Raw genomic sequence first — 72,089 nt, 5'->3', positions numbered from 1 at the left:
GACCAAATTTTGATATAGAGCACATTTTGACATGTAGAAACCCAATATTCGTTCTTTTCGGACTGTTTCTTAACCACATGTGTTAAAGTTCGTCCACAAAGGTACAAAAATCCTCTCCAAGGTTCATAAGTATTTTTTGAATCAAACTTCTTCCACAATTTGGACTTGGTGTACATTTTGACAAGTAAAAACCCAAAGTTCGTCTTTTTCAGACTCTTTCTTGAGATTTTGTGCCAAGGTTCATTCATACAAGTACAAAACTCCTTTCAAGGGTTCCTAAGTACCTTTTGAACCAAAGTTCATTCAAATATGGAAATATAGCAGACTTCGACATGTAGAAACCCAAAGTTCGTCCCTTTCGAACTCTTTCTTAACCTTTTCATCCAAAGTTCATCCATACAGGTACAAAACTCCTATAGAGGGTTCAAAAGTAACTTTTTAACAAAAATTTGACCAAATTCGGACTGAGATCACAATTCGACACGTAGGAACCCAAAGTTCGTCCTTTTCAGACTTTTTCTTGACCTTTTGTGTCAAAGTTTGTCCACATAGGTACAAAGTTCCTTTTTAGGGTTCATAAGTATGTTTTAAACCAAACTTCGTCCAAATTTGGATATAGAGCACATTTTAACACATAGAAACCCAATATTTGTTGTTTTCAGATTGTTTCTTGACCACATGTGTCAAAGTCTGTCCACAAAGGTACAAAATTCCTCTCCAAGGTTCATAAGTATCTTTTGAACCAAACTTCGTCCAAATGTGGACTTGGTGCACATTTCGACAAGTAGAAACCTAAAGTTCATCCTTTTTGGATTCTTGATTGACATTTTGTGCCAAGGTTCATCCACACAAGTACAAAACTCCTTTCTCGAGTTCATAAGTACCTTTTGAACCAAAGTTCATCCAAATTTGGAGTTATAGAAGACTTCGACATGTAGAAACCCAAAGTTCGTCCCTTTCGGACTTTTTCATGACCTTTTGTATCTTCGTTCGTCCCCATTGGTACAAAACTCCTCTCCAGGGTTCATAAGTATCTTTTGAACCAAACTTCTTCCAAAGTTGGAGTTGGAGTACATTTCGACAAGTAGAAACCTGAAGTTCGTCCTTTTTAGTCTCTTTCTTTACCTTTTAGGCCAAAGTTCGTCCACATAGGTATGAAATTCTTTTCTAGGGTTCATAAGTACATTTTGAACCAAACTTCATCTAGATTTTGACTTAGAGCACATTTCGACAACTATAAACCCAAAGTTCGCCAGTTTTTTACTCTTTCTTGACCTTTTGGTCCAAAGTTTATTCATACAGGTACAAAACTCCTGTCTAGGGTTCAAAAGTAACTTTTAAACCAAACTGAGATCAAATTTGGACTAAGAGCACATTTCAACACGTATAAACACAAAGTTCGTCCTTTTTGGACTGTTTCTTGACCTTTTGTGTCAAAATTCGTCCATATAGGTACAAAATTCCTTTCTAGCGTTCATAAATACCTTTTGAACCAAATTTCATTCAGATTTTGGTTTGAAGCAAATTTCGACAAGTAGAAATCCAAAGTTCATCATTTTTAGACTCTTGACCTTTTGCTCCAAAGTCCATACAGGTACAAAACTCCTGTCCAAGGTTCATAAGTAACTTTTAAACCAAACTTCGACCAAATTTGGATATAGAGCACATTTTGACACTTAGAAACCCAACATTCGTCCTTTTCGGATGGTTTCTTGACCTTTTGTGTCAAAATTCGTCCACAAAGGCACAAAATTCCTTTCTAGGGTTCATAAGTACATTTTGAACCAAACTTCGTCTAGATTTTGACTTAGAGCACATTTCGACAAGTAAAAACTCAAAGTTCGTCAGTTTTGGACTCTTTCTTGACCTTTTGGTTCAAAGCTTATCCATACAGGTACAAAACTCTTGTCCAGGGTTCATAAGTAACTTTTAAACCAAACTTCAATCAAATTTGGACTGAGAGCACATTTCTGCCTCCCCACGAACATTGGAAGAACACTCCCCCCCCCCCCCCAGATGCTCCATCCCACCCCTCAACCAATCCTGAATACCCAACCTATCCCTCATAGTTAACCAGACACAAAAGGAGTGATGCTTCATACCACTCCAGACCACAACAAACAAGCCCATGTGATAAGGAGCTGACCAACCGAGAAGCTCAACAAGATCAAACCAACTCAAATGGAGGAAAATGAAGCTCACTAAGCTCAAACTAGCTCAATTGGATCTCAAGCTAAAAATCCATGGGAGAACTTTTCAAGTCAATCCAATCATGAGGCAATCATTATGCTCAAGGAAAAATGACAAGAGCTAGAGTTAAAAGACTTGAAGAGGGATTAAATGCTTGCTTCCAAGCTAAATTTCCAGCCCATTATGAAAAGTTGCAACCCTTCAAGCTTTAAGAGTCACTTGGGCACCCAAGAGTCACTTGGGCGCCCAAAAGTCCTAATGAATCTAGAAATTCAGATTCATCCCCATGTTTAATGCTTGATGTATTAATTTATTTCAATGTATTTACATTTATTAAGGTTCATGTATGTAATTGAAGAGTTTTTGTTGAACCTAGTCAATTAGTTGAAAAGTTGTATCCCTTCAAGTTGTTTTTTCAATTAGTATAAATACCTATGTAGTTTGGTCATTGGAACACACTTTGAATTTGAATGAAATTTCATTAGAGTTTATTCTCTCAAGCTTTATGTTTTTTCTTTGTATTCTTGTATTTAGAATACATGTATTTGAACTTTCAATCTAGTTTGATCAATTAGATTGTGGAGAGTTCGAAATCTTGAAGTTAGAAACAAATTCTCCATTCTTCTTGATCATCGATCAATCTTCCAAGCCAAATCTGTTTAGCTTTCTTGGGGTTGCTTACTAAATAGTTAATTGGGGTTATTCTTATTATTGTTGTGGGGGTTCACCTTATTTAGGGGGAGTTCTCAAATTTGATTGAGGTAGTTCCCTTTATCACCATGACACCCTAGGATGACGAAGACGCAAACTCTCCCTCGCACTAGCAACTGAAAACCAACCACTAGCACTCGGGACCCATAACCAACTATCCTCCCCACTCATCCTAGGTTCTGAATGTATTAAACTCCAAATCTCAAGCAACTTCCACGACACTGAAGGTCACCTCCAACCTCCCTCACCATCCATAAACTCTGATAATCGTGCGTCCAGCCTACTCGCAGCATCATAAACCACCATAGACCCATACGCCTCCAAAATCGCACCTCCCGACAACCAAGGATCCCACCATACAAACAAAAGATCTCATCACCCACAATCAAACAAACCAGATGCTTGAACCTATCTCTACACTGCAAAATAGCCCTTAAGCACCAAGACCTTCCAACCTCACACCGAACCACCCATAACGACTACCCATGCATAACATACGCCTCCATCCAAGCCTCGCATAAAGACTTGGAACACATTTCGACAAGTAGAAACCCAAAGTTTGTCCTTTTTAGTCTCTTTCCTTACCCTTTGTGCCAAAGTTCGTGCATACAGGTAGAAATTCCTTTCTAGGATTCATAAGTACCTTTTGAACCAAACTTCATCCAAATTTTGACTTGAAGAACATTTTGACAAGTAGAAACCCAAAGTTCGTCATCTTTGGACTCTTTCTTGACCTTTTGGTCCAAAGCTCATCCATACAGGTACAAAACTCCTATCCAGGGTTCATATGTAACTTTTAAATCAAACATCAACCAAATTGGAACTGAGAGCACATTTCGACACATAGAAACCCAAAGTTCGTCCTTTTTGGACTCTTTCTTGACCTTTTGTGTCAAAGTTCGTCCACACAGGTACAAAAGTCCTCTCCAAGGTTTATAAGTATCTTTTAAACCAAACTTCGTCTAAATTGGGACCTGGAGCACATTACGACAAGTAGAAACCAAAAGTTCGTCCCCTTCAGACTCTTTCTTAACATTTTGTGCCAAGGTTCATCAATACACGTACAAAACTCCTTTCCAGGGTTCATGTACATTTTGAACAAAAGTTCGCCCAAACTTGGAATTATAGCAGACTTTAACCTGTAGAAACCCAAAGTTTGTTCTTTTTAGACTCTTTCCTGACCTTTTATGTCTAAGTTTGTTTACTGGTACAAAACTCCTTTCCAGGATTCATCAGTATCTTTTGAACCAAACTTCTTCCAAATTTGGACTTGGAGCACATTTCGACAAGTTGAAACCCAAAATTCGTCCTTTTTAGTCTCTTTCTTTACCCTTTGTGCCTAAATTCGACCACATAGGTACGAAATTTCTTTCTAGGGTTCATAAGTACCTTTTGATCCAAACTTCATCCAAATATTGACTTGGAGCATATTTCGATAAGTAGAAACCCAAAGTTCGTCATTTTTGGACTCTTTCTTGATCTTTTGATCCAAAGTTCATCCATAAAGGTACAAAACTCCTTACTAGGGTTCATAAGTAACTTTTAGATCAAACTTCGACCAAATTTGGACTGCGAGCACATTTCGACACGTAGAAACCCAAAGTTCTTCCTTTTCAGACTCTTTCTTGACCTTTTGAATCAAAGTTCGTCCACACAAGTACAAACTTCTATAATGAACCAAACTGGGTCAAAAGAAACCCAAAGTTCGTCCTTTTCGGACTCTTTCTTGACATTTTGTGCTTAGTTCATCCACACAAATATAAAACTTCTTTCCAAGGTTCATAAGCACCCTTTGAACCAAAGTTCATCCAATTTTGGAATTATAGCAGATTTTGGCATGTAGAAAGCCAACGTTCGTCCTTTTCTGACTCTTTAAACCTTTTGTGTCTAAGTTCGTCCACACTAGTACACAATTCCTCTCCAGGGTTCATAAGTATCTTTTTCTTTTTATTTTTTTTTTTGAAGAATATTCATAAGTAACTTTTAAACCAAACTTCGACCAAGTTGGGACTGAAATCATATTTCGACACGTAGAAACCCAAAGTTCAACCTTTTCGGACTCTTTCTTGACATTTTGTGCTTAGTTCATCCACACAAGTATAAAACTTCTTTCCAAGGTTCATAAGCACTCTTTGAACCAAGGTTCATCCAAATTTGGAATTATAACAGATTTCGGCATGTAGAAAGCCAACGTTCGTCCTTTTCTGACTCTTTAAACCTTTTGTGTCTAAGTTCGTCCACACTAGTACATAATTCCTTTCCAGGGTTCATAAGTATCTTTTTCTTTTTATTTTTTTTTGAAGAATATTCATAAGTAACTCTTAAACCAAACTTCGACCAAGTTCGGACTGAAATCATATTTCGACACGTAGAAACTCAAAGTTCATCCTTTTCGGACTCTTTCTTGACCTTTTATGTCTATGTTCGTCCATACTAGTATAAAACTTCTCTCCAGGGTTCATAGGTATCTTTTGAACCAAATTTTTCCAAATTTGGACTTGAAGCACATTTCGACAAGTAGAAACCCAAAGTTCGTCCTTTTTGTGTCAAAGTTTGTCTACACAGATACAAAACTCCTCTCCATGGTTGATAAGTATCTTTTGAACAGAAATTTTGGAGCACATTTCGACAAGTTTCCCAAAGTTCGTTATTTTTGGACTCTTTCTTGAACTTTTGGTCCAAAGTTCATCCATACAGGTACAAAACTCCAGTCTAGGGTTCATAAATAACTTTTAAACCAAACCAAACTTCGACCAAATTCGAACTTAGATCACATTTGGACATGTAGAAACCCAAAGTTCGTCTGTTTCGGACTCTTTCTTGACCTTTTGTGCATGTTCATCCATACTGGTACAAAACTCCTCTCTAGGGTTCATAATTATCTTTTGAACCAAACTTCTTCCAAATTTGGACTTAAGCACATTTCGAAAAGTAGAAACCCAAAGTTCGTCCTTTTTGTGTGAAAGTTTGTCCATAAAGTTACAAAAAACTCCAGGGTCGATAAGTATCTTTGAACAGAACTTCTTCTAAATTTTGACTTGGAGCACATTTTGACAAGTTTCACAAAGTTCGTCATTTTTGGATTCTTTCTTGAACTTTTGGTCCAAAGCTCATCCATACAGGTACAAAACTCCTGTCTAGGGTTCATAAGTAACTTTTAAACCAAACTTCGACCGAATTCGGACTTAGATCACATTGAACACATAGAAACCCAAAGTTCGTCTGTTTCGGACTCTTTCTTGACCTTTTGTGTCAATGTTCGTCCACACTGGTATAGAACTTCTCTCCAGGGTTCATAGGTATCTTTTGAACCAAACTTCTTCAAAATTTGGACTTGGAGCATATTTTGACAAGTAGAAACCCAAAGTTCGTCCTTTTTGTGCCAAAGTTAGTCCACACAGGTACAAAACTCCTCTCCAGTGTTGATAAGTATCTTTTGAACATAACTTCTTCTAAATTTGGACTCGGACACATGTCGAATGTATAAACTTGTTCATTCTTTTTGTGTCAAAGTTAGTCCACACAAGTACAAAACTCTTTTCCAGGATTGATATGTATCTTTTTAACCAAACCTCATCCAAATTTGGACTTGGAGCACATCTCGACAAGTAGAAACCCAAAGTTCATAATTTTTGGGTTCTTTCTTGAACTTTTGATCCAAAGTTCATCCATACAGGTACAAAACTCCTATCTAGGGTTCATAATTAAATTTTAAAAAAACTTCAACCAAATTTGGACTAAGACCACATTTCGACACGTAGAAACCCAAATTTTTGTGTCAAAGTTCATCCACACAGGTCCAAAAATCCTCTCAAGGGTTCATAAGTATCTTTTGAACCAAACTTTGTTTAAATTTGGACTTGGAGAACATTTCGACAAGTAGAAACTCAAAGTTCTTCCTTTTTGAACTCTTTCTTGAAATTTTGTGCCAAGGTTCATTCATACAGGAAGAAAACTCCTTTTAGTTCATAAGTACCTTTGGAACCAAAGTTCATCCAAATTTAAAATTATAGCAGACTTCGACATGTAGAAACCCAAAGTTCATCCTTTTCAAACTTTTTCTTGACCTTTTGTTTCTATGTTCGTCCAAACTGGTACAAAACTCCTCTCCAAGGTTCATAAGTATCTTTTGAACCAATCTTTTCCAAATGTGGACTTGGAGTACATTTTGACAAGTAGAAACCCAAAGACCCTTTGTGCCAAAGTTCGTCCATATAGGTACAAAATTCCTTTCTAGGTTCATAAGTACCTTTTGAACCAAACTTCGTCTAAGTTTTGACTCAGAGCACATTTCGACAAGTAGAAATCCAAAGTTCATCATTTTTGGACTCTTTCTTGATCATTTGGTCCAAAGTTCATCCATATAGTAAATAACACCTGTCCAGTGCTCATAAGTATGTTTTAAATCAAACTTCGACCAAATTTGGACTAAGAGCACATTTTGACACGTAGGAACCCAAAGTTTGTATTTTTTCGACTCTTTCTTGACCTTTTGTGTCAAAGTTCGTCCACACAAGTACAAAACTCCTCTCCAGGGTCCATAAGTATCTTTTGAACCAAATTTTGTCCAAATTTGGACTTGGAGCACATTTCAACAAGTTGAAACCTAGAGTTCGTCCTTTTCGAACTCTTTCTTGACGTTTTGTGTCAAGGTTCATCCACACAGGTATAAAACTTCTTTCCAAGGTTCATAAGTATCTTTTGAACCAAAATTCGTCCAAAATTTTCAGTAATAGCTGACTTCAACATGTAAAAACCCAGAGCTTGTCCTTTTCGGACTCTTTCTTGACCTTTTGTGTCTATTTTTGTCCACACAGGAACAAAACTCCTGTCCATGTTTCATATGTAACTTTTGAAGCAAATTGCTTCTCAATTTGCACGTGGAGCACATTTCGACAAGTAGAAACCAAAGTTCGTCCTTTTTAGTCTCGTTCTTTGCCCTTTGTGCTAAAGTTTGTCGAAATAGGTATAAAATTCCTTTCTAGTTCATAAGTACCTTTTGAACCAAACTTCATCCAAACTTTGACTTGGAGCACATTTCGACAAGTAAAAACCCAAATTTCGTCATTTTTGGACTCTTTATTGAACTTTTGGTCCAAAGTTCATCCAAACAGGTACAATACTCCTGTCCAAGGCTCATGAGTAAATTTTAAACCAAACTTTGGCCAAATTTCGACTGAGAGCACATTTCGACATGTAGAAACCCAAAGTTCGTCCTTTTTCGACTCTTTCTTGACCTTTTGTATCAAAGTTCGTCTAGTGTACAAAAGTCCTCTCCAAGGTTCATAAGTATCTTTTGAACCAAACCTCGTCCAAATTTGGACTTGGAGCCATTTCAACAAGTAAAAATCCAAAGTTCGTCCGTTTTGGACTCTTTGTTGACATTTTGTGTCAAGGTTCATCCACATGGTACAAAACTCCTTTCAGGGTTCATAAGTACCTTTTGAACCATAGTTCATCCAAATTTGGAATTATGGTAGACTTCGACATGTAGAAACCAAAGTTCGTCCTTTTCCGACTCTTCCTTGACCTTTTCTGTCAAAGTTCGTCCACACAAGTACAAAACAACTCTTTAGGATTCATAAGTATCTTTTGAACCAAACTTCTTCCAAAGTTGGACTTGGTACAAAACCCAAAGTTCATCATCTTTGGACTCTTTCTTGAACTTTTGGTCAAAGTTCATCCATACAAGTACAAACTCTTGTCCAGGGTTCACCAATAACTTTTTAACGAAACTTCGACCAAATTTGGACTGAGATCACATTTCGACATGTAGAAACCCAAAGTTCGTCCTTTTCGGACTTTTTCTTGACCTTTTGTGTCAAAGTTCGTCCACACAGGTACAAAACTCCTCTCCAGGGTTTATAAGTATCATTTGAACCAAAGCTCACCCAAATTTGGAATTATAGCAGACTTCGACATGTAGAAACCCACAATTCGTCCTTTTCGGACTCTTTCTTGACCTTTTATGTCTATGTTCATCCATATTGGTACAAAACTCCTCTCCAGGGTTCATAAGTATCTTTCAAACCAAACTTCATTGGACTTGGAGCACATTTCAACAGGTAGAAACACAAAGTTCATCCTTTTTGTGTCAAAGTTAGTCCACACAGGTACAAAATTCCTCTCTAGGGTTGATAAGTATCTTTTGAACAGAACTTCTTCTAAATTTGGACTCGGACACATTTCGACATGTAGAAACCTAAAGTTTATCCATTTTGTGTCAAAGTTAGTCCACACAGGTACGAAAGTCCTTTCTGGTTTGATATGTATCTTTTTAACTAAACTTCTTCCAAGTTTGACTTGGAGTATATTTTTACAAGTAGAAACCCAAAGTTCGTAATTTTTGGACTCTTTCTTGAACTTTTGGTCCAAAGTTCATCCATACAGGTACAAAACTCCTATCTAGGGTTCATAAATAACTTTGAAACCAAACTTCGACCAAATTCAAACTAAGATCTCATTTCGACACGTAGAAACCAAAGTTCATCCTTTTCGGACTATTTCTTGACCTTTTGTGTCAAAGTTCATCCACACAGGTACAAAACTCCTCTCCGGGATTCATAAGTACCCTTTGAACCAAAGTTCGCCCAAATTTGGAATTATAGCAACTTCGACATGTAAAAACCCAAAGTTCGCCCTTTCCGAACTTTTTCTTCACCTTTTGCGTCTATGTTCGTCCCTACTAGTACAAAACTCTTCTCCAGTCTTGATAAGTAGAAAGCCAAAGTTCGCCGTTTTTTGCTTCTTTATTCTTTGTGCCAAAGTTCGTCGACATAAGTACAAAATTCCTTTCTAAGGTTCCTAAGTACCTTTTTTACCAAACTTTGTACAAAATTTTATTTGTGGCACATTTCAACAAGTAGAAACCCAAAGTTCGTTCTTTTCGGACTCTTTCTTGAACTTTTGTGTCAAAGTTTGTCAAAACAGGAACAAAACTCCTCTCCAGGGATCCTAAGTATCTTTTGAACCAAACTTCGACCAAATTTGGACTTGGAGCACATTTTGACAAGTAGAAACCCAAAGTTCATCCCTTTCGAACTCTTTCTTAACATTCTGTGCCAAGGGTCATCCACACTAGTACAAAACTCCTTTCCAGGGTTCATAAGTACCCTTTGAATTAAAGTTCATCCACATTTGGAAATATAGCACACTTCGACATGGAGAAACCCAAAATTCATCCTTTTCGGACTCTTTCTTGACCTTTTGTGTAAAAGTTTGTCCACACAAGTACAAAACTCCTTTTCAGGGTTCATAAGTAATTGAACCAAACTTTGTCCAAATTTGAACTTTGAGTACATTGGACAAGTAGAAACCTAAAGTTTGTCGTTTTCGGACTCTTTCTTGACATTGTGTGCCAAGCTTCATCCACAGTGGTACAAAACTCCTTTCCAAGGTTGATAAGTAACCATTGAACCAAAGTTCGTCCAAATTTGGAATTATAGCAGACAAACATGTAGAAACCCAAATTTTATCCTTTTTGGACTATTTCTTGATCTTTTGTGTCTATGTTCGTCCATATTGATACAAAACTCCTCTCCAGGGTTCATAAGTATCTTTTGAACCAAACTTCTTCCAAATTTGAACTGTATTTAGACAAATGGAAATCCAAATTTCGTCCTTTTTACAATCTTTCTCTACTTTTTGTGCCAAAGTTCGTCCACATAGGTACAAAATTCCTTTCTAGCGTTCATAAGTAACTTATGAACCAAACTTCATCCAAATTTTGACTTGGAGCACATTTCGACAAGTAGAAATCCAAAGTTCGTTATTTTTGGACACTTTCGTGAACTTTTGGTCCAAAGTTCAACCATACAAGTACAAAAGTCCTGTCCTAGATAAATAATGTTTAAACCAATCTTTGACCAAATTCGTACTGAGATCACATTTCGACATGTAGAAACCCAAAGTTCATCCTTTTCAGACTATTTCTTGACCTTTTATGTCAAAGTTCGTCTACTACAAAAGTCCTCTCCAAGGTTCATAAGTATCTTTTGAATCAAACCCAAAGTTCATCCAAATTTGGACTTGGAGCACATTTCGAAAAGTAGAAACTCAAATTTCATCCTTTTCGGACTCTTTCTTGACATTTTGTGCCAAGGTTCCACACAAGTACAAAACTCCTTTCTAGGGTTCATAAGTACCTTTTGAACCAAAGTTCATCCAAATTTGGAATTTTAGCGGACTTCGACATGTAGAAACCAAAAGTTCATCCTTTTCGGACTCTTTCTTGACCTTTTGTGTCTATGTTCGTCCACACCAGTGCAAAACTACCCTCCAGGGTTCATAAGTATCTTTTGAACCAAACTTCTTCCAAATTTGGACTTGGAGCACATTTCGACACCCAAAGTTCGTCCTTTTTAATCCCTTTCTTTACCCTTTGTGCCAAAGTTCATCCAAATAGGTGCAAAATTCCTTTCTAGGGTTCATAAGTACCTTTTGAACCAAACTTGGTCCAAATTTTTAGTTGAAACACATTTCGGCAAGTAGAAGCCTATAGTTCATCATTTTTGGAATCTTTCTTGACCTTTTGATCCAAATTTCATCAATAAAAGTATAAAACTCCTTTTTAGGGTTCATAAGTATCTTTCAAACCAAACATCGCCCAAATTTGGACTGAGAGAAAATTTTGACATGTAGAAACCCAAAGTTCATCCTTTTCAAACTCTTTCTTGACCTTTTGTGTTCAAAGTTCATCCACACAGGTACAAAACTTCTCTCCAGGGTCATAAGTATGTTTTCAACAAAACTTCTTTCAAATTTGGACTTTGAACACATTTCGACAAGTAGAAACCCAAAGTTTTCCTTTTTAGTCTCGTTCTTTACCCTTAGTGCCAAAGTTCGACCACATAGGTACAAAATTCCTTTCTAGGGTTCATAATTTTGACGAACCCTAGAAAGGAATTTTGTACCTATGTGGATGAACTTTGAAACAGTCCGAAAATGACGAACTTTGGATTTTTACGTGTCGAAATGTGATCTCAGTCAAATTTGGTCAAAGGTTGGTTTAAAAGTTACTTTTGAACCCTTGATAGGAGTTTTGTACCTGTATGGATGAACTTTAGACCAAAAGGTCAAGAAAGAGTCTGAAAGGGACAAACTATGGGTTTCTACATGTCAAAGTCTACTATATTTCCAATTTGATTCAAAAGCTACTTAGGAACCCTGGAAAGGAGTTTTATACTTGTGTAGATAAACCTTGTCACTAAATGAAAGAGTCCGAAAAGGATGAATTTTGGATCTCTACTTGTCGAAATGTGCTCCAAGTTAAAATTTGGAAGGAGTTTGATTCAAAAGATACTTATGAGGCTTGGAGAGGTGTTTTGTACCTGTGTGGACGAACTTTGACACAAAAGGTCAATAAAGAGTACAAAAAGGACAAACTTTGGGTTTCTACGTCTCGAAATATTCTCTATATCCAAATTTAATCGATGTTTGGTTTAAAAGTTACTTATGACCCTAGACATGAGTTTGTATCTATGTGGATGAACTTTGGATCAAAAGGTCAAGAAAGAGCCAAAAATGATGAACTTTAGGTTTCTACTTGTCAAAATGTGTTCCAAGTCAAAATTTGGATGAAGTTTGTTCACAAGGTACTTATGAACCCTAGAAAGGAATTTTGTACCTATGTGGACGAACTTTGGCCCAAAGGGTAAAGAAAGAAAAGGATGAAATTCGGGTTTCTACTTGTCGAAATATGCTCCAAATCCAAGTTTGGTAGAAGTTTGGTTCTAAAGATACTTATGAACCCTGGAGAGGAGTTTTGTACCAATATGGACGAACTTAGACATAGAAGGTCAAGAAAGAGTCCGAAAGGGACAAACTTTGGGTTTCTACATGTCGAAGTTCGCTATAATTCCAAATTTGGACGAGATTTTGTTTAAAAGGTAGTTATGAACCCTGGAAAGGAGTTTTGTACACTTGTGGATGAACCTTGGCACCAAATGTCAAGAAAGAGTCTGAAAAGGACGAACTGTCGGTTTCTACTTGTCGAAATGTGCTCCAAGTCCAAATTTCGACAAAGTTTTGTTCAAAACATACTTACAAACGCTGGATACGTGTTTTATACCTATATGGATGATCTTGTTGAGCTTCTCGGTTGGTCAGCTCCTTATCATTTAGGTTTCTACTTGCCGAAATGTGCACCAAGTCAAAATCTAGATAAAGTTTGGTTCAAAAGGTGCTTATGAACCCTAGAAAGAATTTTGTACCTGTATGGATGAAATTTGGCACAAAGGGTGAACTTTGGGTTTCTACTTGTCGAAATGTGCTCCAAGTCCAAATTTAGATAAGTTGGGTTCAAAAGATACTTATGAACCCTTGAGAGGAGTTTTGTACCAGTGTAGACGAACTTAGACACAAAAGGTCAAGAAAAAGTCCGAAAAGAACGAACTTTGGGTTTCTACATGTCTAAGTCTTCTATAATTCCAAATTTGGACGAACTTTGGTTCAAATGGTACTTATGAACCCTGGAAAGGAGTTTTGTACCTGTATCGATGAACCTTGGCATAAAATGTTAAGAAAGAGTCTGAAAGGGACGAATTTATGCTTTCTACTTGTCGAAATGTGTTCCAATTCCAAATTTAGATGAAGTTTGGTTCAAAGATATTTTTGAACCTTGGAGAGGAGTTTTTTACCTGGTTGGACGAACTTTGACACAAAAGGTCAAGAGAGAGTCCGAAAAGGACAAACTTTGGGTTTCTATGTGTTGAAATGTGCTCTCAGTCCAAATTGGGTCGAAGTTTGGGTTAAAAGTTAATTATGAACCCTGGACAAGAGTTTTGAACCTATGTGGATGAACCTTGGCACAAATGTCAAGAAAGAGTTTGAAAAGGACAAACTTTGGGTTTCTACTTGTCGAAATGTGCTCCAAGTCCAATTTTGGACGAAGTTTAGTTCAAAAGATGATTATGAATCCTGGCGAGGTCCTGGGCCTTGTTAGGAAGACTTGCATGATTACCACATAACACACATCATCACAAACTCACACCATAACACATCATAATTTCACGCATCAGCAGCTGTCGGTCTTTAATGGAGCGCCCAACAATTTCTGTTCGAGGTTATTTTGAAGAAGGTCTTCAAAAGGTTCATGACTATTCAAGGGATTCATGAAAAAAAGGTTTTTCAAAGGTAATATTTCTTGAACTCTTTTCTTGTAAAAGTATGATATAGTTTATTTTAAATGTATATCTATTGTATGTTTACTATAAACCTAGTATTCGATAATTAATAGAATTTGGACGAACCGTTTTTCTGTATTTGTTCTCATTTTCTATTCATCCATTGTGTTCATCTCTAATCTTTCATTCATTATCTGTAACAAACGCTTATCTTTAGATTTAAATATCATTATCATATTCATCGTCATCTCTCTCCAGCTTTCTCGCTGGTCTCACTTTCTCCCATTTTCTATCCAATCTCTCTCTCCCATTTCCTCTCCAATCTCACTGGTCTTAATCTCAATGATCTCGCTCTCCCCATCTTTCTCTCCTGTTTGGATGAACTTTGACACAAAAGGTCAAGAAAGAGTCCAAAAAGGACGAACTTTGGGTTTCTACATGTCGAAATGTGCTCTCAATCCAAATTTTGTCGAAGTTTGGTTTAAAAAATACTTATAAACCCTGGAAAGGAATTTTATACTTGTATGGATGAACTTTGGACCAAAAGGTCAAGAAAGAGTCCAAAAGTGACGAACTTTAGGTTTCTACTTGTCAAAATGGGCTCCAAGTCAAAATTTGGACGAAGTTTGGTTCAAAAGGTACTTATGAACCCTAGAAAGAATTTTGGACCTATGTGGACGAACTTTGGTTCAAAGAGTAAAGAAATAAACAAAAAAGGATGAACTTTTGGTTTCTACTTGTCGAAATGTGCTCCAAGTCCAAATTTGGAAGAAGTTTTTTTCAAAAGATACTTATGAACCTTGGAGAGGAGTTTTGCACCAGTGTGGACGAACTTAGACACAAAAGGCCAAGAAAAAGTTCGAAAAGGTCGAATTTTGGATTTCTACATATCGAAGTCCGCCATAATTCCAAATTTGGATGAACTTTGGTTCAAATGGTACTTATGAACCCTCGAAAGGAATTTTGTACCTGTGTGGATGAACCTTGGCACAAAATGTCAAGAAAAAGTCCGAAAAGGACAAAACTTTAGTTTCTACTTGTCGAAATGTGCTCCAAGTCCAAATTTGGACGATGTTTGGTTCAAAAAATACTTATCAATTGATGTGAATTCAACCATTGAATCATTGCATGTACCTAAAGGACCAATTACAAGAAGCAAGGCAAAGAAGATTCAAGAGGCATTCACACTACATCTTCAAAAACTAGCAAATTTAAAAGAATCGACAAATAATTTTGAGACCAAAGTTTTAAATAATGTTAGTTCAGTGAGTCAAGAAGAGAATTGCATGAAGATGGTACCGGAAAAGTCTTATAGTTTGAAGATGATACAGTGGTAAGAAAAAGTGTGCAGATTTTGTGAAGAAAATGCTGTCAAGTATGCACTGCATGGGGAAATGTGATGTCAAACCTTGTCAAACGTACACATCTACTTTGCCGCCTTCTAAAGGAGATATTTAAGGCAATTTGAAGACTTTTTACATTCCTTGTTTTGCATTTTGACTTATAATTTGGTATGCAATTAAGTTTCAAGTTTCTAGGAGTTATTTTCTACAATTTGCAAATTAATTGTATTTAAATGACTTTTGAGTTTCTTAGTCTATCCACGACCATTTGACCTATAAAATGGCTTGTAATGTTCTTCAGAACTCAGATTATCTATAGTAAAAAGCTTGTGCTTATTCAACACTTTGGTGTTGTCTTTTTCTTTCAAATCTTGCTTTCAATTTGATATTGAAATCAATTCATTGGATTAGTCTTGATCAAGCTAATTCTAGAGTGAGTTGTCTAGGATCTAAGAGTGACCATCATAGATTTTGACTTGGAGAACATTTTGACAAGTACCTTTTGAACCAAACTTCGTCCAGATTTTGACTTGGAGAACATTTCGACAAGTAAAAACCCAAAGTTAGTCATTTTTGGACTCTTACCTTTTGATCAAAAGTTGATCCATGAAGGTACTAAACTCCTGTCCAGGGTTCATAAGTAACTTTTAAATCAAATTTCAACCAAATTTGGACTGAGATCATATTTCGGCACGTAGAAACCTAAAGTTCGTACTTTTCAGACACTTTCTTGACCTTTCGTATCAAAGTTCGTCCATACAAGTACACAACTCCTCTCTAAGATTGATAAGTATTTTTTGAACCAAACATCGTCCAAATTTGGACTTGGAGCACATTTCAACGAGTATAAACTAAAGTTTCTTCCTTTTCAAAATTTTTCTTGATATTTTGTGCCAAGGTTCATCCACACAGGTACAAAATCCCTCTCCAGGGTTCATAAGTACCCTTTGAACCATATAGTTCATCGAAATTTGGAATTATAGTGGACCTCGACATGTAGAAACCCAAAATTCGTCCTTTTCGAACTTTTTCTTGGCCTTTTGTTCTAAGTTAGTCCACACTGGTACAAAACTCCTATCCAAGGTTCATAAGTATCTTTTGAACAAAACTTCTTCTAAATTTGGATTTGGAGCACATTTCGACAAGTAGAATCCCAAAGTTCATCCCGATGTAAATTCAATCATTGAACCATTGCATGTACCTAAAGGACCAATTACAAGAAGCAAGGCAAAGAAGATTTAAGAGGCATTCACACTACATCTTCAAAAACTAGCAAATTCACAAGAACCGACAAATAATTTTAAGACCAAAGTTTTATAAAATGTTAGTTCCGATGAGTCAAGAAGAGAATGACATGAAGATGGCACGAGAAAAGTCCTATAGTTTGGAAGATGACATGGTGGTAAAAAAAAGTGTGCAAATTTTGTGAAGAAAATGTTGTCAAGTGTGCACTGCATGGGGAAATGTGATGTCAAACCTTTTCAAACGTGCATAACTACTTTGTCGCCTTCTAGAGGAGATATTTAAAGCAATTTGAAGACTAAACATTCCTAGTTTTGCATTTTGGCTTATAATTTAATATGCAATTAAGTTTCAAGTTTCTAGGTGTTATTTTCTACAATTTGCAATGACTTTTGAGTTTCTTGGTCTATCCACGACCATTTGGCTTATAAAATGGCTTGTAATGTTCTTCAAAACTCAGATTATTGATAGTAAAAAACTTGTGCTTATTCAACTCTTTGGTGTTGTCTTTTTCTTTCAAATTTTGCTTTAGATTTGATATTGAAATCAATTCATTGGATTAGTCTTGATCAAGCTAATTCTGGAGTGAGTTGTCTTAGGATCTAAGAGTGACCATCATAGATTCTAAGTTCGATCTAAGTAGCTTTTTTTGTGAGTGTTTGCAAGGATCCTAGAAGGACCTCTAGCTTTGCATCCAACAAGCATCGCGGGCACTTACCATTTGGTATCAGAGTATTTGTTCATCATTCTTGGCCGACTTTAGAGATGTTATCTTTACTTTATTTCAATTTATTTGTATTTCAAATTTTTTCTCCAAAGGAATTAATTACATCTTGTACTACAAGATATCCTACAACTTATCTTGAAAACTTCTTCAAATCAGCTCTTGGATCATTAAAAAAAAAGACAGCAAGAAAAAAAAAAAGAAAAAAGAACAGTAGAAAAAAAAAAGAAGAAGAAAAGAAATCAAAGATCCAAGGCCCAAGAAAGTTTCTTGTCATTCATTTGAAAAAAAAAATCCAAATTTGTTTTTTTTTAACCTAATTTTAGTTACTCTAGTCTTAGTTTCTAAGAGTTGATCCATTTTGAATTGGTTTTTTATCAAATTTTTAGTGAGATTGCACAAAAAATATAAGTCAACCCTTACATCTTTGACCTAGTACCAAAAGCCTACCCTTGAGTAATAAATATGAGTGTTCTTCAGTGAAATTGGTGAGAAATGTGGTGAGGTCCTTTTATTACTAACTTTAAAATGTCACAGGGTGAAGGAGTACCACAAGTACAAGATACTAATATGGTAATTTTTCAAGCCATTTAAGGCATGATGGAAATGATGAAGGAAGATAGGCAAGAAAGAAGAGCATAACAACAATGAGTCTTACAAGAATGAGGGAGTTTTGTACCTGTATCGATGAACCTTGGAACAAAATGTTAAGAAAGAGATCGAAAGGGATGAACTTTGGGTTTCTACTTGTCGAAATGTGTTCCAAGTCCAAATTTGGATGAAGTTTGGTTCGAAAGATCTTTATGAACCCTGGAGCGGGGTTTTTTACTTGTGTGGAGAACTTTGACACAATAGGTCAAGAAAGAGTAAAAAATGACGAATTTTGGGTTTCTACTTGTCGAAATGTGCTCCAAGTACAAATTTGGACAAATTTTGGTTCAAAAGGTACTTAGGAACCCTAGAAAGAAATTTTGTACCTGTGTCGACGAACTTTGGCACAAAGGATAAAGAACGAGACAAAAAAGGACGAACTTTGGCTTTCTACTTGTCGAAATGTGCTTCAAGTCCAAATCTGGAAGCAATTTGGTTGAAATGATACATATGAACCCTAGAAAGGAGTTTTGTACCTGTGTGGATGAACCTTTGCACAAAATGTCAAGAAATAGTTCGAAAAGGTCGAACTATGGGTTTCTATTTGACGAAATGTGCTCCAAGTCCAATGTTAGAAACAGTCCGAAAAGGACAAACTTTCTGTTTCTACAGGTCAGAGTCTGCTATAATTTTAAATTTGGACGAACTTTGGTTCAAATGACCAAGGAAAGGAGTTCTGTACCTATATCGATGAACCTTGGCACAAAATGTTAAGAAAGAGTACGAAAGGGACGAAATTATGGTTTCTACTTGTCGAAATGTGCTCTAAGTCCAAATTTGGATGAAGTTTGGTTCAAAACATACTTATGAACCCTGGACAGGAATTTTATATCTGTATGAACAAACTTTGACATAAATGCTCAAGAAAAAGTCCGAAAACAAAGAACTTTGGGTTTCTACGTGTTGAAACGTGCTCTCGGTCCAAATTTGGTCGATGTTTGGTTTAAAAGTTACTTCCTGTATGGATGAACTTTGGACCAAAAGGTCAAGAAACAGTCCAAAAATGATGAACTTTTGGTTTAAACTTGTCGAAATGTGCTCCAAGTCAAAATTTGAACGATGTTTGATTCAAAAGGTACTTACGAACCCTAGAAAGGAATTTTGTACCTATGTGTACGAACTTTGCCACAAAGCGTAAAGAAATAGACTAAAAAGGCCGAACTTTGGATTTCTACTTGTTGAAATATGCTTCAAGTCCAACTGATAAGAAGCTGACCATCATAGGAGAACATGAAATTTTACAAGAGAAAAATGAAGCTCAACAAGCTCAATCCAGCTCAATCGAGCTCATGCTAAAAATCCATAGGAGAGCTTTTCAAATGACAAAATTACATAGGTATTTATACTAATTGAAAAGACAACTTGAAAGAACATAAACTTTCACCTAATTGACTAAGTTCAACAAAAACTCTTCAACTACATACATGAACCTCCATAAATGTGAATTCATTATTATAAACTGATACATTAAATATTAAATATGTGAATGAATCTAAATTTCCAAATTCATTATGACTTTTGGTGGCTATGATTCTTGAAGGGTTGCAACTCTTCATATTTGGAAGCAAATCTTTTAATACTGAGCTCCTAGTCATTACCAATTATTTGCTTATCACAACTTTTCATCTATCAACTAAATACATGAACCTTAATAAATGTAAATACATTAAAATAAATTAATATATCAAACATTAAATATGGGGATGAATCTGAATTTCCAAATTCATTAGGACTTTTGGGTGCCCAAGTGACTCTTGGAGCTTGAAGGGTTGCAACCCTTCATGATGGGCTGGAAATTTAGCTTGGAAGCAAGCAATTTAATCCCTCTTCAAGTCTTTTAGCTCTATCACTTGTCATTGTTCCTTGAGGCATAATGATTCTCTCATGATTGGATTTACTTGAAAAGTTCCACCATGGATTTTTTTAGCTAAATCCAATTGAGCTAGTTTGAGCTTGATGAGCTTCATTTTCCTCTTCATTTGAGTTTGTTTGATCTTGTTGAGCTTCTCGGTTGGTCAGCTCCTTATCATTATCACTATTTGTTTATCATTCTCCCTTTCTTCGAGAAGATTCGTCCCCGAATCTTAAGGATGTCTTTGTGATGCAGCTTTGCAGTCATCTTCTTGAGCCTTCAGATTACACAACTTTCTCAAAGCTTAAATTTCAAGACATTCGAAGACATCAAATAACAAATTCTGGAGATGAAGACACGATCTATGAACCAACAAAAGACAACACCAAACAAACAACAAAAGTGACACTATTTTTTTTTTGGACAGAAGCTGACAAAATGAATAAGAAAAAAAATAAATTTGACATTGCAACAACGGAAACATATATCTGATCTAGAGCCAAAGCTCTGATACTAAACTGTTAAAAAGCTGACCATCATAGGAGAACATGAAATTTTACAAGAGAAAAATGTAGTTTAACAAGCTCAATCCAGCTCAATAGAAGCTCATGCTAAAAATCTATAGGAGAGCTTTCCAAATGACAAAATTACATAGGTATTTATATTAATTGAAAAGACAACTTGAAAGGACATAACCTTTGACTAGGTTCAACAAAAACTCCTCAACTACAAACATGAACCTCCATAAATGTAAATACATTATTATAAATTGATACATTAAATATTAAATATGTGAATGAATCTAAATTTTCAAATTCATTATGACTTTTGGTGGCTATGATTCTTGAAGGGTTGCAACTCTTCATATTTGGAAGCAAATCTTTTAATACTCTAGCTCCTTGTCATTGCCAATTAAATCTTATCACAACCTTTCATCTATCAACTAAATACATGAACCTTAATAAATGTAAATACATAGAAATAGATTAATACATCAAGCATTAAACATGGGGATGAATTGAATTTCCAGATTCATTAGGACTTTTGGGTGCCCAAGTGACTCTTGGAGCTTGAAGGATTGCAACTCTTCATGTTGGGCTGGAAATTTAGCTTGGAAGCAAGCATTTAATCCCTCTTCAAGTCTTTTAGCTCTAGCACTTGTCATTGGTTCTTGAGGCATAATGATTGTCTCATGATTAGATTGACTTGAAAAGTTCCCCCTATGGATTTTTTTAGCTTGAGATCCAATTGAGCTAGTTTAAGCTTGGTGAGCTTCATTTTCCTCTTCATTTGAGTTTGTTTGATCTTGTTAAGCTTCTCGGTTGGTCAACTGATATCATTGTCACTTATTTGTTTATCATTCTCCCTTTCTTCGAGAAGATTCGTCCTCGAATCTTAAGGATGTCTTTGAGATGCAGCTTTGCAGTCATCTTTTTAAGCCTTCGGATTACACAACTTTCTCAAAGCTTAAATTTCAAGACATTTGAAGACATCAAATAACAAAATTCTGGAGATGAAGACACGATCTATGAACCAACAAAAGACAACACCAAACAAACAACAAAATTGACACTATTTTTTTTTTGGACAGAAGCTGACAAAATGAATAAGAAAAAAAATAAATTTGACTTGCAATAATGGAAACATATATATGATCTAGAGCCAAAGCTCTGATACTAAACTGTTAAAAAACTGACCATCATAGGAGAACATGAAATTTTACAAGAGAAAAATGAAGCTCAACAAGCTCAATCCAACTCAATCCAGCTCAATCGAAGCTCATGCTAAAAATCCATAGGAGAGCTTTCCAAGTCAATCCAATCATGAGGCAACTACCTCAAACGTATGAGAACCCCCCGTTTATTCTAGGTGAACCCCCACAACAATAATAAGAATAACCCCAATAAACAAAATGATAACAACTCCAAGAAAACTAAACAAATTTAGCTTGGAAGATTGATCGATGATCAAGAAGAAAGGAGAACTTGTTCCTAACTTCAAGATTTCAAACTCTCCACAATCTAATTGATCAAACTAGATTGAAAGTTCTAATACATGCATTATAAACACAAAAATACAAAGAAAATGCATAAAGCTTGAGAGAATAATCTCTAATGAAATTTCATTCAAATTCAAAATCTTTCTAAATGTGGATATTACAGCTCTATTTAAACTAATTGAATAGACACCATGAAAGGATGCAACCTTTCACATATATTGGCTACATCCATCAAACACCCTTTCAACTACTCTAATAAATGTAAATTCATAACATTAATTAAATACATGGGATGTTGATAATGTAAATGAATCTGAATTTTTAGATTTATGATGGCTTTTGGATGACCAAATGACTCTTGGAGTTTCAATGGTTGCAACTCTTCACCATTGGTTGGAAACTTATCTTCAAAGCAAGCATTTAATCCTTCTAAAAGTCTTTTAGCTCTAGCTCATCATTGGTTTATGCATAATGATTGTCTCATGATTAGATTGACTTGGAAAGCTCTCTTATAGATTTTTAGCATGAGCTTCGATTGAGCTGGATTGAGCTTGTTGAGCTTCATTTTTCTCTTATAAAATTTCATGTTCTTCTATGATGGTCAGCTTCTTATCAGAACCACTACAATGGCTTCGTTTGAGATTGTTTAGCTTTTAAAATAATTGTTGTCAATTTTGTTTTGAGAATAACCAGTTTTAAAATTAAGTAAATTAGTGTTGGGTAAATTTCAAATTTGAAAATGAAAAAACAATTTACAATGTTTGATAAATAAATACTAAATTGTTGCTTAATTGTAATGACAAAGTAGACAAATTATTATTTTAAACACTTTTACAATACTTAAAATATTAGGAGAAATCATTATTATAATATATAATATCCAACCAAATATTTTTCAATTATAATAAATATATATAATAAGAAAATAAAAGTAAATTAACTATTGAAGATCCTTGAGTGAAAACGGGAATTGGACCCAAATCCCAATTTTGCAGCACTCATAATTTTTACAGAATCAAATAGAATGTTATTCATTTAAAATAAAATTACAACATGCTTATGACAAAAAATAAGAGAAAGAGAGAAATAGGAGACTTGCCCTTGAATAACTTTTTTTCTCGTAAGATTTATCCTCTGCAAAATAGTCACGAAATCGAAATCCTAATTTAACTCAAATGACCACCACCAAAAGGAGTCCTTTGTGTTCTCTGGGATGAAAATCACACGACTTTTGTGGGCCCTGTGATTTTTGGTAAGGGAAAAATTAAATTAAAGAGGATAAGAGAAATTTAGAATATGGGAATTTTTCAAAACACTTCACTGTCTGTTTCTGTCAAACAAAGAAGAAGAAGAGATCCCATAAATGATGCAACCACCCACACACTACGTAGGTTGAGAGAGAATAGGAGAGGAACTTCCCTCCCTTAATTTCATTAAATAAATTTAATGTTAATATAATAACCAACTTATTATAGGTAACCTATAGATTCATTCTCATAACTACTTTCAAACACATCTCCACCAAGATTATAGTTCCACGATAAATCAAATACTTTTTAGGCTATAGTTGTTTCTAATGCAAAAAGAAAGTCCACCTTCAATAGCAGTGAACTGATTACTTGAAAGGTCTAGGTATTTCAAGGAAGTCAAATTCTGAAAAGTCTTAGAAATTAAACCATTTAAGTCATTGGCAAACAAGTGTAAAAGTTAAATTCTAGAAAGAAATGAAGAATAATTCAATAAGAAACCCAAAGAGAAATGAAATTGTTGAAGGTTACAGCCATTCAGTTATGAGGACAATAACAAGGGAAGAGAACTTAATAGTTGCATCAAAATTGAAGTCTTCGAAAAGTGCATCCCATCAACCAAAGGAACTTTAAGGATGTAAGGTAAGATATTTACTCAAATCACCATTGAGTTGTGCCCAATTAAATGATAAACCAAGAGCATCCAATTTAGTAAGATTTCCTAAATGTGTAGGAACTTTTTCAAAAGGAATGAGCCTGAAAGATTAAGATATCTTAATTCAACCATGGAACATAAAAAGTTTAGGATTTAACTACAGGTGAAGTTGTTCTCACTTAAATCTAAGTAATTTAAATGTTTGAACTCAAACAAATAGTCAATTGAATTTCTAGATAAAGGTGAGTAGAAGTAGACCCAATCATGTCGAAAATTAATTAAGTAATATGGTCACTCCATTTCAATTACAACAATCTGATCTATTATTCCACGAAGCTAAGCAATGAGAAGGATGATCAAATCTTCTCTTGAGTTGAAGAAGAGCTTTCCGCTCCTTTTGGATCCAAGTCATGGAGAGACAAAATTGGAGTAGAAGCATCATGGTTAAAACAAACAGTCGAACTGAACTATTTTCTACAAGTTTCTTCATTTTGGTAAGAACTCGAGCTTGGAGTAATGTATGAATTCCGTTTATAGTTGTGTTCGTTTTAAAATACATGAATTTAGAATGCAACTTCTTCTTTCTCAATTTTGGCAATGGAAAGTAATATATTACTTTTAAAATTTCTCGACTTAGTCAGGTCTTTCTTTAATTTTTTAAAACTATATTATATTTTAAATTTTAATACTTTATAACTTGTTTCAAAGTTGAATTTTGAATTCATGAAAATGGCATTGATGACAAGACATAAAAGGACATTAACAATAAAGTAGACCTTTTTATGGGATTTTTTATATTAATATTGTTTTTTTAATTTAATTAAAAATATGTAATTATTTTGAAATTTATTATTGAAATATCGTAATTTTTATTCATAAACGAGGGGGTGCACTTGTTCACCCATCTTCATTTTTTAAAAGACGAGGTTATAGAACTTTATTATTAAAACAACTAGAGTATGAAACGAGGTTGTAAATTAAAGCTCAATTGTAATGGACTATTTCCTTTCTTTCTTATCCATTTTTTCTCTTTTATTTGTTCCTATAATTATTTCATTTGTTTCTCTTTCGATTTTTTAAAACTTTTTAATTTTTTTTTCTTCATATTTTCAATTGATTTATTTTTAAGCTAATGGAATAATATAATATTTCATTTTCTCTAAAAAAAAATATTATAGTTCAAATTATTTCATTTTCTAAATAATTTTAAATTCAATTAAGCATTAATTATGATTATTTTACAAATAAATCCCTAAATTGAATGAGAAATTTTGGACCAATTACAAAGTATCACACCATTTTGCAAATTATTGATAAAATTACAAATGATCAAATTTGGGGATATTTATAAGATCACATGTGTCCAAAATTGAAATTGAAGACAAAAAATTCGTGGATCCCGATAATACACCACATATTCTTTTTGGTCTTCTGATTATAACAACAGGCTTTTTCGAATTCAACGTGTGATGAAGTATATGATCTAAAGATTAAGACTTTGAAGATCAGCTTTTATTCTTCAAACAATCTAAAGACTTCAACTAGAAAAATTTTCAGAGATCAGAAGGCTCACAAAATCTCTTGAAATCAGAAATATTAGAGACGTCCAAAGTAAAAGTTAGAACTCTAGAAGAAATTCTAGAGAGAATTTCTAAAGTAGAATACTCTCTAAACTTTTAAGTATCAAACATGCATTCGTAGACCAAAAGCGCTTCAAAGATCATACTTTCAAACTCAATAAAACAAACAACAAGAATAAGCTAAAAAGCCCTGAAATAAATTCACGTTCGAGAATAAGCTACAAAGCCCTCGAGACAAATAAAAAATACTTTACTTATTTTTCCTGAAAGGCAATCATGCATTTAATTTAAAAAGGAAAATCCAATTATATAATTATAATTTCTCTATTTTTTAGTTAAATTTTTCCATCGTTAAAACTCCGTCTTCATATTTAAACACTATCATTTCAACTCTTTTCTATGTTCACTTAAAACATAAAATGATATTCTTTTAAAAAAAATGTTTGATAAGCATGTATAAAGAAAAAGATCTCCCCTAACCCTCAACTTAAAAAAGAAAAAGAAGACTAGAGCCACATTTGATTTTTAATTTTTTATTTTTGAAAATTAAGTTTATAACACATCTTTTGCTTCTAAATTTCATGTTTTGTAATCTACTTTTTTATCAATGTTTTTAAAAAATCAAATTAATTTTGAAAACTAAAAAAAAATAGGTTTTAAAAACCTGTTTTTCTTTTTTAAAACAAGCTTAATTTTCAAAAATTAAAAACTAAAAATGAAATGATTATAAATGCCTACAAAATTCCCTTTTTACAAAAAAAAAAAAAAAAAAAAGTCCTTATCATAAAAAAAAAAGTATTTTGAGAGTGCCAAAGCAACTAAACAAGACAAAAAAGTCATATATTAATTACCAAAACTATATCCTGGTAGAATAATGTTTTTTATTTTGTCAAAATAAAAACACTCTACTTTTTAGTTTTGGATCTTTTCAAATATAGCAAAATGAACCAAAATATTTATAAACATAATAAAATATAAGTGTCTATTAGTGATAGATGATGATAGACTACTATCATCTATCACTAATAGACACTCATAGATAGTATCAATGTCTATCATTGATAGATTGTGATATTTGCTATATTTAAAAATATTTTCTGCAGTTTTGTCATGTAAAATAATTTTCCTTTAAGTTTTCCATTTTTTGTTTCTTTTTTCTTTAAGAAAAAATCTAGTTTTTAAGAAACTGGATATATAATATTTCTCTTTTATCTAGATATAATATATATATATTTTAATCCTAAATGTCAAATATAAAGCTTGAGAATGATAAGCTAGATTAGGAAGGAGACGTTTGAGAGGGAAAATGTTAGTTATAAAGAGATAAAAGATATTTCTATAGAGACATATATTAGTGGAAAATAATTAAATTTATAGTTTATAATTAAGGAGATTTACAATGGGAGATGGATGAGTCCTAAAGAGAACGGATAGTTCCAAATATAGCACTCGTTCAAAGTTTACACATATAACACAATATAAAAGAATTTGCAGATATAACAAACTTGTGGAGGCATGTGAGCGGGGATATTCTATACAAAGGAGTTTGTATAAGACGGGACCACGAAATGACTAGTCTCATTATATAACACCGTTCGTAATAGATACTTACATTTCACTAGGATTACCATAGGTGATATGACCTGAATTCTAAGTGAGTTGTGAACTCCTGCTTATGAGGGTGATCCTTTGATTTGTATGGATGAGAGTGGTTAGATTCGGACTCAACATGCCTATCATTTTGAGATTCATCTGATTAGGGAGTTGGGAACATAGCTACACAAGACGGAATTCACTCCTTCCCCAAGGTTGGAGTAAGTAGATAAATTGCAGAGTTGATTTCAGGGTTTGAACAATGTGGCGCCACACCCTTTCCTGTCCCGAGAGGGGTTGATCATAGTTGGACTGTGATTTATGGTTCATTAGAGAGATCCGTGGTACTTAGGGAGTTAGATGTAACTATAGGGGCAAAATGGTAATTTTGACCTATTTGTACTTACGAGCAATTTATTAAGGGTCATCGAATTGATGACTGGTTACATCCATTGGACACAAAAATATATATGTAGTGCGAAGAGTGCAACTATCAGTCTTTAGTGGAGTGTCCAGCGGTTAATGGATGTTGAATAATATAATTAAAGGAGTTTAATTAATTATTCTTACCATTGGAGCTTCAAGTTACAGGTTCATGAGATCTCCTTTGTAGCTCAACAGAGATTAAATAAGAATCAATTTTGAATTAATTTGAATTGTTCAAATTAATCGAGAGAATTAATTATATGTAATAAAATTAATTTAATTTAATTATATATTATATAATTACTATAAAATATTCGATACATTATAATATAAAGTTTATTTGAGAGAAAATAAATATTGAATATGATTCAAATATTAATTATGTGAATTGGATTCATATAATTAAATTTAATATAAATCGGATTTATATTATATCATATATAAATAAATCGGATTTATATTAAATATCATTGTTGAGAGAATTAAAACTATAGATTATATTGTATGTGATACAATATTAAATCATAGGTTATATGTTATATATGATATAACATATAGTTATACACACACATATATACAATGGATACGATCTTCAAGTTATTGACTTAACAGCCACATTAATGAGATTCAAAGTTCCAGATTGGTTAGAAAAGCTAAAAAACTCGAAGACTCTTTATCATCGAAACAATAGCATTTGTTGTCCAATTCTATCCCCACTTGGAAATTTATCAAGCCTTAAGTATTCACATCTTTCAAGAAATACTTTAACCGGAACAATTCCAACCTCATTTAAAAGATTATTGAACTTGAAAGAATCATATCTATCATATAATAGACTAGAGGGGATGAGCGATGAATGTTTTATCCAACTTGAAATTTGGAGTTGTTAGACATGTCACAAAACTAGCTCAAAGGTGTTTTTACAGAAGCTAGTTTTGTAAATCTCTCTCGTTTGGGTACCTTATTGATTGACCACAGTGAGCTTCTTTCATTGGACATGAAGCCTAACTGGGTTCCTTCTTTTCAATTAAAATTGCTTGTTGTAAACTCATGTAGTAGTTATTTTGCAAGTGAGTTCACTCGGTAGCTTCAGACCCAAAAATCATTGGGTGGTTTGTTTTTGTCCACCAATATGAGCATTTCAAGTGCTACGTGGTTGACACCACAAAATCTCACTACTTTGGATCTTTCCGACTACAAAATGACAGGACCACTTTTTATCAGCATTGTCAATCAAATATTCAATTTACAACAATTGTTTCTTAATGATTCTTTACCATCTTCACTCTGCAAATGGAAGAATTTGTTCATTTTGGATCTTTCAAACAATAGACTATCTGAAATGGTTCAAGGTCGTTTGTGTCAAACTTCATTATTTTGGATTTGTCTTCTAACAATTTTTTAGGGACCTTTCCATATTCACATAGAAAGGATCTTTCTAATATTGAACAACTATACTTGAGAAACAATAATTTTGAGAGATCCATACCAATTATATTGAAGAACTCTAAAAATTTACAATTTTTAGATTGTAAAAGAAACAAATTCTCTAGAAATATCTCCACATGGTAGGCAATCATCTTAAATTTTTGGATTTTTTAAGACTACGAGATAATTTGTTCAATGTTACCATGCTTTCAAGTCAGTGTAAACTCACTAACTTGCAAACGTTGGATCTTGCACACAATCAATTAGAAGGAAGAATTCCACCAAATCTCACAACTCCGATGCAATGACAAGAAAAAGAACATGTGATTTATCCTTCTATTGTACGAATAGTAATCATAATGGTCATGGATTCTGCTTTAATGGTGAAAAAAAATCTCATACAATACATCAAATCAAGTGATTTAAATTACTCTATGGGACAACTAAGATCATTGATGGTAAATATAGACCTCTCTAAAAACTATTTGGCTAGTTTCATTTCAAGAGAGATAATTATACTTAAAAAGTTATTTGGATTGAATTTGTCTCACAATGATCTTTGGGACTATTCCTACTGAAATAGGAGAAATGGAGGCATTAAAATCACGCGACTTATCTTTCAACCAACTGTTTGAACCAATTTCTAGGAGCATATCATAACTAAATAATCTCTTTAGAGAATTTTTTTATAGAGGATCAACTCTCCACATTCAATGAGGCTTCAAGGTTTGATGGCAATCCATATCTTTATGGGGATCCACTTCCAATAAAATGTATGATTGAGAAACCATCTAAGCCGCCCTTAAAAGATATTGACAATCTAGATCAAGAGGAGGATAAATAGGAGAAGCAACTGCTTTACATGTTAATTATGAATGAACCGATATCACATCTGAATGAGAAGGATCTTGAGAACATGAAAGTATGGTTAAGAAAGGCTTAAAAGAATTAAAAGTTACTACCTATACCAACAAGGTGCACTTTCTTTTTCGATGGCTTGGAGCAATCCTATGTTGGGTGACCTCCTGGAATTTTTCTAGGATGTATGTGAGTGAGGACAAAGCATGCTGAAAGGACCCGTGTTGGTTTGTGGGGATAACTTTCATTTCTAAAAAAGCATATGACATAACCATGTCGTAGGGAACGCCGGGGCCATCAAGGGTCGAATTTGGATTCCGAATCCTGGTTCGAATCTTGGGCCTGAGGCGTTACAGATGGTATTAAAGTGAAACCTCTCCCAGTAAGATGTGGTTCAATGACAAACCAAGGGAAAGCTGGTGGGCATGTAACGATCCGAGTTCAGGAGGTACATGAATGAACCGATATCACATCTGAATGAGAGAGTGACCTGGAAATTTTTCTAGGATGCATGTGAGTGAGGAAAAAGCATGCTGAAAGGACTCGTGTTGGTTTGTATCAAGGGCCGAATCCGGATTCCAAATCCTGGGCCTGGGGTGTTACATTAATACTTGAATATATAATTGGATTTTTGGTAATTTTTTTAACTTTAATTTTAAATAAGAGTTGGAGATATACTTATTTGAAGTTTGTGGATGAGGTTAATTACAAGGTTCATGCAGCAATGCGGTGGAGCTTAAAAATGCTTAAAGAAATGATATGCAAATGAGTTGGGTAATAAAATTTTGTTTGTTTGTTTGTTTTTTTTAGTCTATGCACTTCATAAATTATACCTTTTTAGCTTCTCTAGTCAATAGGTCATTGAACAAACATTGGTAACTAGAAATTAGTGAAGGTTCAATTATAGAATGAATGTTTAATAATTTTTTGTGAAAGGGTAGCTGTAGAGCTGTTCATGGAAAAGTTAAAAAAGTCATATGATTTAAAAAGGTAATTGATTGAGAATTATTTATTAAAAATTAGGTGCAATGTGCAAGTGATCTTAATTATTACTACGAAAATGCATATAAGAATTAATGTCGATTGGAGTGATCAAAATAAAATTTGTTAAGTACGAGCTAAATTTGATTAACTAATGTTTCGTTTATCTATTATTATTATTATTATTTTTTTTTTTTTGAGTTCGATATTGGCTAACTAATGTAATTTATATAGGTCTGGTAAGTTTCTTTATATATTAAGTTAACTCTAACCACTAAAAGGGAGAGGAAGAAGTAAACAAATCAGAGCGAGTGTCTAAAGCCTTGGTTGCTTTGTCTGTTTCCAGGCCACTGCACTAGATGCACATGTAATCGTATAGAAGCGAAACATATGGACAAAATCTTTCACTCGTGATTGGATGATCTGACTCCCACAGGTGACGAACACATAGCTCGTTTAAATTGTGAACACTAACAAATTGAATCCTTGATGCAGGTACTATATAAAAATATCTTGATCAAGAACCTCAATCTCCAAGTAATTTTGAATTATGCTAAAACTTCTTTTAGTTATCTTTCATATTGATTGATGTGATGTTATATCCATATATGAATGCAAAATTAATTAAGAATTGGTTGATGAAATAGAGTTGATTTAAAAATGTTACAAAATTGATATTGGAGAAAGTCAACATTAATTTTTCTCTTTTTTGTTCTCTGTGCCAGTGAGATTTGAGAAGTTGTGATGAGTCAAAATTGCCGGTTCCTGATTTGAGAGGAAGTCAACATTTTTTTTTCTTCTAGTGAACTCCATTGTTCTCATTTTGGCTGGATTATTGATCCTCTGTTTGTCATTTCTCTTCTTATTCCCCATAAAAAATATTCTAGAAAAAAAAATTATTAACGTGTTATTCAAGAAAACATGAGAACAGGAATGCACGTTTTCATGAAGAAATCATACCGTGTCTCCTCTCCACGTCCATTAACGAAGTCAATGATGTTCCGCCAGCCATCCAATCTTCAATTGGAGTAGCCAAATTTCCTATCTGGTATGCATAACTAACTTATAAGTAATAGAAACGAGGAAAAAAATCTATGAAGGCAACTGATAACAAGAAAAAGAATGAAAGGTTAAAAGGTTAGAGACTAAAATGATCAGAAGGTACAAGAAGTGAGACAGACAGATCGATGATATTGGTCCAGTTTTTCCACTCTGGAGGAGAGCTCCAGCAGTGTAACCCAAAGCATAGCAATAAGTTGAATCAAAGTTCATGGATAAACACACATCCCTTCGTACCTATAAGTTAAAAGAAGAAATAAACAGAGATAACACACAGAGCACTAACCAGCAAAGTACAATTTTTTTCGTATCATCTCGTGGCCATTCGCTCGTGCCATTCGTAAGTTTACATTTGAAAAACAATTAGTTGTAAGCTTAACCCATCACTTGATTGGCCATTTTCTTTACGAGTTCATAATGGAAGTCTAGATACTTGGTACCCCTAATTATCAAATATGAATTTAAAAGATCTTAATGCATTTACCAACATGCTCTATTAATAAATGAGTTTATTCAAAACACATTATTTTTTTTCTGAAAATTTTTTCGCCTGCATACATTCAAAACCAATAAATCTCCATGAGTCAACTACAACTAGATGGTAGAGAACAAATTTTTCAAAGTTGACAAAAAAGGCATCCGATATCACTTAGGCAATTGAATATGATATGGGATGTCAATACTTAGTTCCATTGCACCATATTAAAAGTTTCAACCTAATTCCATGAATCCTTTGTTTATCACAAATTTTCATCTTTACCCTTAAGTTTTGTTTGATATTTACCATTCCATGTAAAAATGCAAGAAGATGAAATTTTGAAACAGGGTATATTAACTGACTCAACAATTTCAATTTCATGGTTACATGAGAGTATCTGTTGCATGGATTATTAGTTATTATTGAGACAAAATCTAGTTCTCGAAGAGAATAAACAACCCTAGGGTTGCATGTGGAGGTAAATGCCCTTCTTGACAAAGATTTCTATCTGGTAAAGTATGTGGAGATAAATGTCCTCCTTGACAAAGGTTTCTATCTTAAGTAGTTTAAATAAAGCAGCTACCTTTTCTCCAATAATAGTAATATTTGGATGAGTTTGTAAAGCACACTCCAGTGTGATATGAGAAACAGCACGACCCATAAGCAGCTACCTTTTCTCCAATAATAGTAATATTTGGATGAGTTTGCAAAGCACACTCCCGTGTGATATGAGAAGCAGCACGACCCATAAGCCGTCCAACTATGGATATATGTACACTGTTAATGCCATATGATAATAAACTTGAAACTTGAGTGAGAAAATAAAAGGTATCAACATCACAACAATGAAAAAGTACCTCATATCAGGTAGATCAAATAGAGAAGGTTAATAAAATTGAGCAGAGAGAAGTGCTCTGTTTTTTATAGATGAAGCAACAAGATGGTATTTATTATTGATATTATTTATTTATTTATAAATATATATTTTTAAAAAAATGGACATATCTGAACTTGAAATACTGGTAATGTCAATAATTCAGTTATTATGAACATGTCAGCACATCAGAACTATTTTTTGTTTCAATTTCATTAAGCAAAATGCTTACAGTGGTAATATTTTTCTATAGATCGAGCATCAACCATCACATTATCAATCATTTTTTAATATATTTGCATAAACATCAGCAGTTTAAGAGTCTCATCTCAAGAATGCGACATTCCATTTTTTCCTTGAATTCTTGAAGAAACTACTTCAACTTTGCAACAGTGACCAAAGTTGGGTCCAAACGAAATATGAATTCTAAAGCAATTACGAAGAGAAATGAGTACCTTGCAAGCAGAATCAAATCCAAAACTTGTGGGGACCTCTTTGCATTTAAGATCACCATCAATAGTTTTTGGGCAACCAATCACTCGGGTTTTCAAATTCTTACTCCTAATTTGAAAACAACAATTGAGATCTAAAAAATATGCATGTTGATACAAAAAGAAAGAATTCGAAGAGGATACAAAAAGAACACCCCATGAAGAGCCCAACTAAATAAAATTTTGGATTAACACCCAAATATATTGTCATTCTTCTTCTGACATATCAGTTCTATTCCAAGTTGTCAAAATTAATAATTAAGGCAATAAAAGACAGTAGGTAAAACTCATAAGAATTACGAACTACTTGTTAAAACATACCTCAAGTTGCTCCTGTAGGTCTCTGGCGTGCTCAAGTTCCTGTATTAGTTGTTTCACTTTTCGTTTTTCGGCTGTGTGTTCTTCTTGAAACAACATTTTCTGCTTCTCCCATGATTGAACTTTCATCAGTGTTTTCTTTTCCCTCTTAGAAACGTCTTGATAGCTAGCAGCTGATTCCTTGGCACGTAATTTGGCAACCTCCATATCCTGTCGTAGTGCAAAATTCTCCACTTCAAGCCTCCGAACAGCAGAGTTAGGAAGTTCAACCTGCCCACTAGCCTTGCACAATGCATGTTCCATCTCAGAAAGTTTCTTCATTGTATTTTCCTCCAGAGTCTGCTTCTCCTTTTTCAGGCGTTCAACTTCCTCTTTTTCTTGCTTCAAAGTCTTGAGTTCAGCCTTGTCCTTACTTAGCCTCCTTGCAGCCTGACCTTATGATTTGCCCACTCTGTCCACTCGTGCAGCTGATTTTGTAATTCCCGAACTCTTGGCACTAGATTCAAAACCATCTCGTCCTTCTTATCTCTAGGAAACCACTGTCCAAGGGACTTTTCATAAGGTTTCTCCACAAAACTACTAGTAGAAGACTCAGCATTGCAGTTGATAGGCAATGAGGGTTGATTACTTTTAGCAGGCAAAGAAAGAGAAAGATCAATATCAGTTGTTGGTAGCACAGATGAAGTATTAGTTGCAGGTAATGCAGGTGGTGAACTAGGTACGGGCATTGAAGCTGGTACATTGGTCTTAGAAAAAGGAGAGATGGTGTTAATATTTTCCAAGTTAAATGATGGAGAGGAAGAAGGAATGTTGAGGGTGGGAAGATTATGGTTCCCATTGTCTTGGGCCACATCAATTCCCATAGCCTTGCTTATTTTCAGCGAAGCATTTTTAAAGTTTACTGCAGTGGAAGCTGAAACAGACTTTAGCTTCTTATCTATCATTAAACCCCCCAAACCAGCCAGCTTTCCAACTCTTGATGAGCCCTTAGGTCCATATGTTCGAAAGTTTTTATCCACATGAAGTGACTTTTGTCGTAGCATGTATTCTCTCTTAGTTACATTAGAATGAACCTTTCTACTGCTTCCAATTTTTTCTTCGGACACAGAAGCTTGAGAGTTTCCAGCCACATTAAATGATTCCTCAACAATATCAGAGGTGGAATTTTGCACTTCTTTCTCTCAAAATGGTCCACTTGAAAATAATGGGTCCTTCGGTTTTGTAATACTAGAAACTCCTAGAGTGGCTGATCCATCAGATTGAGAACCATGAGCACAGCTGATTGGAGAAATTGGCTTCACGGGCTTAGGAAGATTCATCTCGGAGCTTTTGACGTCTGCTTTTAACTGGGGTATAGAGTTAGACGAGCTCTCATTCGAAGTCCCATCACAGACAAGTGCATTACATGGGTCGCTATCTATTGCACACGCAAGAGAATTCATGTCAGAAATCAATAAGCACCACATTGCATCACCAGTGCTGAAGAAAGTCCTAACCTCACGTAGAACACAGACTATTCAGCTAAAATATATTTTTCTAGTTGCTGTAAATCTTCAAAATAGTGCTCTCTTGAATGATCAATTTCTTGGCCACTTCTAAGGAAAGCTAAGGTGTTATCCACTATATTTGAGACAGTATCTTTACAACCAAAACAGATGCCAAATTTGACTAACTAATGTTTTCATATTTGTTAAGTAGAGCTAAATTTCACTAACTAATGTTTTGTTTATCTATTGTTTTTTTGTTTTTTTGTTTTTGAGTTCGATATTGGCTAATTAATGTCAATTTATATAGATATGGTTAGTTTCTTTATATATTAAATTAACTCTAACCACCAAGAGGGAGAGGAAGAAGTAAATAAAGCAAAACGAGTGTCTAAAGCCTTGGTTGCTTTGTCTATTTCCAAGCCACTGCACTAGATGCACATGTAATCGTATAGAAGCTTTCAACGTACGGACAAAATCTTTCACTCGTGATTGGACGATCTGACTCTGTCTTTCCACAAGTGACGAACACATAGCTCGTTTAAATTGTGAACACTAACAAATTGAATCTTTGATGCAAGTGCTATATAAAAATATCTATGATCAAGAACCTCAATCTCCTAATAATTTTGAATTATGCTCAAGCTTCTTTTAGTTTTCTTTCTTATTGATTGATGTGATGTTATATCCTATTATATGAATGCAAAATTACTGAATTGGTTGGTGAAATAAAGTTGATTTAAGAATGTTACAAAATTGATCTCGGAGGAAGTCAACATTAATTTTTCTCTTTTGTGTTCCCTGTGCCAGTGAGATTTGAGAGTTGTGTGAGTCGGGATTGCTGGTTCCTGATTTGAGAGGAAGTCAACATTTTTTTTTCTTCTAGTGAACTCCATTGTTCTCATTTTGGCTGAATAATTGATACTCTGTTTGTCATTTCCCTTCTTATTCCCCATAAAAAATATTCTACAAAAAAAATTATTAACGTGTTATTCAAGAAAACATGAGAACAAGAATGTACGTTTTCATGAAGAAATCATACTGTGTCTCCTCTCCACGTCCATTAACGTAGTCAATAAAGTTCCGCCAACCATCCAATCTTCAACTGGAGCAGCCAAATTTCCTACCTGGTATGCGTAACTAACTTATAAGTAATAGAAACGAGGAAAAAATCTATGGAGGAAACTGATAACAAGAAAAAGAATGAAAGGTTAAAAAAATTAAAGACTAAAGTGATCAGAAGGTACAAGAAATGGGATAGACAGATCGATGATATTGGTCTAGTTTTTCCACTCTGGAGGAGAGCTCCAGCAGTGTAACCCAAAGCATAGCAATAAGTTGAATCAAAGTTCGCAGGTAAACGACACATCCCTTCGTACCTATAAGTCAAAAGAAGAAATAAACAGAGATAACACACAAAGCACTAACCAGCAAAGTACAATTTTGTTCGTATCATCTCGTGGCCACTCGCTCGTACCATTCGTAAGTTTTTATTTGAAAGTCAATTAGCTGTAAGCCTAACCCATCACTTGATTGGCCATTTTCTTTACAAGTTCATAATGGAAGTCTAGATACTTGGTACCCCTAATTATCAAATATGAATTTAAAAGATCTTAATCCATTTACCAACATACATATTTTTGAGATCTCAACTGATTTGTCTACTACCCAAGTGCTAAATATAATATGTCTTATCACTAAATTATTAAACAGGAGCATTTAAGTAAAACAGCAAAAGTTCAAGCACAAATAGAATAAGTACCCAAAGAAATGTGACTGCCCTTGAATTGGCCGCCCATTATATGCACCTTCTTGCCTTCTCTTTTCCAACTCAGTTTCATGGAAAGACATGTATAAAACAAAAAGAAAAAACAATTACCTGGACGTTGCCATGTCGATCTCTTTCAAGCAACAATTGTTCTTGGATTGCTTGTGGGAAAAATTCAAAAAGGTGATGAGATTGAGTAGTAAGTTTCTTTTTCCATAACCTATCCTCATCTATAATATTTATTTTTCCATAACCTATCTCATCTATAATATCATGGGCAAGAATTTCATTGAGTTCCGAAATAAGCTACTACACTTGTAGAAAGAGGGTTATAAATGATATCAGTTCAAGAATGACATATTGATCCCGAGAATCTTGGTTTAGTGGATAGTGAGCATACAACGAAAAAAAATAAACACAATTAATTACAATAGCAAGAGAAATACCTCCGGAATGAAGTCAATCAGACCCTCAGGAATAAGTACAACACCATAATTAAGAACCAAGTTCAGAACGTTTACCAATTATATCGACAATGTAGTCTGTAACATTAAGGTAAGCTTCTTAGCCGCACCTGCAAAACACATTGTAAATTCGATGTACCCTATAAACTAAAGCTCTATTAATAAATGAGTCAACATTCAAAACATATTATTTTTTGTCTGGAAATTTTTTCGCCTACATACATTCAAAACCAATAAATCTCCATGAGTCAACTACAACTAGGTGGTAGAGAACAAATTTTTCAAAGCTGACAAAAAAGGCATCCGATATCACTTAATAATTGAATATGATATGGGATGTCAATACTTAGTTCCATTGTACCATATTAAAAGTTTCAACCTAATTCCATGAATCCTTTGTTTATCACAAATTTTCATCTTTACTCTTAAGTTTTGTTTGATATTTACCATTCCATGTAAAAATGCAAGAAGATGAAATTCTGAAACAGGATATATTAACTGACTCAACAATTTCAATTTTCATGGTTACATGAGAGTATCTGTTGCATGGATTATTAGTTATTATAGAGACAAAATCTAGTTCTCAAAGAGAACAAACAACCCTAACACATTGTAAATTCGATGTACCCTATAAACTAAAGCTCTATTAATAAATGAGTCAACATTCAAAACACATTATTTTTTGTCTGAAAATTTTTTTCGCCTGCATACAATCAAAACCAATAAATCTCCATGAGTCAACTACAACTAGGTGGTAGAGAACAAATTTTTCAAAGCTGACAAAAAAGGCATCCGATATCACTTAGTAATTGAATATGATATGGGATGTCAATACTTAGTTCCATTGCACCATATTAAAAGTTTCAACCTAATTCCATGAATCCTTTGTTTATCACAAATTTTCATCTTTACCCTTAAGTTTTGTTTGATATTTACTATTCCATATAAAATGCAAGAAGATGAAATTCTGAAACAGGATATATTAACTGACTCAATAATTTCAATTTTCATGGTTACATGAGAGTATCTGTTGCATGGATTATTAGTTATTATAGACAAAATCTAGTTCTCAAAGAGAACAAACAACTCTAGGGTTGCATGTGGAGGTAAATGCCCTTCTTGACAAAGATTTCTATCTGGTAAAGCATGTGGAGATAAATGTCCTCCTAGCAGCTACGTTTTCTACAATAATAGAAATATTTGGATGAGTTTGCAAAGCACACTCTAGTGTGATGTGAGAAGCAGCACGACCCATAAGCCGTCCAACTATGGATATATGTACACTGTTAATGCCATATGATAATAAACTTGAAACTTGAGTGAGAAACAAAAAGGTATCAACATCACAACAATGAAAAAGTACAATCTCACATTAGGTAGATCAAATAGAGAAGGTTAATAAAATTGAGCAGAGAGAAGTGCTCTGTTTTTTTACAGATGAAGCAATAAGATGGGCTTTATTATTGATATTATTTATTTATTTATAAATATTATATTTTTAAAAAAGTGGACATATTTGAACTTGAAATACTGGTAATGTCAATAATTCAGTTATTATGAACATGTCAGCACGTTAGAACTATTTTTAGTTTCAATTTCATTAAGCAAAATGCTTACGGTGGTAATATTTTCCTATAGATCGAGCATCAACCATCACATTACCAATCATTTCTGAATATATCTGCATAAACATCAGTAGAGCCTATTAAGAGTCTCATCTCATGAATGCGACATTCCATTTTTTCCTTGAATTCTTGAAGAAACTACTTCAACTTTGCAATAGTCACCAAAGTTGAGTCCAAACAAAATATGAATTCTAAAGCAGTTACGAAGAGAAATGAGTACCATGTAAGCAGAATCAAATCCAAAACTTGTGGGGACCTCTTTGCATTTGAGATCACCATCCATAGTTTTTGGACAACCAATCACTCAGGTTTTCAAATTCTTACTCCTAATTTGAAAACAACAGAAAGAAGGGGAATATAAATAACAGAGTCTTGCACACAAAAAAATGGAACCCTAGAGTAATTAATTACTCAACCTTATATTTCTACAATAAAAATAATATATAATAGCTTATCCATATATGATAATGAGAGTGAGAAAGAGAGAGCAAAAAGGAGGGAGGCAATAGACAAATTTCATAGTTCTGAAAAATATCTAAAGTTTTCAGCGAGGAAACGGGCATTTGTGTTGGAATCATCTCCACCAATTACAGCAAGGTCATCCAGATCAAGCTTCTGAGTAGTTTCTTCAGCTTCCTTAAGCTGAAAATAGAACCAAACTGTCGATTAATGCCTTGACTACAACTAAGACGTCTCAAAATGAAAATTCTGAGAAGAAAGAGTTTCACCTGATATGGAGTTTCAATCTTATCCTTCCTGGCATATCATATCAAAACCATCCTGATAAAAGAAAAATGCATTTAAATCAAGAATTGCATTCAAATGACAATCACTTCCCATCAAGACTGCATATATTCACACTAATAATTCTAACAAGTGAAAGCTAGAAATCCCTTCAAGAAAATTAAATATATTTTCCATTTTAGATACACACTTCAACAGAATCATGAAGATACCTAGTTGATACACATATCCATTCAGCTCTAATTAAATGAATTTTCCATTGTAAATGTGAAACATGCATTCCTATTTCCCTGTTTAAGCTAATAACTAGGAGAACCTGACTAGGTATGAAACCTTATGCCAAAAAGGAAGAACTCTAAGTGTTGAATAAATGTTCTTCAAAAAGTTTGGAATTTAACTAATGGAAATTTAACTAAGTGCAAGGTTAACACTAAACCAGGCGTTTGGTATAAAACGCATAAAATAAAACTAAGTCAGGGACAATCATGTGTAAAATTGTGAAATTGAACACATTGCATGAAAGTCGCCATGCGTTGAGAATGCGTGAGCAAGGGCAAAGAAAGTGAGAGGTTGAACACAAGGCACTGGGCAGACAATCGTGTAGCAAATGAGCAGTGCTATACGATGAGGTAGACGATTGTCTAGTAAGTGAGTGGCGCTACATGATGAGGTAGGCAATTGTGTAGGCAGGCGCTGGACGATTGTGTAGCAATGCGGAGAGCTAAACGATGAGGTAAGCGATCGTATAGCAATGCGCGGAGCTAAGCGATGAGAAGTGACGTGCTAGACAATCGGGCTATACGATAGGCAAAGTACTACACGATCAGTGTAAGCGTTAGACGATAAGCGTAGAAGCTGGACGATAGCGCTAGACGATAAGCGTAGAAGTTGGACGATAGCACTAGACGATAGGCAAAATACTAAGAGATGGGCACTAGGCGATGACGCTAAGCAATTAGTGGATACGTTGGACAATAAGACATCAGCACTAAACGATGGAGGTAAACGATGCGCGCAGTAGCTAAGCGATAGGCTATGCGTGAGATCGTTGAGAGCGAGATCGTTGACTAAACGATTGAGCTACACGACGGGTTGTTGGAGCTAAGTGCCAGATGTAGGAACTAAATGATGGAGCGGTACTGAGAACTGCGTTACGCAAGATTGATGAGCTCATCAGGATAAATGGTGTTATCGACGGAAGTTTGAAACAGAGATAGTAGGAGCTGGATGAATAAATATTCATGCAAAGTGAGTTCGATGCATGAAGAAGACATATCAAATAGGAGGTGGATGAGGCTGGGCGTTGGCAGAATGAGAGGAATATGCCTAGATATGATCAAAGGAGGAGGTGTCGGGTAAAGGAAAAGGGGTGAGATGCCTATAAAAGGAGCAGAACACTTCACTTTAATCCACAAACCATTTAAGTTCATAAAGATCACTAAGAAAGGAGTAAGTAAGAGCCATTCATGCGTTGAACGAAGGAAAAGAGGTGCTGAATGGACGAAAGTCAAAACAGAGGCACTGAAGGAAGCTGAGTGTACGGATAGACACCTAGGCTAAATTCAAACAAGAAGTTATTCCGAACTACTCATGCAAATCAGGTGATTTTTGGACCAAAAATTTTTAAATTGAATATAGATTTGGTGTGAGGACTGCTTAATGAAATTCTAACTCTAAGGCTATCAAATTCAAGGGAAATCGAAAGGTGCTTACCAGTGTGGAAACAGTCAAGCCAAGGGGAGTGAACTTGAGACTCCGAACTATCACCAAGGAATTTCAAGGCGAAACTCTAAGGTAAACTAGTTAAGACATTTTCACACATTTTTTAAGAAGGAAATGTTTTGAGATAAGGCCCGAAAGAGTGAATAATCTAAGCTTAAAGTTAAATCTGAAATAGGGTCTAGCAAAAGAGTAAGGGAAACCGGGTGAACTGGGAGGAAAAAGAAATCTCAGTAGGTCACTATGAGTGGTTTCCCCTTTTACTCTTTTAAATATATTTAGAATTAATATGTTGTAGTTTATATTATGAGATGAATATGAGGTTGGGATGGTCGGGGGGGTCTATGGACCTAGAACCTGAGCCCAAAATAAATCCTTACAGTATGGTCAAGAAACCAAAGAGTCTAGTTCCTGAGCCTGTGGGAAGGAAAAACCTTGAATGGGATGGTCAGAGGGCCGACGGGCCTAGCTTCTGAGCCCATGAAAGGGAGAACTATGTACACATAGGTTAATGAATATTTTTAAATGTGAAATGTTAACTATCTACCATGTGTGTAGGTTTGTGAAAAGTTTCATGGAATGATGGAGGTTTGCATTGGAACCTCGTGATAGCTTATGACCTGAAAAAGACTTGTATTTATGATTCCACTCATTGAGCTTTGTAAAGTTCATGATTTATTTTCTGTGTTTCTATTGGAACTATGTGCATGGGCTACGCGCTAGCCGAGCCTCACGTTGAGGTTAGGTGGGCAAGGACGCGTGCATGGACGAGGATGCCTTAAGCGATGCGGCTTGTGTGTGCATTGGTGTCCTATGGAATTTGATCGAAACTTAATTAAAATATCTTATCTAAATTCTGAAAAATAGGTTCGATTTTCATCAATTTGGTAGTGTAAGATACCTATATCCAGATCACCTGCTCCATTCTTCTTTTAGATTTGAACTTGCATAATTAATGGTAGGATTCTGATCTGACCTCCTCACATGAAAAATGGTGCGGCGTGAATTATAAAACTGGGAAGGAGATTAAAGGAAACGTAATTTACTCTAGAAAGAGATCATATAACCATCTAGTTCCACCATTGCCTTCTTGATCACAAGCTTGAACTTACCTGTCAAATGAATTCTACCTTTAGAAAGAGGTCATCAAATGATAAATATTAAACTAGACTTCATGAAAATGTTCTATCAATCCAAAGCCTTTCAAAATTGTTAAGAGAAAAGATACTCCATTTTTATCCTTGTTTTTCTGATCTTACATGCACCTTGATTAGTCTTAGTATTGTGTTAGTAACTAGTAAAATATTTGGATACTCAAAAAAAAAAAATAACCTTTTAAGTTTCATCAACTAGAAAACTGATGTCTTTTTAATATAGATTGGGGAGTTTTTTTTTTTTTTCATCTTTCATTTTTTTTCTTCTAGTGAACTCCATTGTTCTCATTTTGGTTGGATTATTGATACTCTGTTTGTCATTTCCCTTCTTATTCCCCATAAAAAATATTCTAGAAAAAAAATTATTAACGTGTTATTCAAGAAAACATGAGAACAGGAATGCACGTTTTCATGAAGAAATCATACCGTATCTCCTCTCCACATCCATTAACGAAGTCCATGCAGTTCCGCTAGCCATCCAATCTTCAACTGGAGCAGCCAAATTTCCTATCGGGTATGCATAACTAACTTATAAGTAATAAAAACGAGGAAAAAAATCTATGGAGGAAACTGATAACAAGAAAAAGAATGAAAGGTTAAAAGGTTAGAGACTAAAATGATCAGAAGGTACAAGAAGTGGGATAGACAGATCGATGATATTGGTCCAGTTTTTCCACTCTGGAGGAGAGCTCCAGCAGTGTAACCCAAAGCATAGCAATAAGTTGAATCAAAATTCATGGGTAAACCACACATTCCTTCATACCTATAAGACAAAAGAAGAAATAAACAGAGATAACACACAGAGCACTAACCAATAAAGTACAATTTTTTCCATATCATCTCGTGGCCATTCGCTCATACCATTCGTAAGTTTACATTTGAAAGTCAATTAGCTGTAAGCCTAACCCATCACTTGATTGGCCATTTTCTTTATGAGTTCATAATGGAAGTCTAGATACTTGGTATCCCCTAATTATCAAATATGAATTTAAAAAATCTTAATGCATTTATCAACATGCATGTTTTTGAGATCTCAACTGATTTGCCTACTACCCAAGTGCTAAATATAATATGTGTTATCACTAAATTATTAAACAGGAGCGTTTAAGTAAAACAGCAAAAGTTCAAGCACGAATAGAATAAGTACCTAAAGAAATGTGACTGCCCCTTGAATTGGCCACCCATTATATGCACCTTTTTGCCTTCTCTTTTCCAACTTAGTTTCATGGAAAGACATGTATAAAACAAAAAGTAAAAACAATTACCTGGACATTGCCATGTGGATCTCTTTCAAGCAACAATTGTTCTTGGATTGCTTAAGGGAAAAATTCAAAAAGGTGATGAGATTGAGTAGTAAGTTTCTTTTTCCATAACCTATCCTCATCTATAATATTTCTTTTTCCATAACCTATCTATAATATCATGGGCAAGAATTTCATTCAGTTCCGAAATAAGCTGTTGCACCTGTAGAAAGCGAGTTATAAATGATATCAGTTCAAGAATGACATATTGATCTCGAGAATCTTGGGTTTAGTGGATAGTGAGCATACAACCAAAAGAAATAAATACAATTAGTTACAATAACAAGAGAAATTCATCCGGAATGAAGTCAATTAGACCCTCGGGAATAAGTATAACACCATAATTAATAACCAAGTTCAGAACGTTTCCTAATTACATCGACAATGTAGTCTGTAACGTTTTTCAAGGTAAGCTTCTTAGCCGCAACCTGCAAAACACATTGTAAATTTGATGTACCCTATAAACTAAAGCTCTATTAATAAATGAGTCAACATTCAAAATACATTATTTTTTGTCTGGAACTTTTTCGCCTACATACATTCAAAACCAATAAATCTCCATGAGTTAACTACAACTAAGTGGTAGAGAACAAATTTTTAAAGCTGACAAAAAAGGCATCCGATATCACTTATGTGAACCCTGAATCCTAATTTCTCTACTTGAGTATGTTCCCTACTGAGACCAGTGTGGTGAGTAGGTTGATGTGGAAACTAATGTGTAATGGTAGAGAAAAGGGTGAAAAATTAGAAGAAAAATGTGTATTTGAAAGCTTGACTTTTGGGGAAAAAACATAAAAAATTGGCTAAGTATAACCTATGTGATGGATGCATTGGAAGGGTTGTGATGAATGCGTTGGATGGGTGGTATGCGGCTGAAGGAAGAAAGTTGAAAGTGATGCGTTGGAAGGATTAAGATGGCACGAGGGTCAACGGTGCAAAGGGCGTGCGGACGCGTTGGTCGCGATGGACGCATTGGACCAAGCGAGCGCCCCATGCGTCGATGCCAAACGCCCATACCAAGCACCCATGCGTCGATGCCAAACGCCTATGCCAAGCGACCTATGCGATGTTGCCGAGCAAGCCATGTGATGATGCCGAGCGAGCTATGCGTTGAGGACGAGCGACCATCCTATACATTGGTGGTGGCAGGCTCTTGCGATGGTTAAGACTTGCGGTGACCAAGTGAGTTGGGTTGCGATGGTGTTGAGTTGAAAACCAAGTGGAACCAAGAGTTGCTATGCGTTGAACATCCAAGAGTTTGTGGACGCATATGAAGGATGAGCTCATATGGGGGACGTCATCAAACATGTGGCTTCTTGGGAAGAAACCTTAAGCCTTAAGCAAATGAGGTGGTTGCACAAGAGGGCATGCAAAAATTAAGCCTCATGCATTGGTTATGTAGGAGAAGGACACCTAAAGTTGCGTTGATCAAAAGTTGCATTGATGGTGTGGGCCTCAAGCAGTAGGTGGAGAAGGCTGGAAGTGGCAGACCTGTCTCTTATACACATCTAGATGTGTATAAGAGACAGATCTTATCCAAATTCTGAAATCAAAAGTTGCATTGATGGTGTGGGCCTCAAGCAGTAGGTGGAGAAGGCTGGAAGTGGCAGACGCTAAGAAAAACACTTGGATGAGGAGGTGTCGACCTTGGAGAGTTTTTGGACGCCTATAAATAGGGCCAAGGACTTCGTTTTTGGATCACAACTCAAAAAGACATTAAAAAGAGTGGGAAAGCTAAGAAAACATTGCGTTGATAGCAAATCCATGCATTGATCATAGAGTTTCAAAGGGGACGCAGTGGACAGTGAAGTCTGGAAAACAGCATCAACATGGGACGAGGAGTTCTCCTAGAATACTCGTGCGTTTGGAGTGATTCCAAAGCCACCTGAAAGCTCTGCAAGTCTAGTTTTCAGGGTAGGGCTACTGGAGAAAAAGCTCCAGGGGATCAAGCTGGAAACTGAGAAGAAGATAGAAGGGTCAGGCTGTCCGGTAAGCTTGGGCCAGTCTTGAAGATTTTGTGATTCCGGCCAAACCATACGGAGTTCTGAGCTCAGATTTTAGGGTAAGCTTCTTAAGATATTTTAGAACATGGTTGTAGAAGGAAGTATCTCAAAATAAGGCTGAGAACTATGAGTAATCTGAGTTTTAAATTGAATCTGGATTTTAGGGGTGTAAAAGGGAGCCCGAGGTAAACAAGAAACTTCTAGAGTGAAAAGTTCCTAGACGACAAGATGAGTGACTAAAATATTTGACAAAAATATTTACAATGTTTTAAAGAAAGCATGTTTTAAAGAAAGATTATTCTCATGCCAGCTAGTTTTACAAAGTAATTTCCAAGCAAACCATGAGTTATGTTTTAAATGCGTGCATGTATGGAAAGTTTGTTGAAAAGCTATTTATGTGTGTTACATATATCCAACATGCGTTAGTATCTTTAAAGCCATGTTTTTATATGTGTTATACTTTACATGCTTTAAAGAGAAAGTCATTTATGACTAATTTTACTTAAAACGCGATACCGAAGGACACTTGAGAAGGTATCCGCCTAACTCGATACCAAAAGACATTTGAGAAGGTATCCGACCAACTTGGTACCGAAGGACATTCGAGAAGGTATCCGACCACTTGGTACCGAAGGACATTCGAGAAGGTATCTGACCAACTTGATACCGAAGGACATTTGAGAAAGTATCTTAGCAACTCGATACTGAAGACCAAGTTTTGAGAAGGTATCTGAGCACTTAGTATGGCCACATGCACGTAGGTAGTTGGAGTCAGAGATTGAGCAAATGGGTTCACTCTTGACTAGCAATTGGTGTTGGGATTTTAACCACAACAGGGTTATTCTCAACTGAGAAATAGTTTTAATGTTTTCTGATAAAAACAGTTTTATATGTTTTATGCTTGGAAAATGTTTATACTGCAGTACAAGGTTACTGTAGAAGTTTATATTTCAGTTTAATCTCTTTATTGAGACTTTTGCATGGGAATCAGTTATCTTTCTTAAGTCACTCACTAAGCTAGCAAGCTCACCCCGTTTTCAAATGTTTTCCTTTCCCCTAGGTAGCGGTCAAATCCTCAGGAGATAGCTCTGCATCTGCTCTGCCACTAAAGGATAAGGATATTGTAACCCGTCGGTTAGGTGGTTACTATAAATATTGTACACATGTTACAGTTGTTCATATAGGGACTATGGTTTTAAGCTTTGGGACTTATGAATCTAGTGTTGTAATTACTCTAAACAGATTATGTTTCTGAATTAATAAATTTTTGGCCTAAAAGGTTTTCCGCTGTACATGAGTTATATTTTGGTATCAAAGTTATTTCGCAAGAACTATTAGGCAGTAAGTGTCAACAAATGGGTTGATAACTGCTGCAGTCACGCCCTTTCTCAGACTCAGAGGGTAGTCTGGGGCGGGGTGTGACAACTTAGGCAATTGAATATGATATGGGATGTCAATACTTAGTTCCATTGCACCATATTAAAAGTTTCAACCTAATTCAATGAATCCTTTGTTTATCACAAATTTTCATCTTTACCCTTAAGTTTTGTTTAATATTTACCATTCCATGTAAAAATGCAAGAAGATGAAATTCTAAAACAGGATATATTAACTAACTCAACAATTTCAATTTTCATGGTTACATGAGAGTATATGTTGCATGGATTATTAGTTATTATTGAGACAAAATCTAGTTCTCAAAGAGAATAAACAACCCTAGGGTTGCATGTGGAGGTAAATGCCCTTCTTGACAAAGATTTCTATCTGGTAAAGCATGTGGAGATAAATGTCCTCCTTGACAAAGGTTTCGATCTTAAGTAGTTTAAATAAAGCAGCTACCTTTTCTCCAATATTAGTAATATTTGGATGAGTTTGCAAAAGCACACTCCAGTGTGATGTGAGAAGCAGCACGACCCATAAGCTGTCCAACTATGGATATATGTACACTGTTAATGCCATATGATAATAAACTTGAAACTTGAGTGAGAAAATAAAAGGTATCAACATCACAACAAATGAAAAGTATCTCACATCAGGTAGATCAAATAGAGAAGGTTAATAAAATTGAGCAGAGAGAAGTGCTCTGTTTTTTATAGATGAAGCAACAGATGGTCTTTATTATTGATATTATTATTTATTTTAAATATATATTTTAAAAAGTGGAACATATCTGAACTTGAAATACTGGTAATGTCAATAATTCAGTTATTATGAACATGTCAGCACATCAGAACTATTTTTAGTTTCAATTTCATTAAGCAAAATGCTTACAGTGGTAATATTTTCCTGTAGATCGAGCATCAACCACCACATTACCAATCATTTCTGAATATATCTGCATAAACATCAGCAGAGCCTATTAAGAGTCTCATCTCATGAATGCGACATTCCATTTTTTCCTTGAATTCTTGAAGAAACTAATTCAACTTTGCAACAGTCACCAAAGTTGGGTCCAAACGAAATATGAATTCTAAAGGAGTTATGAAGAGAAATGAGTACCTTGTAAGCAGAATCAAATCCAAAACTTGTGGGGACCTCTTTGCATTTGAGATCACCATCAATAGTTTTTGGGCAACCAATCACTCGGGTTTTCAAATTCTTATTCCTAATTTGAAAACAACAGAAAGAAGGGGAATATAAATAACAGAGTTTTGCACACAAAAAAAATGGTACCCTTGATTACTCAACCTTATATTTCTGCAATAAAAATAACATATAATAGCTTATCCATATATGACAATTAGAGTGAGAAAGAGAAAGCAAAAAGGAGGGAGACAATAGACAAATTTCATAGTTCTGAAAAAATATCTAAAGTTTTCAGCGAGTAGACGGGCATTTGTGTTGGAATCATCTCCACCAATTACATCAAGACCATCCAGATCAAGCTTCTGAGTAGTTTCTTCAGCTTCCTTAAACTGAAAATAGAACCGAACTGTCAATTAATGCCTTGACTACAACTAAGACGTCTCAAAATGAAAATTCTGGGAAGAAAGAGTTTCACCTGATCTGGAGTTTCAATCTTATCCCTCCCACTGCATATCATATCAAAACCACCCTGATAAAAGAAAAATGCATTTAAATCAAGAATTGCATTCAAATGGCAATCACTTGTAGAGAGAGAATAAGAGGAGATAGGGGGAGAAAGAAGAGAGAGGAGGGAAATATTAAAATTAAATTTTCCCTTCAAGTCATCTTGCCACATAAGTCATCTAGTAAATTTTCTATTTAAATTTAATGAATCTACTTGTAGAGGGACCTTTTAAATCTATTTCTTAAAATTCAAAGACTAAAATGGCTAATTTGAAACATGAATAACCAAAAGAACTCATTATTCTGTTCTCTAATAAGCGTCCATCACTACTTCACAAGAATAGGATTGTCTCCCTAATTCTTCATAATCCTAATTCCCATTAAAAACCAAATAACTTATCAAACGATTTTTGGTTTTTATACATAATATAATCAATATAATGTATAATATATATAAATAAATAGATATATATATATATATATATACACACACACATATACGGTTTGGTTCAATTCGGTTTTGAAACCAAAAACCAAATTAAACAGAAAAATTTGGTTTCCTTATGATTTTAAACTGAACTGAACTTTTAGTAAAAACTTTAAAAAAAAATGCATCTATTATGTTAGTTTTATTGTTCATCCCTACACTGAGCTTTCAATTTTGTGTCTAATAAGTCCCTTAAACTTTAAAAAATGAATCTATTACGCCTTTGACCTATTCAACATATTTTTATTTTTAAATACATGCATCTAAACATAAAAATTGAAATTTTTGCATCCCAAAATTCATATCTAATAAATCAATATGATTTAAGAAAAGTTAAAAATATCATAAACCTATTAGACACAAAATTTTGACAAAAACATGAAAGTTCAAGAATTAAAATTGTAATTTAACAAGATTATAAATATTAGGAAACACAAACAAGAGAAAATTAGGACAAAAGGAATCAAAAGCTACAGTTGAAGAGATTTGAAAATCAAAGAATTTTGAAATTGATTTTGTATAAATTAAAAAAATAAAAAATAAAAATAAAAGTCTTGCACAAGTGCAAACAGATTTTGGGTAGTTTTTTGAAAATTTTCCTGCTCTTTCAACTTTTCTGCTTCAACATTTCAAGAATTCAATGTTTTTTTGTCGCTATAAACAAGCAAAAATGACGTCAGATTCCCTAAGCAGCAGAACAGTAAAGTGGAGGTCTATGGTTGAATGGGGAAGCAAAAGTTGGTTTCTTGCAGCAGAGGTTTTAGAATCTTTGAAGAAAAGATGATCTTATTAAAACGATGGTAAAATTCTGCACGCCACGATATTAAAGAAGACAGATGAATATGTAAAGAAATTTAACCTGTAAGTTCTGGTGTGTAAGCTCGTGGAGTGGACCTTGCTGAATTTTTATTTGGACAATATGCAGCGGAACAAGCTTTTGAGGAAGGAGTCATGACACAGCCTATTTTGCTCTGCCTTGTAAAATTGTGTAAAGAAGCATCTCTAAGTTCATCTCTGGAGAATGATTGTGCATTGCTTGTTGTGATGATAGTTTAGACTGCTCATTAGATTTTATGGTCACCAATAATCTCCACAGGAGCAAAACCCATCTTTAAAATGATGAAACCTACTTGAATCTCTAACAACAATTTCCCGTTCAACAATCTGTGAGATCACCTTGATTGCAGCATTACAGTCTGTACAAGCTCCCAAGTTTTTCATTACCATGATTGGCGACCCATCTGGTGTGTTGAGTAGAGCAAACGCAATCGCTAAACATTCACTGTGGTATCTAAGAGACTCAAAACAATTCAAAAATCAAAGAAAGGACTAACTAAAGATAAAGACTAATAATCTGGCTGAAGAAGAGCGCTCCAGTGTAGGCTAATGTCTTGCACCAAATAAGCATTAAAAAATCACCATAAAGAAGCATTTATTCTAGCCGTCTCAAAACGATCCACCCAAGGCGATGCATTACCATGGAAAACTCCTTGGTTTCCTTCAAACCACAAATCAACTAGCAAAGTTTTTACAACATTATTCCAAAGCACCTTGGGACCTGATTTCAACAAGGGACCCATAAAACCTGCAAAATGTTTCCTTGAAAGGAACCGCTAAATACCCAACTTATTAAAAAGACCTTAAATAACCTTTGCCAACATTTGCCAGCATATGAGCAATCAAGAAAGAGATGCTTTCTCCAAACCTATTTCTAAAGATGTAGACAAAGAGAGGTGATTGGCCATTGATTTCAACGAATAAATTCCCTTGTTTTCTAACGACCTTAACCCTTCTATCATGACCGTCCACCACCCTTTTGCTAAATAATAATCTATGGAGACTCTGAAATTCAACAACTTCATCCTCCTTAAATAATCCTCGAAAGATAACTGCCCATGAAGAAGAAGCAAAACCCCAGTGGCCTGCTACTGAAACTTGTGGATTGAGAGCTACCTTGTAAAGCTTTGGAAAAGTCACAGGCAGAGGCAGCCGATCAATCCAAGGATTCTGCCAAAATTCAATTCTACTCGCATTCCCCAACTTATAAAGTGCTAGAGCTTCAACTTTCATCCAAGCTCTAGAAATGTTAAACCAATGACTTAGGAGACTAGGACTTGATTTATCTGTTATGTGCCAATTGAACTTGTCACTTTCATGAATGCTTCTGATGACTTGACACCACAAGGAGACTTCTTCATTTAAATAACGCCAACCCCACTTGGCTAATAAGGCTAGATTTTTCTTCTTTAATCCACTGAGACCAAGGGCACCATCCTTTTGAGAACGAGAAACTAATTCCCATTTAATCAAATGATTCAATTTGCCTCCTTCATGACCCCTCCCCAAACGAATTTTCTCATGATACCCTCTATTGTAGAAACTACCTTTTCAGGCATTCAAAATGAAGACATGCAGTATGTTGGAGGATTAGAAAGGACTGATTTACGGAGTAGCTCTTCCTCCCCTTGATAAATTACATCCTCCATTTATCTAGCTTAATCTGAAACTTATCAATCACAGGTTGCCAAAAAGCTTACTTTTCAAGTATCCTTCCAATGGTAGCTGATTCAAGAAAGGTAGTTGTCCCGCTTTACAATTCAACCTCAAGGCTGCCGAGTTTATAAATTTAATAAGCACTTCACGACTGAATTTTGAAAACAAGAACAGCAATGGCTCATTTAACCGAATGTCATTTTCGCAACGTTGAACAACCACACCAGATGCCACAAGTTCATCCACATTATCAATACATTAACGAACTAGCTTCATAATAGGAACTTCTGATGCTCATACACAAATACATTTTATAGAATTTCATTCTTCCCTCCTTCAGTTTCTTCTTCTTTTATAAAAATAATCACTAATTACTCAAAAATCGAAATCAAATACGAATATCCCAAAAAATAGCAGAACAATTTAAATGAAAAGAAAAAGAGAGAGAAAAAACACCTTCTTCTGGAGACCACTGGTTTCAGTTTTCTATCCTTCAATCAGCTTGGTCGGAATCAAATCAATCTGAAAATCCAATATACACATCATGTAATCAACATAAACAATAATAGGAAACACAAACACAGTACACAATCGAAGAACCAAAAGAAATTATTCTCATCTAGCAACCACAAATTAGAATGATAACAATCCAAATCACATAATACAGTAATAAAACAAAGAATAAGCGCAGATTCAGAAAGAGATGAAATAAGAAAGTGAATGGAACCTTGGAAGAGGAGCGGCGACATAGTTACCTGATACCTTGAGATAGATAGAATCGTAAAAAATAAAATCCATGGATAAATATGTATGTTGTAATTTTTAAATCTATAAACCAGAAAGATAGAAATGTAATTAAATACACCTTCAATACCTTGATGTCACTGCCTGTCATACACCTTTATCACTAAAAAAAATGGTCATCCATCGTTCATCCTTCTTCCTTCTATCCCCACAACGCAAAGCTGAACAATGAATGCAACTTATATGATTTAATAGATATTGAGAATTGTTCAAATTGAAGTCGTCATTAATAGTAAGTAGCATCAAGACCGTGTATTCTGTAGCCAAAATATTATTTGCAGTGACAAAACTGACTTCTCTTTTGTATGCAATACTCCTCCCATTGCATTAACTAGCTTCCCAATAGTTTGAAGTTAATTTCCACAGAAAAGCCTTCCTGCAGTTAAAAAGTTCCACATAGTGACCTTTCTCGAATGAAATGTTTTGAGTTTTGCAACAGAATGAACCTCTATCAATAGTTCCCAAAACTATAGGACAAAACTTAAGATGTACAGAGACCAGACCAAAGAGACCAAAATATTATGTCAACCCAATTCAAGAAACAAGTGTTTTGGGGATTCTTATAATATTACCTGTGAGGCAATAAATACCCTTGGGACAACCAAGCCCTAGCCTTCCAGAAGATCATATATTTCTTCGTTACTGATCTTCAGCACCGCAACTTATACAAGCATCCCGATGTTCAGCCGCTCGCCACCACCTGCTCCGACGATAGTGGCGACTTCACTTTCTTCGTCGCCTAAAATGTCCTTCAGCGACCGGTACACAATCCCCGATGCTTCTCACAGCCAAACATCGTGTGTCTCTTGCCGGCACCGTTGGCGTCCGTACGGCATAATCATACATTTCTCACCCAACTCAACACATCCTCGCTTCGACGAACTTCTTGCAAAAGGAGTCGAGGTCTTTCTCTCCGACAGATTGGGAGTTTTTAACGGCAGAATTGGGGAAAGGAGATGAATCTGCCCGTAAATGAAGACCATACCGAAACTCTGTTCTCTTTCTTCTCTCTCTACATTGCCGTTGCGCTTTATCATACACACAAGAGATTTATCAATTCTCACTGTTACAAACATAAATTTGTTAGAGAGAGAGTCTGAACCAAAGAAGAGGCAAAACAGTCAGCTATCATTGACTTACCGCCGGGATCCTCCGCCAGAACGTCTTCGACCTAAGAGGATCGGTTGCATTCCGGCATTATTCATCTTCTCTCCAAGTACCAAAACTGCCACAAGAAATCCCTCACATTTGGTTCGTTCAATTACTCTAATTCTCTCACTTTCCTTTCAATCCATTTTTCCACTACTTTCTTCAGCCATTCAAGTCGATCGAAAACAGTATCAAAGCTAAGTCTCGGTCGTATATCTCCGGCTACTCCGCTGCCAGAGACAACGAACGTCATGAAATGACGATAAAGAAGGAAGAAGATCCAAGGTTGATTTCGACCGGAGAAAAGGGTTGGGGTTTGAACCCTTTTTTTTTTCAAACGTCAAATTGGTCCTTTTCACGCCTACGACCTACCATTTAAAAATGTTTTTTTCTTCTTTTTTCTCTTTTTTCTCTTTTTTCTTCTAATTCATTCAAATAATTAACCTTCAAATCATTTCAAAAAATATATGCAACGGTAAAATCGGAAGAGACCTCCTAGTTGGGCTAGTCACTCTTACCCGGTGACAAAACCGGACTAGATGGTGTCACGTGTCAAATCCTTTTCATTCTGACTTTTCACTGGAATAACATCGAATGATAGGTATGAAATTATGCATTCAAACTTATAATACTATAAGGATAAGATAAGCAGGTAGCGGGAATCGAACCCGCCTCGTTAAGTTGGAAGGCTAAATATAAAATTTGGACTTTGTAAGTTCTACAAATGTTAAAATTAGACTTTCAAACTTATAATAGTCATAGAAATTCGACTTCTAAATGATAAAATTGACCCGTCAAACTTATACAGTTGTTACAATTTCTACTATTATGTAAGTTTGAGGATCTAATTTTAGCACTTGTATAAGAGATTAATTTTTACAATTAAAAGTTTGAAGGTACAATTGCAACTACCATCATAATTTAGAAGTGATTTTTTTAAATACCCATTAAAATATTATGGTTTCTCTTTTTACTCCATGACAGTTACAATTTGAGAATTTTTTTTTTTTAAAGTAGACCCTTAAATTTTGTGTTGATTTTTTATTTGGGTCGTAATTTTCGTTGTATGCAACCGTGAATATTTTTATTAATACCTTAGTTAGTTACTTGTAGGTAATTATAATGTGAAATTTTATAATTAATTCTAGTAGTGATAGAAAATTAGGAAAAATAATTTAATTATAATTATTTTAAATTATTTATAGAGATTAACACAATGGACTAAACGAGTTTTCAGACACATCGTACTTCCACTTGGGTCAAGGCTGCCACTCAGCCCTAAGACAGATCAAAGAAGAGTGGGGAACCTCTCACTAGTTTTTGGAATTCGACATCAGGAACTGTTTTTCACACATCTTGTCGAGGCAAGAAAGGACTGAGCTCTTGTAGATATTGGCTATGGTCAAAATGCAAAACTTCCTTTATTGTAATAGACAAGGCTACAAACAAGCGCCTCCAAAGCTATATCAAAGTTGTCATAAAAGAAACAAGAAAGAACAGGAATCCAACTAGAGAACTGAAGTTTCCCAAGACCAGTTACGGTAAGGTGCGCTGGGCACGAATCTAGCCAGATTCCTTAGTAGATAGTTCGAGTTCCTAGCTACTAAAGTTGAAAGATTGAAAAGTCCAAAGGACTAAGCCAATATGCAACTTGGTTTTCTGCCCGAACGACCCTAATGTACAAAAAAGAAAGAAGAAAGGTAAACAAGTTGGGTCACCCCTGGCCCTGATTATAAAGCTCATGTTGGATCGATATGGCAACCCTAGAGGGGGTGAATAGGGTTTAATTAAACTTTTTTTTTTAAATTAACCCAATCAAACTAATTAATACACTTTTTATAAATAATAAGAAAAATTCAATTTATGCAACAAATAAGATGACAAAAAAGTGTGATAGTTTAATTTTATCAAATTTTAGCAAATAAATAAGAACAAACTAAAACATACAATAAATTACTTAAATTAATTGCAAAAATAAAAAGGAAGGAGTTAGAGAAGAAGACACCGTAATTTTTATAGTGGTTCGGTCAAACTCGACCTACTCCACTCTCCAAGCGCCTCTTGGGAATTTGAATAAAATCTTTCTGACTCTTTCCACGGATTAAAGCCCAACCGTTATACCACTGCTCCTTTTACGGTTCAAGAGCAAACTCGATCCTTTCCACGGTTTAGGATCAGACCGTTACAAATGTTGGAATTTTTGAAGAACACAATACAACTCTCACTAGAGTGGATTTACAAGTTTAAGCACTCAACAAATTTATCCTCTACAATAACACTCTCTCAAGAATAAGATGAAAAGAAAAAAATTGGGAGATTAGAGAGAGCAACAATAGAAATTTTTGAGTTTTGGAGGATTATGAAAATGTAAAATTGTTAGTACACAATTTGGAGAGGAAGATGGTTTATATATAAATGGAAAAAAAATTTTAGAAATCACAATTAATTTGGACCATTAGATTTTGGAAAAGAAAAATCAATGGTGGAGATTTTAAACTAAATTAGTCGTTAGATACAAACAAAATATAATATTAAATTCATTTTCTTTTGAAATTCATTTTCTTTTTAAAATTAATCCAAAAAATTAAAAAACACTATTAATGTGTAAAAAACTAGCCGTTAGACACAAAAATAATATTAAATTTCATTTTTCTTTTAATTTATTTTCTTTTTAAAGTTAATCCAAAAAATTTAAAAAACATATCATTGTTAAAAAACTAGCCGTTAGACACACAAAAAATAATATTAAAATTTATTTTCCTTTTAGTTTTTTTTAATTTCAATTTTTTTTAAATCAATCCAAAAATAAAAAGTCCATCATATTTAATCTCTTAATGATCCACCATTCAACTAATATGCTGCCACATGTCTATATGCAAATGGTCTATTTTCTCTATAACTTGTTTCGGTCATATTGTCTTCTTTTAGCTCTGATTTGAGTGATTCAAGAGGTGTTGGAATCGTTGTTCCGAGCTCTATGCTTATGGACATATTAAAACACTAAAATTTTTCAGTAATTAAAAATTGAGTTTGTTATCATCAAAACATATCACCATAAAGATCATTCTTGAAATTCACTCAAAAAAATAAATTCTCCCCTTAATTAATACAATCAAAATCATAACAAATTTATAGCATATTTTTCTTAAACTTCTTCCCCTTTGGAATCATCAAAAAGAATAATTAAGAAAAATTTAGAACTACATAAATGTTTCCTTTAAAAACATGAACATAAATTTAGCACAACTCTCCCTAAGAATATTAACACATGCTTTCCATATCTTCCTCTATCAAAATGTCTTCTAAAAGATTTAACAAGTAAAATTATAAAATCAAAAGGCATCAAACGAATAATACCGAGCTCAAGCCTATTTTTGCAAAAGTTTTCTTCATTCAAAAACTTGGTAAAAATATCCGCTAATTGATTATTAAAGCATACAAATTCAAGAGTAATATTATCATTTTGCACATGCTCTCTAGTAAAGTGATGTCTAATATCAATATGCTTAGTCCTAGAATGATGTATAGGATTTTTTAGTCAAATTAATAGCACTAGTGTTATCACAAAATATAGGCACATTATCAAACTTTAATCCAAAATCACAAAGAGTTTGTTTTCATCCAAAGAATTTGAGTACAACAACTAGCAACTGCAATATATTCCGCTTCGGTAGTGGATAAGGCAACCGAATTTTGCTTTTTACTAAACCAAGAAAACTAAGGAACTACCAAGAAATTGACAAGTCCCACTAGTACTCTTACGGTCAAGTAAACTACCACAAAATCCGCATCGGAATATCCTACCAAATTAAATTCAACATCTAGGATACCATAAGCCTAAATCAATAGTATCAAGCAAATATTTAAAAATTAACGACATGTAAATGTGATTTCTTAGGACAAAGATTTGAAATCTAGCACAAAGACATACACTAAACATAATATCAGGTCTATTAGCGGTTAAATAAAGTAAAGATCCAATCATACCTCTATAAGTTTTTTATATCCACACACTTACCTTTTTTCATCCTTGTCAAGCTTAGTGGATGTGTCATAGGAGTTTTTGCAATTTTACCTTCATTGAATTTTGAACCTTTTGAGTAAATCCCTTGTGTATTTTTCTTGACTTATGAAAATACCATCCTTGAGTTGTTTGATTTGGAGTCCAAGGAAAGAAGCTAAGTTCCTCCCATCATACTTATCTCAAATTCACTATGCATACACTTAGAAAATTCTTCACACAAAGATGGATTAGTAGAACCAAAATAATATCATCCACATATATTTTGTACTAAAAGCATATCATTTTCTTTAGTTTTAATAAAAAGAGTAGTATCAAATTTTACCCATTTTAAATCCATTCTCAAGCAAGAAATTATTAAGTCTATCATACCAAGCTCTTGGAGCTTTTTAAAGCCATAAAGAGTCTTTTTCAACTAATAGACATGATTAGGAAAATTTAAAACTTTCAAACCCCGGAGGTTGTTCTATATAAACTTCTCCATGATAAACCATTTAAAAATGCACTTTTCACAATCATTTTGATACAAAATGAAATTCTTATAAGAAGCAAAAGCAAGCAACATTCTAATAGCTTCCAATCTAGCAACGGGTACAAAAGTTTCTTTTCTTCATAATCTATTCCTTCCTCTTGACAATAACCTTGAGCTACAAGTCTAGCTTTATTTCTAATGATATTTTCATTTGCATCAATTTTATTTCTAAAGACCCATTTAGTTTCCAATTATAGAAGCATGAGAGGGCCTAGGGACTAACTCTCAAACTTTATTCCTTTCAAATTGATTTAATTCTTCTTGCATAGTTAAAATCTAAAATTCATCATTTTTGGCATCTTTTAAAACTTTTTAGTTCAATTTGAGAACAAAAAGCAAGATTATTAACATATTAAGAGAGGAACGAGTTTTCACCACCTTGTTCGGGATCACCAAGAATTAATTCTTTGGGATGGGAAAGGAGCATACCTCCACTCTTTTAGGCATGGATGAAGAACCAACTTCATTTCTTTTCGATTAAGCTCACCTCTGCTTACTTGAAACAATTTCCTTTGCCTTTGTCACTAACAAGTAAATCTCCAAAATTTCCTTCGAAAACCATCACTTATACTACCTTTACTAATTTATTTTACCTTTCTTGTTGCTCACTAAAGGTTACAAGACTCCATCCTTTTTTGGAGAGAGAGACAAACCTGGATGGGTCTCCTAATCATTGTGCCTCGAGCAAATCACTTTCCAAGTACCACTTGTTTTTTCTTAGGAGTGCTTTCAAACAAACCTACAAACACAAATGTTTCAAGTTTGATTCTTTGTACCCACGCTTGTTTGGGTCCTAGATAGTTAGCATTGACTAACTTGGGAATCCATTTCATTTTTGCATAGACATTTAAGGCATTGGATTTAGACAAAGTAGCAAGAATAAGTTGTATGTCCAAAACTTTGCCACATGAGAAATTAAACAACATTATGCAAAGATTTATCTCTTTACAACAAATTTATGCACTCTACTTTTTTTGGAGAAATTATTCTTGGAGCATTGTGAAACTTTGCCCTTGAGAAAAAAATTCTTCTTGGAGAAGTAGTATGAGCATCTTTCAATTTGAAACACTTAGGTCTAATTATGGCCTTCAACACCAACAATAATGACATATTAGGCACAAAGTTAGAATTTAACATGCTTAGACACAACCTTAGGCTTATTAAGCTTAGGCATATTATGAGATACTTTAACAAAGATAGTTTTAGAACTTGAAGGAGTAGAACTTTCATCAATATAGCCTAAACCTCTTTTATCACCAAAAGGCTTGCCTACTTCAATTATCTTGTCTAATCTTTGAGCACCTATTGTCAACTTTTAATAGATTCTTTAGCCTTATCAAGTTATTGCAAAGCACTAAATTCTTTTTCTTTGAGTAATTTAATCAAATTATATTTTTCACAACTATCATGCTCAAGAAATTTAACTTTGTCAATCAAGGCATTTTTCTCATCACAATCAAAAGCATGCTTGTCACAAGAGATATTCATTTCATCAATATACATAGCATCATGGCTCATTCTCTTTTAAGCAAGCAAGTTCTTCAAGACTTAACTTTACTAAATAAAAATGTTGTATTTCTTTTTAAGCACAACATACTTAGAAACTAAGTTTTTCTAAAATCATTTTGCATATTTTTTAAAAGCTTCAAACAATTCATTATAAGAAAGAGTTCTAGAGTTTACTTCATCATTTTTGTTCATCCTCTTTGTCACTATAAAGCCATGAAGCAAAAATTGGCCACTTCTTCATTATCACTCCCACTTTCGCTTTCATCGCTTTCATCCCAAATAGCTTTCATTGCTTTCTTCTTGGAATTTCTTGGATGATTTGAGAAAAGGACAATCGGTTCTAATATGACCCGGCTTTTTTGCATTCATAGCATCTAAACCTCATCCTTTTTGCTCTTTTCACTATATGACTCCTTTTTTGTTGGAGAGATGCTCTTGAATTGCTTCTTTCTCTTTGATGAAGTTTCTTATACTTACGTTGAAAGATAGGCAACATCATCTTCATCAAGGTCATTTTTTCATCTTGGGAGTCAACTTCTAAAGAGATGGTTCTTTAAAGCTACTCTTTTTCTTTTCTTTTTCTTCTCATCCTCCATGTTTTTCTTGATCTTTTATCTTCATGCGTCAACAACGAGCCCATGAATTCATCAATGGAGAGATCCTTTGCTCTGAATGGCGGTGACTTTAGGCTCCATTGTTTAGGCAAAGACCACAATAACTTTCTTATCTTCTCAAGATTTGAGCTACTTTTTCCCAAGTCCTTCTAAAGCATTGACAAATGTTTAGTAAATTTAATAAACATATCGGAAATAGCTTCATTTTCATCAATTTTAAACATTTCATATTGATTGAACTTAACATGCCAATCTTTGTTTCTTTACTTGATTATTCTTCATGGATAATTTCTAATTTATCCTCATATCTCTTTAGCGGTTTTGCAAATATAGACACTCTATTATACTTCAATTCATTCAAAGCACAAAATAAACAATTATAGCCTTTGCGCATTTTAAAGAGCATGCTTTCTTTTCATTTATTGACCATTCTTCCTTAGGTTTTATAGTGCTAACACCATCAACATCTTTTATTTGAATTTTAAAACTTCCTCAACAATATCCCATAAATCATAATCAATAGAAAGCAAAGAAAAATCTCATTCTATTTTTTCAATAACTATAATTAGTACCATTAAAGAAAGGAGACTTCTGTAATAGATTGATTATTGGTAATAAGGATAAAAAACCTAAAGTTGCCATAGCCTCAAAACAATAAAGTTTTTCAAGAAATAAATATTTCAAGAAGAGCAACCCTCTTTGATACCAATTGTTGGATCGATATGGCAACCCTAGAGGGGGTGAATAGGGTTTTAATTAAACTTTTTTTTTTTAAATTACCCAATCAAAACTAATTAATACACACTTTTTATAAATAATAAGAAAAATTCAATTTATGCAACAAATAAGATGACAAAAAAGTGTGATAGTTTAATTCTATTAAATTTTAGCAAAATAAATAAGAACAAACTAAAACATACAATAAATTACTTAAATTAATTGCAAAAATAAAAAGGAAAGAGTTAGAGAAGAAGACACCGTAATTTTTATAGTGGTTCGGTCAAACTCGACCTACTCCACTCTCCAAGCGCCTCTTGGGAATTTGAATAAAATCTTTCTGACTCTTTCCACGGATTAGAGCCCAACCGTTATACCACTGCTCCTTTTATAGGTTCAAGAGCAAACTCGATCCTTTCCACGGTTTAGGATCAAACCGTTACAAATGTTGGAATTTTTGAAGAACACAATACAACTCTCACTAGAGTGGATTTACAAGTTTAAGCACTCAACAAATTTATCCTCACAATACAATAACACTCTCTCAAGAATAAGATGAAAAGAAAAAAATTGGGAGGTTAGAGAGAGCAACAATGGAAACTTTTGAGTTTTGGAGGATTATGAAAATGTAAAATTTGTTAGTACACAATTTGGAGAGGAAGATGGTTTATATATAAATGGAAAAAAATTTTAAGAAATCACAATTAATTTGGACCATTAGATTTTGGAAAAGAAAAATCAATGGTGGAGATTTACTAAATTAGTCGTTAGATACAAACAAAATATAATATTAAATTCATTTTCTTTTTAAAATTAATCCAAAAAATAAAAAACATACAATGTGTAAAAAACTAGCCGTTAGACACAAAAATAATATTAAATTCATTTTCCTTTTAATTCACTTTCTTTTTAAATTGATTCTTTTTAAAGTCAATACAAAAATTAAAAAAACATACAATGTGTAAAAAACTAGCTGTTAGACACAAAAATAATATTAAATTTATTTTTCTTTTAAATTTCTTTTAAATTTCAATTTTTTTATTTTAAATCAATCCAAAAATCAAAAGTTCATCATATGTTAATCTCTTAATGATCCACCATTCAACCAATATGCTACCATAATGTTTACATGCAAATGGTCTGGTTATGCCACGTTATCCACCACAATATTTTCTATATAGACTTGTTTCGGTCATATCGTCTTCGTTTTAGCTCCAATTTGAGTGATTCAAGAGGTGTTGGAATCGTTGTTTCAAGCTCTATGCTATGGACATATTAAAATACTAAGATTTTCAGTAATTAAAAATTGAGTTTGTTATGATCAAAACATTGATTAATTAATTAGAGATTAAGGGCCAAAAAGCCAACAATCTCCCCTTTTTGATGATGACAAACCATTCAAGAAAAATAGCTTGAAATGCATGTAATCTCAACCTTAGCATCAACGACGTTTTTTGTTTCTGAAAGATCTGTTAACGACTCACTGAGTGCACGAATAATCTTGACTGAATTAGATTCAACAATAAGGGATTGCTTCATAAATCCTGCCATTTGGGAAAAACATAATAATCTCACTTTAATGGTCTCACCTTCAAATGCTTTGATTGACAAGCCATAATTAAAACGCTTAAACCCGGTGCAGATAGGAGAACTCCAAGAGTCATGAATCACCCACTCCAAACCACCAAAATTATTTTCACTGCACCATGAGGCATCAACAATAAGCTTTCAGCAACAATCGGGAGGGGGAATCAGCAATCCTGACTCATACAACTCTCAAATCTCACTGGCACAAGGAACACAAAAGAGATAAATTAATATTGACTTCCTCCAATATCAATTTTGTAACATTCTTAAATCAACTTTATTTCATCAACCAATTCTTGAGTAATTTTGTATTCATATAATAGGATATAACATCACATCAATCAATATGAAAGAAAACTAAAAGAAGCTTTAGCATAATTCAAAATTACTAAAAGATTAAGGTGAGATCATAGATATTTTTATATAGCACCTGCATCAAAGATTTAATTTGTTAGTGCTCAATTTAAATTTAAACAAGCTATGTGTCCGTCACCTGTGGAAAGACAGAGTTTTATCGTCCAATCACGAGTGAAGGATTTTGTTCGTATGTTGAAAGCTTCTATACAATTACATGTGCATCTAGTGTAGTGACTTGGAAACAGACAAAGCAACCAAGGCTTTAGACACTCGCTCTGCTTTATCTACTTCTTCCTCTCCCTCTTGGTGGTTAGAGTTAATTTAATATATAAAGAAACTAACCAAACCTATATAAATTGACATTAGTTAGCCAATATTGAACTCAAAAACAAAAAAAAATAATAGATAAACAAAACATTAGTTAATCAAATTTAGCTCGTACTAAATAAATTTTATTTTGATAAATCCAATCGACATTAATTCTTATATGCATTTTCGTAGTAATAATTAAGATCACTTGCACGTTGCACCTAATTTTTAATAAATAATTTTCAACCAATTACGTTTTTAAATCATATGATTTTTTTAACTTTTCAATGAACAACTCTACAGCCACCCTTTCATAAAAAATTATTAAACATTCATTCTACAATTGAACCTTCACTAATTTCTAGTTACCAATATTTGTTCAATGACCTATTGACTAGAGAAGTTAAGAAATTATAATCTATGAAGTGCATAGTCTAAAACAAACAAACAAAATTTTATTACCCAACTCATTTGCATATTCTTTCTTTAAGCATTTCTAAGCTCCACCGCATTGCTGCATGAACCTTGTAATTAACCTCATCCACAAACTTCAAATAAGTATATCTCCAACTCTTATTCAAAATTAAAGTTCAAAAAATTGCCAAAAATCCAATTATATATCCAAGTATTAACATAATGTAAAGCAGTCGCTTCTCCTATTTATCCTCCTCTTGATCTAGATTGTCAATATCTTTTAAGGGCAGCTTAGATGGTTTCTCAATCATACATTTTATTGGAAGCGGATCCCCACAAAGATATGGATTTCCATCAAACCTTGAAGCCTCATTGAATGTGGAGAGTTGATCCTCTCTAAAAAATTCTCTTGAGAGATTGTTGTGAGATAATTTTAACACGTCTAATGTATTTAGTTATGATATGCTCCTAGAAATTGGTTCAAACAATTGGCTAAAAGATAAGTCGCGTGATTTTAATGCCTCAATTTCTCCTATTTTGGTAGGAATAGTCCCAATTAGATTATTGTGGGACAAATTCAATCTAAATAACTTTTTAAGTATAATTATCTCTCTTGGAATGAAACAACTATGAGAGTTTTGAACCTAACTTAGATGGTCAAACAAAACGCAAACAATCAGCAAAACAAATCAAAAGCAGTAAAGAACAAACACCAAGATATATAGTAGTTCAACCAATTTGGTCTACATCCACTTTGAGAACTAGCTTGAATCAATTTTATTACGAGCAGCAAGGAATTTACAATTACAGATAATCAACAATAATCACCAATCTGTAATTTTAATATCCATTGATATCGAGTGAACCGCACACAACGTCGCCTCTGAAACCGAGAACAACCCGCTGAAAAATAGCCCAAATCAACCTGCCTCTGATCGGCGAACCACGCGCAGACCCGCACGTCCCTCTCTGTCGCTGATGACCGGTGAACCCACGCCGAACCGGAACCCACCAGAACCAAAGCGTCTACCTAGACCGGACCGAAAACCAGCGCTGACTGACCGACCAGCACCCATGCAAAACAGTCGTCGAACACCCACTTGAGGATGGTGAAAACCCACGTCGGACAGCACCTACCGCCGACTCGCCTGTTGATCTCACCGGACGGGAACAAGGAATCTGCCACCCACGGTCTGCAAACTCACCAGACTCGACGGCTGCCTCTGCTTCAGCTTCGTGTTCCAGCCGCCTGCTACTCTCCTAGCCTTGATCAAAACGGCTGCCTCTCTTTTTCAGTCATGATTTTCTCAGCCCAAAGAAGATGGATTTAATTACAAAAATGCCATCTGTCCATAATTACCAGAATGCCATTGAGCTTTAATTTCACTAAAAAAACCCAATAAAACCCACTTAAATACCTTGCTATTTTCTACAAATCTCCTAATATTTAAGTGCCAAGCTGATTCTTCAATCTCCCTATCATCTAGATTTAATATTCAGCCCATCTAATAGGTATTTAAACCTATGGGCTGGAAGAACCTTGGTTAACATATACAAATTCTCAACTATATGACCCTTGACCAGTTCAACATCTTTCTTGGCCACAACTTCTCTGATAAAATGAAATTTGACATCGATATGCTTAGATCATTCCTGATGAGATGGATTCTTTGTAAGATGAATAGCACTATGGCTATCACAACAGACAATAGGAATGAACTCCTGCGATAACAACTCACCAACTATTCTTTTCAACCACACTGCCTCTTTCACAGCTTCACCTACTGAAATATACTCTGACTCAGTAGTAGACAAAGCAATAACTAACTGTAGAGCAACCTTCTAACTGACCACATCATCAAACAAACGAAAAATGTGACATGATAGAGACCTTCTTTTGTCAAGGTCTACAGCGTAATCTGTATCTGTGAAGCCTTCCAACAGTGCTGATTTATCACAATCCCTGCTAAAACATAATGATACACTGGCACTACCTTTCAAATATCGAAGCACCCATTTAACTGCATTCCAATGTTCCTTCCCAGGATTTTACATAAACCTACTTATCATACTCATAGCATATCCCAAGTCAGGCCTAGTACAAATAATCAAATACATAATACTTCCAACAGCATTACAATAGGGAATATTAACCATCTCGAACTTTTCTTGTTCAGTAACAAGACACTGAGACGAAGAAAGCCTAAAATGAGCTAAGGGTGTTGAAACTGCCTTACAACCAGATATATTATACTTCTCAAGCAGTTTATGCACATAACTCTCCTGCGAAATGGTTACAAACCTTTCTCCCTTTCTCTTTTCACATCCATGCCTAGGATCCTTTTCAGTTCACCTAAATCTTTCATCTCAAATTCACTACATAACCATTTCTTGAGTTCATAGATTTCAGAATAATCCTTAGACACCAGGTTCATATCATCTACATACAGAAGTAGATAAATATATGTACCTTTCTGAGATAGTTTCCAGTACACGCAGACATCATATGAGCTCTTGTAAAACCCCTACTTTAGAATAAAGGTGTCAAACCTGATATACCACTGTCTGGCGATTGCTTCAATCTATAGATGGACTTGTGAAGACGACAAACCATGTCTTCCTTTCCTTTCACCTCATAGCCCTTAGGCTTGCTGTCACCTCTTGTACTTGGCTTGATTTTATAAATCCATTTTAACTGAATGAGTTTCTGATTAGGAGGCCTTGGAACCAATGACCATGTCTGATTCTTCTACAATGAGAACAACTCTACTTCCATAGCATCCTTCCATTGTTCCTTCGAATCAGATACAATTGTCTCCTCAAAGTAAGAGGCTCTACTTCAATACTATCAACTGCACAAGTAAGAGCATAAGCAACTAAATCAGCATAACCATACCTCGTAGGAGCCTACCTCACCCAATGAGGTCTGTCACGTGTAAGCTGATAGTTCTGTAGGTCATTACTACTTAAACTTTCTTCATCGAAAGCTCCCTCATCAATCAAAGTCCTCTGCAATTGAGGCTGTCTACCATCAGAACTGGATGATTGATCACTGGATTCGCCTAAACTAATTGATGGTCGTGCTTTAGAATCAATTCTAACATCTGCCTCAACCTAATCAACTGTCTACTGTTTCAGCTGCTCTTTGACACAAAATGGCATCTCTGTTTCATTAAAGGTCACATCTCTGTTGATAATACATTTATTTTTGCCCTCTTCCAAGCACCAAAGTTTATATCCTTTAACACCCTGAGGATATCCTATAAACATACATTTCAGTGCCCTCTTATTCAGCTTCCCTTCCTTAACATGAGTACAAGCAGAATATCCAAACACTCTGAGATGATCCAAACTTGGAGCTTTTCCTGTCCATATCTCTTGAGGAGTCTTTAGGCCTAAAGTGGAAGACGGACTCCTATTAATAAGATAACAGGTTGTTTGGGCAGCTTCCCCCCAAAACTTCAAGGGTAATGAAGCATTTGTCAAGAGACATCTTTTACGCTCCATAATTGTTCTGTTGAACCTCTTAGCTAAACCATTCTGCTGTGGATTGTACGTAACAGTGAAATGCCTCATAATTCCCTTAGATTAGAAAAATTTATCAAATTTGTGATTCAAAAATTATAAACCGTTGTTTGTCCTCAGATATTGTACCTTCTTTTTGGTTTGGTTCTCAACCTGCTTTTTCCATTCAAGAAATTTCCCAAAAGCTTCATCCTTCTGTTCCAGTGGATACATCCACACCTTCTTTGAAAAGTCATCAATGATCGACATAAAGTATCTCGAACCTCCCATAGAAGGTACCTTTATAGGACCCACAAATCTGAATGAACATAATCTAAAATTCCTTTGGTAGAATGCTTTCTTTTCCCAAACTTCACTCTAGTAGACTTTCCCATTATACAATGTTCACAAAATGGGTGTTCAGTGTCTTTAACTCCTTCAAGCAAATTTTGTTATGAAAGAGCTTGAAGACCTCTTTCACTCACATGAGCTAATCTATTACACCATAACATAGATTTATCTGTTTCTTTCCCAGATGCAACAACAGCACTATCTGAAACTGTAGTACTCTCCAACACATAAAGGCCATTCCTCAAGGTCCCCTTCAGCTTAACCAAAGAACCTTTGATAACCTTCAGAACTCCATTTTCAGATTTATAGGAATAACCTGCTCTATCTAATTCGCCTAGAGAAATTAGATTTCGTTTGAGTTTTGGAACATACCTTACATTTTTAAGAATTCTGATCATTCTATCATGTGTTGCAATTCGAACTGACCCAAATCCTTTTACATCACAAGTACCATTATCACCAAACAAAACTTATCCCCCATAATTTTCCTGAAAGTCAATCAAGAAATCTCGATTAGGAGTCATGTGAAATGTGCACCATGAATCCATGATCCAACCATTCTGAATGTCCTTGCTTGACACCATCAAGACCTCTGTTGAACCATCAGTAACATTTGCTGCACTAGATTCCCCTACATGCTTGCTACTTGATGCTTCCTTGCTCTTATTCAAAGAACAATTTTTCTTAAAGTGTCCTTCTTTATGACATAGGAAACACTTTTTGGACAATTTTTCTTAAAGTGTCCTTTATGACATAGGAAACACTTTTTGGCTTTCCCCTTTTGATTTTGACCTAGATATCGACTCTTTTCCTTTTTCGTTCTTTTTCTCACTTCTACCTCTGGCCATGAGTAACTCTCCATCTCTGTGTTCCTTTTTAATCTCAAGGTTTCTCGTTTTCAAGGCATCCAACACTATATCCATGAACAATGAATCCCGTCCATATTTAATAGCTGCCTTAACTTCTCGATACGATTCAGGCAATAAATTCAAAAGAATAACTGCTTGATTTTCATCCGACATCTTCTCACCGATGTTATTGAGATCAACTATAATCTTCTAGAATTCTTATCTTCTAAGCCTTTACTAGAGTCCATCTTATATCCAAAAAATTTCTCTTTTAGATATAATTTATTTGGCAAGGACTTAGTTAAATAAAGTCTTTCTAATTTCTTTCATAACTCCCCTGTAGTATTGTCCTCATCTACTAGCCTAAGCATTCCATCTGACAGATAAAAAATTATCGTCGAATTATGCCATCTCATCTATATCCCTTTTTTTCAGCTTCTGTAATTGTTGGCGGAAGGTCATTTTCATCTAAGAATTTGGCTACCTTTTGTTGTACCAGAATAACCCTAATCTTTTTCCTTCATAATCCGAAATCACATTTCCCATCAAATTTAACAACTTCGAACTGTGTAGACAACGAAGCCATCTGTCAAATTAATCCCAACAAAAAAATTCTCCTAAACAAAGAATATGCTGGCACACTACCACACACCCTCCTTGGATCGAATGGAGCTCTGATACCACTTGTGAAAGTTTTGAACCTAACTTAGATGGTCAAATAAAATGCAAACAATCAGCCGAATAAATAAAAAACAGTAAAGAACGAACACCAAGATATATAATATTTTATTACGAGCAACAAGGAATTTACAATTACAGATAATCAACAATAATCAACAATCTATAATTTTAATATCCACTGATACCGAAAGATTTGCACACAACATCACCTTTGAAACCGAGAACAACCCGCTGAAAAATAGCCCAAATCAACCGCATCTGACCGGCGAACCACGCGCAGACCCGTGCGTCCCTCTCTGTCGCTGATGACCGGTGAACCCACGTCGAACCGGAACCCACCAGAACCAAAGCGTCTACCCAGACCGGACCGAAAACCAGCGCTGACTGACCGACCAACACCCACGCAAAACATCTGTCGAACACCCACCTGAGGATGGTGAAAACCTACGTCGGACAACACTTGCCGTCGACTCGCCTGTCGATCTCACCGGACGGTAATGAGGTATCTGCCACCCACGGTCTGCAAACTCACCAGACTCGACGACTGCCTCTTCTTCAGCTTTGTGTTTCAGCTGGCTGCCGCTCTCCTAGCCTTGATCAAAACGATTGCCTCTCTTTTTCTAAAGGTCACGATTTTCTCAGCCCTAAAGAAGAAGATGGATTTAATTAAAAAATGTCATCTGTTCATAATTACCAGAATGTCATTGAGCTTTAATTTCATAAAAAAAAACCCAATAAAACCCACCTAAATACCTTGCTATTTTCTACAAATCTCTCAATATTTAAATGCCAAGCTGATTCTCCAATCTCCCTATCATTCAGATTTAATATTCAGCTCATCTAATAGGTATTTAAACCTATGGGCTGAACCTTGGTTAACATATCTGACAAATTCTCAACTATATGAACCTTACCAGTTCAACATCTTTCTGGGCCACAACTTCTCTGATAAAATGAAATTAATTGCAAGGTTACTAGACTTTAATAGATCATATTTGTTTATTTCGATTGGTAGTTTTTAATGTTCTTAATTTTTTACATCCATTATCGATTTTTTTATTAGAATTAAATGGAGTGCTTTAAAGTGTGATTCTTAAATTTCTTGTTTAATTCATAGTGAAAATTAGTTGAATGAAATTTTTGTTTAAATTACTCATTTTCAAAATGTTTGTTAATTTGCTTAATCGGGCCACGTTTGGAAAAAGTTTAACCACCCCTTCTAGGGTTACCACATCGTTTCTACAATTGGTATCAGAACAAAGAGCTCTTCTACATATATTATTTTTCAAGTATTATTTTGATACTTAGGGGTTGTTTATTTCATGGTAATCTTAGATTACCCCCTTATTTCATGGTAATCTTAGATTACCCCCACATGAGCATCTTGATTTCTTTGTTTGTATTGCGGTAATTTTAAAATAGTCAGACATCCAAAGATACCCCGCATCCTAAAATTCCTCAATTCAAGGCATGGATTTTCAAGATTTCCTACTATCACGTATCTGTAAAAACTATAATCATTACTCTTATCCCTAATTAGTATATAATTAACCACCACCTTGTTTTCTTTCTCTCACCATCTTTTAATTAGGTTTCATCTCCACAGAGGTTCTTATACAAAACTCTAATGAATTTTTTGTGCAATGTATTTTCACATTCTTTTTCTTACTTTTTCTCCATTTTTCCCTTTTTTACTTTCTTCTTATTTTTTCTTATTCTTTCACATTTTTGTTATTGGAGTTATCCATTTAATTTTGATCATTTTGATTTTTTCATATGAGATTTATGTTGATACCTTACTTTGAAGTTGAAGGTCTCAATATTTTTCATTTAGTATAGAGTGCGCTTTAAATTGGGTTTATGCATTTTCTTTTTATTGTATTATTTGTTGAGACCAGACCATAACTAGGTTAATTTATGTATGTGTATTTTTTTTTTTGAAAAAAAAATCTTGATTGTGTTTTTTTTGAGTCCATAGCACAATTTAGAGTTTTTTTAAATATTTTTTTGGAAAAAAATAACTTTTGCTCTCATTATTGAGACTTGAGTCTAGACCTTATTATTACGGTATGACTTTCATTTATCAAACTTTAATTTTAGAAGTGTATCAATTCTCTTGAACTTTCAATTTTGTTCTTTGAACTTTAAAAAAAATTCTAATAAGTTCTTAAGCTCTTAAATAAAATTAAGTATAATTAGATTCTCAATTTAAGTCAAGAACTAGTTCTACTATAAAAGATAAAAAAAAAAAAAGTTTTGACAAAAAGTCCAACGATGAAATGAAGATAAAAAGACTATTTTTCTTTTATTTTTTTAGTAAAAATATTAGATTTTGTATTTAAGTTTGTTTCAAAATATAGAAAATCTACCATTGTTTTGAAAAGTCCAACGATGAAAGGAAGAAAAAAGATTAACCTTTTCTTTTTGTTAAAAGATCACATTTTTTATTCAAGTCTGTTTCAAACTTTTTATTAAAGTTTGTTTACACGTATATAAAATCTACAATTGTCTCGGTAAAAAATACAATGATGGAATGAAGGTAGAAATTTTGTTTTTTTTAGTTAAAATATTAGATTTTGTATTTAAGTTTGTTACAA

General features: G+C 34.4%; 1 long non-coding RNA gene and 2 pseudogenes across 3 annotated transcripts; all 3 read right to left on the bottom strand.

The window, feature by feature from the left end:
• Positions 1-33,636: 33,636 nt before the first annotated feature.
• LOC120069819 lies at positions 33,637-35,841 on the bottom strand (annotated as a pseudogene).
• Positions 35,842-36,332: 491 nt separating this feature from the next.
• LOC120069818 lies at positions 36,333-48,808 on the bottom strand (annotated as a pseudogene).
• Positions 48,809-51,993: 3,185 nt separating this feature from the next.
• Positions 51,994-54,368, bottom strand: LOC120069821. 3 transcript variants are annotated; one of them, XR_005479702.1, is made up of 6 exons: positions 54,040-54,367; positions 53,472-53,962; positions 53,149-53,275; positions 52,970-53,060; positions 52,823-52,857; positions 51,994-52,617 (listed from the first exon to the last, which is right to left on the bottom strand). It is a non-coding gene; the product is annotated as an uncharacterized LOC120069821 (long non-coding RNA). The 3 variants fall into 3 exon arrangements; XR_005479700.1 differs by having other exon boundaries at positions 52,823-53,060; positions 54,040-54,368; XR_005479701.1 differs by lacking the exon at positions 52,823-52,857.
• Between the last annotated feature and the right edge of the window lie 17,721 nt (positions 54,369-72,089).

The sequence above is a fragment of the Benincasa hispida genome, unplaced genomic scaffold (assembly GCF_009727055.1).
Source record: "Benincasa hispida cultivar B227 unplaced genomic scaffold, ASM972705v1 Contig617, whole genome shotgun sequence".
Lineage (NCBI taxonomy): Eukaryota > Viridiplantae > Streptophyta > Magnoliopsida > Cucurbitales > Cucurbitaceae > Benincasa > Benincasa hispida.
The sequence above is the reverse complement of the archived record's forward strand: the minus strand, read 5'-3'. Positions and strand labels throughout refer to the sequence as shown.